The 72,089-nt window shown below is 41.8% G+C and overlaps 1 long non-coding RNA gene across 2 annotated transcripts; it reads left to right on the forward strand.

Moving 5' to 3' along the window:
* Positions 1-17,468: 17,468 nt before the first annotated feature.
* On the forward strand, positions 17,469-53,939 carry LOC128839521 (uncharacterized). Of its 2 annotated transcripts, XR_008445466.1 has the most exons (4): positions 17,469-17,616; positions 31,682-31,770; positions 46,245-46,301; positions 53,509-53,939. It is a non-coding gene; the product is annotated as an uncharacterized LOC128839521 (long non-coding RNA). The 2 variants fall into 2 exon arrangements; XR_008445465.1 differs by lacking the exon at positions 31,682-31,770.
* The last annotated feature ends 18,150 nt before the right edge of the window (positions 53,940-72,089 follow it).

Here is a 72,089-nt window from a genome sequence, read left to right on the forward strand (position 1 = left end):
CCTGACCTAACATTGATCTCTGTGTTATCTGACTAAATACCGTCTCCCAAATCAACATGTTGCAGTTTATGATTACCCTTTGTTGATGTTCCTTCAGCCAGTGTTCAGTCCACATGTCAGTGTTCCTCTCCAAGGCAATCTGAATTATTTTTGAGAGTAAGATTTCATAAAGTGCTTTGCTAAATTCCACTACCACTTGCTATTCTAATTTTGTAATCCTCTTTCAAAAAAAGCAATCAAGCTTGTCTGGCAAGATTTCTCTCTTATGTACCCACGCTGTTTTTTGCTCAGAGTTCCACTGTACTTTGGATGTTTAGTGATTGATAAGAAAAGTGCTTTGTCTAGTACATTGTATTTGTAAAAGGATGAGTCCCAGAAGTTCCTGTTTCTTTTGTATACATTTGAATAGGACTGACGTGGATCAGGGAAAAAGACAGGCTCTTGCAGTATAAAGCTATTCTACACAGGCTAACTTTCAGTGGGACATAAATTGGTTAAGTTCACTGATCTAGCGTTTTGTTTTTTATTTTGTGTACTTTTGAAGACCTTTGGCTCCAATCCTGCACCAATCCACCCACCCATGCACTATCAATGGCATGAGCAGATCCTTAAAAGAAACATGCTAGTCTCAACCTAGTTCCTGCACATGAAAAAATGACAGTCACCAAACAGTTGGACATGACTCTCAACTTCATTTTCACATAGGTACTGGACTACAATGGCATAAGTGTTACCAATCAGTGTAGAGCTACATTGTCCAAGCTGCACAAAGGATCTTGCCTGCATTTTGTTTGCCCATTGCTCAGGGTTAAATTCTGCCCTTGGAAGTCAATGGCAAATCTCCCATTGTCTTCAATAGTGCCAGGAGTTCACCCTTAATCTCATTTTATTAAAATTACACTCACTCTAAATTAAAAGAAGAAACTTCTATACAGTGGTGTCTTACTTAAAAAATTCCTGCATGGAAACAAAACCCACATTTTGTTCTCTTTGTACCTGTATCCAAATTACACTTCTTCTCAGACCCTTCTTGTATCTCTTCCTCATGGCCCTGTGGAGATAACTGAAGATGAAGCAGCCAATCATCAGTTGACTGCAAAATAAATTAATTTAAAGAACAAACCATATCCGAAGCCAATGAAGCATATTGATGCCACAGTCTTGCCTCTGCCATCCCACTGGCAATGCCTCAGTAAACACATGCACTGAAATTAAAGACTCAGCATCTTCCTACACACTGAAAAGAGACATGACACCGCTACTGCTGTTGCCATCCACAGAACATCCAGTATTATAACTATAAGCTGCCAAAATCACTGAAGGCTTTGGCAACTCAAAGCAACATTTTGCATATTTGCACTATGCACATAGCAGTGACAGCTGCTCAGACAGATTTCTGAGTCTTTTGCACCACCAGTTCCCCACGTAGCTCTATCCTTGGCATTCCTTTCAAGGATAGAAAATACCAGCTGTTACTCCTGGCCACCAAGGCAGCAAACAACATTTTTGCCCCACCCCCTCAAAATAAATAACTGAGACAATCAACAAAATCTGGGCTGAGGAATGGCTTCCATTTCCAAATCAAACCAATAAAACAATATTGGCTCATTCTTTCTCTCCAGTGAAGACTGTGAATCTTCAGTGAAAACAAAAATGAAAATAAAAAGGCTGAAAATGGTGGCATTTGGTTTTCTTGGCTTTTCAAAGTACCATTAAAAGGCAGGCTAAGAGCTTTTTTGCTGTCAGGCTATTTACTCATAAAAGTTTATGGCACAATGGTACCCAGTTCCAGTAAAATAGCTATAGAATGGGTGAGTCAGTCCAGATCAGATATGAATCATCTAAAATCTTTACCTCAAATGCCAAACCAAATAGTTTCAGAGATCTGAAAAAGATCTGTATTCTATCTTCGTCTTATTTATAGGTAGAACATAGAGGCAATAGTTTCTCAACACCTTATTTTTATTTGTCATCAATCTCCATATATTCTATCTATATCTGTGCCCATTGACATATCCTTTGTGAACATTCAGTATATTATAAAACAAACATATCAGTGAATGTATTAGACCATAATAATAGCCAGTCATTTTGTTCATCAGCGATGATATATCCAGTTCTATAACAGCATGGGTATATAAAAGCGAAAATCTTGCCAAACATGATAGCTTTTTGTGACAGGAAGCAAAAACTTAGATTCTTAATTTTTATTTAGAGACAGTATATATCTGAGAGAGAAAAGGAAAGGAGAGCAAATTAAAATCCACAAAGCCTTTACGTCTCCCATAATAACTACAGGTCATTGAATAATGGCTAGGGATGTGGTGAACTGTGATTACTTACTGAATAGTTTATTGCACCTATGAATTGTGCACACAGCTAGTCTACAGTAAGTCACCTTATTAGTCTATCCTCTCTCTCACCCCTTCTGCCTGGCTTGTTTCACACTGGTTCTGCCTTCTCTTTTGGACTGTAAGGTCTCTGGGGCGGGGCCTGTCATTTACTGCATAATTGCACAGTATCTAGCTCAATAGGGCCTGACTTGGCTGAGGCCTCTAGGTGCTACCACAATATAATAATCATTTATAATCTGAGTGTTCTTTTTCCCCAATGCAATTTAAGCTATTCTAATGCTGTCGTCTTCCATGTAAGAGTGTGTAGATCACAATAAGATCTCTAGTGAGCAGTAGAAGAACAAATGAAAGTAACACCATTGGGATTTTATAAACAGGTTCTGATGGATAATGGAAAGGATGAAATTAGAGAGAGTGGACCAGTTCCCAGCCTGTGGAGTCAGTGGGAATCAGTGAACCAGTCCCAGTATTGACAATTAGTAGTAATTTTTAAAAAAATAGTTGCTGTGGGGCATAATCACCAAGGATTAACTGGTCTCCTACATATGCAACAGCTGGCAATGAGAAGGCCCTCTCTGAAAAAGTCTAAAGGCCAGTTTCTAATTTTAGATGTGCAGACATCCTGTGTCTCCAAAAAAAAAAAAAAATCTGCTTATGCACGCAAGCGGACTAGCAGGTTCTCTAGCTTGCTGTACTTCTGGGATTAAAAACTGGCTCTTAAACAGAGCATGTCAAAAGTTTGAGTTTCACTTCAACTACTTCACACATGAATAAACAATTCTTGTCTCTTCCTTCATATTCTTTTTTCACAGTGCTTTAGAGTTCAAATGTTAAAGCTAGCTCCTCACTCTGGACGCTTTTCAGGTTTCAATTTTAAACCATTTACTGCTCAAAAAGCCAGTACTCGCTACATCTAAAACGTTATTTGAATTCCATATACTTCTCCATGAATAGTTTACTTTGCAAAATATCCACCTGCTTTTCTTATGTTATTGGTGATAAAAACGGGTGGCACCCTACAATGAAACAAACACTTTTTTATTCATCACTCAGCATTTATATTATGTTTCTATTCAATTCTGACTTTTATATAAACATAGTATTGACAAATCTTGCACAATATCTATCACATTACAAATTTTGACACTATAATTAAAAAGACTGCAAAACTAAATAGTTATGGCCCGTTGTTGAAGATTAAGAATGACTTTATATCATTTTCAAGACTGACGCTGAAGGATATCAAACCACAAACTAGCTGAGTTCAAGTTAATGCTGAGATAAGAAGAAAGAGACTCTTATGGATCACTAAACTGGTTAAAAGACAGGACACAAAGGGTAGGAATAAATGATAACTTTTCAGAATGGAGAGAGGTAAATAGCGGGTTCCCCAAATGATCTGTATTTTGACCAGTACTTTTCAATATATTCATAAATGATCTGGAAAAAGGAGTAAATGGTGAGGTGGCAAAATTTCTCAAGATAGTTAAGTCCAAAGCAGACCGTGAACAGTTACAAAGGGATCTCACAAAACTCAGTGATTTGGCAAAAAAAGGCAGATGAAATTCAATGTTGATAAATAGAAAGTAATGCATATTTGAAAACATAACCCCAATTATACATACAAAATGATGGGGGTCCAAATTAGCTGATACCACTCAAGAAAGAGATCTTGGAGTCACTGTGGACAGTCCTCTGAAACCATCTGCTCAATGTGTGGCAGCAGTAAAAAAAAACAAAAAAAAAAACGAACAATGTTAGGATCCATTAGAAAAGGGATAGATAATAAGACAGAAAATATCATAATGCCCCTATGTAAATCCATGCTATGCCCCACACCTTGAATACTGTGTGCAGTTTTAGTCACCTCATTTAAAAAAAGAAGAAGATATGTTAGAGCTGGGAAAAGTACAGAGAAGGACATAAAAAATTATTAAGGATATGGAATAGCTTCCATATGAGACTAGATTAGAAAGAATGGGACTGTTCAGCTTGGAAAAGGGATGACTAAGGGACAATATGATAGAGATCTATAAAATTATGAATACTATGGAGAAAGTGTTATCTAACCCTTCACATGACACAAGATCCAGGGGTCACCCAATGAAATTAATAGACAGCAGGTTTAAACAATTTTAAAAAAGCAAGTACTTTTCACACAACACAGTCAATCTATGGAATTCATTGTCAGGGGATGTTGTGAAGGCCAAAACTGTAACTGGGTTCAAAAAATAATTTGATAAATTCATAGAGGATAGGTCAATGGCTATTAGCCAAAATGGTCAGGGATGCAATCCCATGTACTGGGTGACTACCAGATGGGACTGGATGACAAAGGATGGATCATTCAATAATTGCCCTCTCCTGTTCATTCCATCTGAAGCCTCTGGCATTGGCCACTGTAGGAAGACAGGGTTAGATGGACCATTGGTCTGACCCAGTATGGACATTCTTATATTGACCATCAGTGGTATCAGAATTTCCAGATAAGGAAAGAGCTTTGTGGAGCTGTTCGAAGAGCTTGCACCAAACTTCCAGCAACAGAACACTTGATTCAGGGAAGCTATACTGTTTCAGAAGCTGGTTGCTATTGCCCAGTGGATGCTGGAAACACCAGACAACTATAGATCCATTGCAAACCTCTTTGGGGTTGGAAAGTCTACTGTTGGGGTCATAGTTGTGCACATTATTGAGGCTATTAACACTGTGATCTACCCACAGGAGATTACCGTAAGAAAAGTTCCAGAAGTAATAACTGGATTTCAGAGAATGTAGTTCCTGAACTGTGCAGGGGCCATCAGTACCCCCATCACAAGGGGCAAGTGAGTATGTGAACCAAAAAAGTTACTATTCAACCATTCTGAAAGGCTTAGTGGATCACAGAGGGAGATTCATGAATACAAACATGGGAAACACTGGAAATATTCAGGATGCCAGGGTGATGAGATCAGGGCCATATTTGAAGGGGAAAGAAGTATTTGCAGAACAATACTTTTTTGGGGGGGAATACAGTATCTGTGTCAACTGTTATTTTGGGAGACACCACATATCCACATCTAAATTGTCTCATGAAACTGTACCCTTACATCAATGACCCTGGAAAAAGGAAATTCAATTACAAGCTCAGTAGCTGCAGAATGGTTGCAGAGGGCACATTTGGTAGGCTGAAAGCTGATTAGGACTGTGTATTCACCCACCTAGATGCCAATGTGGCAAATGCCATTCTTATAACCTGCTGCATAGCCCATAACATTTGTGAGGATAAAGGATAAAGGGGAATGCTTTGTCCTGAGCAGGCTCAGGACAAATCTGGTTTACAAATTCTGTACATGCCGCCTGATATCATCTAAGTGCATACTGGTCCTGGTCCCCAGCAAGCAAGGTACATGCTCATGGGACTACATAGCTTTGTGAGGGTTTTCTTCCCCTCTAGTCAAAGGTCATTCGCTGGTTGCTCATGTGACATCACACACATTAAAGATAATTATAACATGGCACCTCCACTGGATAATCACCTTAGGGTTGGGTTTGTGCTGTGGAGTGTAGTGGCCAACTCATAATACACTCATTGTGCAATGTTTTTATCTTCACTATTCACACTTGCTTATGAACATCTCTAATTGGGAGTGCTCAATCTCTCAACAACTGTATGAAGACTTGCTTGAGGGAAGGGCTATTCAGTCATTTGTTTTTTTGACCGTCAGCCATGCTAACTGCACTTAGCTGCTGTTATGAAGCACTAATCCTGTTTCAGAGTAGCACCCGTGTTAGTCTGTATCCGCAAAAAGAACAGGAGTACTTGTGGCACCTTAGAGACTAACAAGTTTATTTGAGCATAAGCTTTCGTGGGCTACAGCCTACTTCTTCAGATGCATATAGAGTGGAACATATATCTCCTCAACATATGTTCCACTCTATATGGATCCGAAGAAGTGGGCTGTAACCCATGAAAGCTTATGCTCTAATAAATTTGTTAGTCTCTAAGGCTACATCTACACTACAGGGGGGAGTCGATTTAAGATACGCAAATTCAGCTACGTGAATAGCGTAGCTGAATTCGACGTATCGCAGCCGACTTACCCTGCTGTGAGGATGGCAGCAAAATCGACCTCTGCGGCTTCCTGTCGACGGCGCTTACTCCCACCTCCGCTGGTGGAGTAAGAGCGTCGATTCGGGGATCGATTGTCGCATCCCGACGGGACGCGATAAATCGATCCCCAAGAGGTCGATTTCTATCCGACGATTCAGGCGGGTAGTGTAGACCTAGCCTAAGGTGTCACAAGTACTCCTGTTCTTTTTACTAATCCTGTTGGAAGTGGTTAAGGTTTCAAGGAGGAAGGAGGGACTGTTTATATACATGGTAGTGGCAGATGCTGTCATTGCCTCTGTTGTTATTGTGTTTTGATTTTTCTGCATGTGAACTATACCATAAAGATGTTTGTGCTTTACCATAGTTACCACAGGCAAAGGGGAAGAGATGCAGATCAGGATAAGTAAAGAACACAGATCTTCTGACCAATTTGAATTACCCTATATACTCGTTCATAAGCTGAATATTTTTGGTAAAAAAGTGACGCATCAAAGAGTGGGGGTCAGCTTATAAACAGGTCTACACTGAAATTTGATGATTTTAAACTCTATGGAATCATTGCACATCTAATACATTGCCTTTTGTTTACCTGGAGCCCCTCAGCTCCCTGTGGCCGCGGTTCACTGTTTCCAGCCAATGGGAGCTGCAGGAAGCAGCGCCACTTCCTGCAGCTCCCATTGGCTGGGAACGGCAAACCACGGCCACAGGGAGCTGAGGGGCTCCATGCCTGCAGACGCTCCAGGTAAACAAAACGTCCCGACCCGCCAGCGGCTTACCATGATGGCCGGAAGACAAAGTTTGCCAACCCCTGAGATATAGGGTCGGCTTATGAAAGGGTCATACAGTTTTTGCTATTTTTACCTAACTATCTTGGGGGGTCAGCTTATGAATGAACGGACTAATAAATGAGTATATATGGTAATTCAAATTCAAATAGCCCAGATGCTATTCACCTGAGGTACCAAAGGAAGTAGCTGAAGAAATCTCAGAGCCACTGGCAATAATATTTATAAACTCCTGGATGACAGGAGAGGTCCCAGCAGACTGGCCAAGGGCTATCATAGTGCCCATCTTTAAAAAAGGAAGCGCCCGGGAACTATAGACCAGTCAGCCTGACTTCAATACCTAGGAAACTACTAGAGCAATGTATAAAATATTCAATTTGTGAATACCTGGAGGATGAAGGGGTAATCACTAGTAGCCAGCATGGATATACCAAGAACAAATCATGTCAAACTTTCAAAAATGCAGATAGATTAAACACAATAAGATAAACAAGGAGCTCTAAATGGAAAAACATTGCCTCATAAGGATGAAGAGGAAACCTAAGAGGAATAACAAAATGACTTATTCAGAGATATGGCAATGTATATGTAAACTAGCAGCTCTGTCTTACTTACCCAGCATTATACTCTATTCTGTGAAAATGTTTTCACAGTTTTTAAATTGCTTAATATTTATGTGACATTACTGGATGCTTTGGCGTTTTGTTTGAAGCAGTATGCTGTGCACTCTTGACCTATTTGTGCAGTTCAGTTTCCTTATTTCTCAAATATGAATATAAGCAAACATTGTAAGACTATAAAAGGCTCAGACTAGTTCCTGAAATCATGTATCTACAGAAATGTAAATGGAAAGATCTGATTTACAAGTATGACAATTGCAATTTAAGAGACTTCACAAGAATGCCAAATTTTATCATATCATAATCTCAAAGGATTTAAGAAAGGAAAGAATTTCAGTTAAAAAAAAAGTATTTCTAGAAGATATAAACAATTGGAATCTGCCTCTAGAATGTTAAAAAATAGAACATATATTCCACATGTGAAGGACTTTGCATCACTTCTGATTTCCCTTTGCTAAATTTATCAGTTCAATGATTTATTTGTTGCTTTCACTTTAAAGTGTACTTCTCACATTTGAAAAAAAAAAACATGGCTTTGTTTCATCTGTCATCACCACCACTTAGATCACTAAAAACCACTTCAGTTTCCACGATTAATGTCGTTCAGGATGTAGGAAGACGACAGCTTGATTTTCTAAAGCTTTAGTGTTGAGTAGCAAAAACAGGCTTTGAGTGGCAATCTGAGCAGAGTCAGTACAAATGGAAAAGTCAGACAGGAATTATTTGTACAGACCTCTCTCCACAACAGGCACCTTTGAGTACCCTTATAGTGGCAATTCTGGGATGTTCATGTCATCATGAAACCTTGAAAGGAGCAATTATACAGCCTCGTTAGTTAGACCAATACCCTTGGCTGTTGCAAAGACAATAATCACCTCAGCTTCAACAAGTTCCTGAAATGTAGACATAAAAGGTTCATGTTGAGAAAGTAGGGTGAATCTAGAAACATAGGAATATGTAACTAAAAACTGGAGTTTACCTCAGAAAAGAAAAAAAAAACAAGTAATTTTGTTACTTATAATTGTGTCAGAAATGACCACTGCTAGGTTCTTATGCTAATAGAAGACCAGCACATTGTAATAAACTGGCTTTCTGAGCTGTGATGAAGAATTTAATAATGACCATCTGGCCACTTATTCAAATTTCATAACAAAAAACATGTAGCCTTGCCTTTCAACTCACAAAGCAGGATCCAAAATCCACTCATGTTAATGGGAGTCTTTCCATTGACTCCAATGAGTTTTGGATCAGGCATCAGAGCTAGTTCAAACTCTGAATTTGTTTCATGGGTCACTGACATTTTGAAGTTTGTTTTCATTCTATTTCACAAATTTTTCAAAATTTACTGTGAAATGGAAACTCTGAAAATTTCTGAAATTAAAATGACTGACATGAACTAAAATCAAAATAAAATTATTAAAATAAAATTTCAAAATGAAATGCTGTAAAATGAAAGATTTTCCAGTTAAAATATTCTGCATGGAGTGTGAGAATTTTTGGTCAACCCCACCCCAAAAACAATAAAATGTGAGAAATTGCATTTTCATCAGAACAGTATTTTCCAACAGAAATTTTTTGATGAAAATTCTCTGATGATTCACCTGAGATTAGATACAGCAATTTAAAATGCATGCAGAAAAGCACCTAGCATTGTTTCATTTAAAAGCTCCATTGAGCATATATGAAAAACTCAAGTTTGTTTTTTAGTTTGCTTTAGAGAAACTGACTTTGCTAAGAACAGCCAAACTAGAGCTGTGAAAGTTTAAAGAAATCCCACTTCATGAGCAATCACTTTTTAGAAAGGGGAAAAACAGTTTGTCAAATGTGGCTGTCTAGGGAAAGCTTAATTAGTCATCAATGCATTCTCTATGATGCTCAAAACCAAAAGTAAAAAAGAAAAGCCAAAATGGAAGAAATGAAAGTAGTCTTTTAACACTTAATTCAGTATTTCACCTTCTTCCCTCTGGCTTTCTCCTGTTTTTTTGAGTTAAGCAAGTAGTTAGCAAAGGAATAATCTAGGAGTTACAAATTTAGATTCCTCCCTCCCACACCACCTCTGCTGCTACTTGGGGTACGTCTATACTTACCTCCGGGTCCAGCGGTAAGCAATCGATCTTGTGGGATCGATCCCGGAAGTGCTCGCCATCGACGCCGGTACTCCTGCTCCACGAGAGGAGTACGCAGAGTCGACGGGGGAGCCTGCCTGCCGCATGTGGACCCGCGGTAAGTTCGAACTAAGATACTTTGACTTCAGCTACGTTATTCACGTAGCTGAAGTTGCGTATCTTAGTTCGAAGTGGGGGGTTAGTGTGGACCAGCCCTTTGAGAAGTGTACTACCTGCCCAGCTGAGGCAGTGTCATAGTCACAAACACACACAAAGCTGTTCATCTTTCACCAAGGTGTATATTTAGCCCTCTCTTACATAGAGCACCAGGCTTACAGCAAGAGCACACTTCCCTATAGCTCTCACTCACAAGCCCAGGCTCAGCTACTGAGCTTTCTGCCAAGCATCCGAGCTTCTCCTGAACTACCCCTTACTTCCTGTTTCCTACACTTATGTTCTCCCCAATTACTTTCTTAGCCTAGTGATTGTCACAATCCCCCAGCAAAGTATATAATTACCCTCAGCTGGGCCTGCCTCAGTGATCAGTGATCAGAGTGCTGCTGATAGCATCCTGTCACACCCACTCATAGAGTGTGCATCAGCAGATTGTGAAAAAACATAATTTTTGTTTGGTAGAGCAAACCCAGCAGTAATTCCAGCCTCTGGCAGGTATTGCAGCTCCCCAGTACCACTTCCTGCTCCTCCTCTTATTAGGATTATCCAGTTAAACAGCAGGTTTTTCCCAGGTGCAGTGGGCAGAGCTAATTAGCCAGCCAGCCAGCTGCTGGCCTCTGACCTCAGTCAAATGTTATCCTTATACCTTCACAGGCCTTATTTCAGTTCCCTATATAGGTCAGAGTTCAAGCACATCTAGCAGGAATACTTGTATGTACTGATTTCAAATTTGATTTCTGCAAGAAGGAATACACAGAATTTTGAAATATGTTTTACATGGAATATTAGTGCCAGTAAAACCTGATTACTCCAGCCATGCTCACCACTACTTTTGTGCTTGCTTGCCACAAACAATTAAACAAATTAATTTAAACATTCAAATGGATAGTCCTGGAAATATTTTACATCATTCACTTATTTCTACATAATGGAACCTCCAAATCCACCCAGGGACCAGATTGTTATGAGAAGAAGAGGGAGGGTTTTTTTTTACATATTCTTATTTCTAACATAACTGCACCTAAATCACAGTCACACAATGGACTAATGAAAGATATACACACTAGATTGTAAGTGCTTTGAGACAACGATCATATCTTACTAAGTGTTTGTATAGCACCCAATCCTGGTTGGGGGCTTCAGGGTAATATAAAGTAAATACAAATGATAAATAATAATAAAAGAGTTCACTGTGATTCATGGGGTCATATTATTCATTATTTGCACATATTGGAGATCCTCTGGCTATTCAAGAAAACTTTGAAATTACTATACATTTCACAAAGTTAAGCACGATTGGTTATTCATCCTATTTACTACTCACTATTCATTATTCTTCTGTTTAAAATATTTCAGTCAGTCAATCCTGAAGCAGAAAAAAAAATACTCTGATTTAGGTGATCAGCTACATGCAACAGAAATAATGACTAGTCAGTAGTGAATAGCTGAACTGGTCACATTACCAACAAGATGTAGTCTGAGAATTATTAGTCCAAACTATTCTGTGAATGCATATCAATAACGAATACCTTTTAGAACATCAGACAGGATCTGCTCATGAACAGATTACTAATTAAAAAGGGTCTACATTCCTAACAAATATTATTTATACCAAGTAGTTCACCTGTCACCAATAAATACCAGCTTTTTCTTTTAGGAGTCAAAGAAACACTACTTTGGTCTTCTGTGTATTCTACCAGACACTTCCATTTTCTGCAACTGAGTTTGAGATTGCCAGACATATTCCTGACAAAATTTATAATTTAAAAATATCATATTGGCTGATTCAATTTTGGACAGAAAATAAACTTATTTGGAAGAAAGAAAGAAAGAAAGAAAGAAAGAAAGAAAGAAAGAAAGAAAAAGCATTTTACTCATTCAGCGCTTGCTGAGTAAACACAATGGACATGATGTACTGGTCGACAGGCACAGGCTGATGTCACAGGATGAGGGATAGCTCAATGGTTTGAGCATTAGCCTCCTAAACTGAGGGTTATGAACTCAATCCTTGAGGGGGCCATTTGGAGATCTGGGGCAAAAATCTTTCTGGGAATTGGTCCTGCTTTGAGCAGGGGGTTGGACTAGATGACCTCCTGAGGTTCCTTCCAACCCTGATATTCTATAACTCAGTTTTTACTTGGGTTTTGCCAGATTATCTACAGCCAACTAATGTTGAAAATTTTGTAGTGACATTGTGCATGAAAGGGGTATAAGAGTATCTTTGCAGCCAGTCTGGGAGTACAGGGCAGGAATCTAATGACAATTCATAAAATAATAATAATTAATTAAAATATTGTTACTGGTGAGGAGAAATATTTATATCAAGCTACTATATAAACAGAACAACAAAGAAGAATAGATGGCACTACAGATCCTATCTGCGTTGTGGACAAGCCAACATTACTGTAGGAACCTTTAGCTTTTTCATTTCCTGATTTATTTTCTTTTCAGCTGGTGACCCCGTAACATTAAATTAACACTGAGAATTTCATGTACTAGATTGCCTGGGTTTTTGAAGCACAGGACTATTTCTTTTAGCATGACACTTGCACCTGTATGGAAAGCACACTCCTTCAGCTTTATGCTCACTTCAAGGAATGCACATTCAGCTGAAGCACTGGTGTGCATTCTTTGCAAGAGCTACACCAGTGCCTCCATTATAGTCAGCAGAGTGCACTGGGCATCCCAAGACTGGGCACTTGCTTCCCAGCAGCAATCCCAGAGAAGCCAGGAAGGACACTGTTTAACATAAAGAAAAACGGTGCTGGCTTCAAGTTTTATATCCCAACTAGGGAGAAGAGCACCAAAATGTTGCCAGGCCAAAAGAAGTCCCAAGTAGTGTGGGGATCCACTTCTCAGCTGTCTATTTAAAATTTCCTAGGTTGTGGAGTATGTTTTGCATCTCAGGACAAGAGTGTTTGGGATTATAAAACATTCAAACAAACATTATTTGGGGTAGAATAAGGGAGTCAAAAGGGGCCCATGTGAAGAAGTAACAATCAAAGTCTTACAGCTTTCTCTAAATCTCTCTATAAAAAATGAACACCTCCATACCAATCCTGGCATGTGCAATGCATGTATCTTTCTGAAATCACTTGCTTCGTCGACTCAAATGTGCCTGTTTCAAATCGTCAGAAAATCAAAATCAATACTATTTTCAAATGTAGCAAATAAGTAAGTGAATAAATTTCAATAGGATTTGGGTTCTCACTTCCTTAATTGCCTTTGAAAAGCCCAACCAAAATTTTTGGAAATGGGAAAAGTATATATTTTTTTCCATTGCCATCTTATTAACCTATGCATGAAGGAATTTTGCTCAAACACAAAATAAATTCTTTTTGGACAGTGACTAAGCCTGGAAAATTTCCTCTGATAAAGAATTTGTTAAAAACTATTATAAAAACTTGTTTGCACAATATTCTCCTTTATAATCTTAGCCATAGTATGAATCCACAATCAGAAGAAATAATTCTGAGTATCTCCTGAAAAATCCACCTGTCCCTGTTTATACATTAGTGTCATCAAGGATTCATAGATTGCAAAAGTTTAGGAGGCCCTGATACAGTGGGCCTGGCAACTTATGTAGTACCTTATTCAAAGTTCATTGGAATTCAGTAGAAAGACTCAAAGGACTTCCAATCAAGTCCTTGTGCCCTTTTTACACCAGTATAACTCAATTCACTTTGGTGAGCCTGCTTCCTATTTACACTGTTTTAAGTGATCCTAGAATCAGGTCCAGTGATTTCTAAACTATTGGTTTTACATCTACTGGTTAGTTATAGATGATCATCTAGTAAGACATTGTCCCCACAAAACTCATGTATCATATTGCACATAATCAGTGGGATTTTCAAAAGCCTTTAGGAATGGCCTATCTGTGCTCTCATTTAAGTCATTTAATAAAACTCACTTTAAACTCAGTGGGAGCAGAGTTAAGCCTATGCTTTATAAAATGCTACCTAAAGTATAATATAATTGACTACTTACAAAATCCCCACTATTGTGTCCATGTCCTCTGGCTATGTGGACAGCTGATAGCAATACTCATTAATCAGGAATAAGTTACAAAAGAAACCTTCGTAACTGTCCCCCTCTATTCCAGCCAGGACTTCAACTGTTGTCCCTAAGAATTCCTGTGTCCTGCTAGCAACAGGGAGGAAGGAAGAGGAAAGGGAAATGACCCTACACCATCCACCTAGTAGATAAAAGAACTGATAGGAAAGTCCACTATGTTTGTACTTAGCATTTTCTGCAGCAGATCTGCTGACTCCCGTGCTTGGGAAATTCCCTGTTGCCTTGGTACCTGATAGGCTCATAACTTACCTCTGGTTTTTATTGTGAACTTAGATGACAAACTGCACTGTGTTTACAATCATCTGAAGCTTGTGGGCTTGGAGGTGCTAGTTTAGCAGAAATCAGAGGGCTGGTAAAAATCTTGGTGTAGCTCCAGGGAAAAGCAAATATCTGTTTGACAATACAATAATATCAACTAAACCATGAATACCCAGGATAATGAATGATGACGGTGGTGAAGCTTTAGCCGGAAGTTCAAGATTCTGTTGTGAAGTATACAATCTGTCCTCATAACTTGTTTATATCACCTGAAGTGCTGTCTGGTAAAACAGAATATAATAGTCTAGTACACTCATTGTATTGATATATAGCCCCTGACTTTAAGTTACTACAGCTCCCTCTCAGTCAACAAAGAGTTCAGTAACAATGGCTGTCTAAGTTCCTTATTGTAAAGAAATCAAACAAAGTTATTTATTTAAAACAACAACAAATTCTGGTAGGAATTGCTTGTGTTATATTATCATATTCTCTAGCACCTGGGGTGAGCATTCTTATTCTAAATATTTATTCACTGGTCTATTTAAAAAAAATGTTTTTTCTTATTTATATTGTTTTTTACCAAACATAGAAGCTCTCAGAGATTTTTTTCACTCTATTCCTCAAGGTGTCTTCTGTAAGAGAAAATATTGATTCCAACTGTTTGTAACATTTGATTAACTTAACTTTCAGAAAGAGCTTTCTAATTTCTGAAAAGAACCTATGGGGACAAATTGGAAAACCTGTGTTAGATGGGGGGGAAAAAAAAAACCTAAATTAGTAAGTAGAGAAGATTGTAATATTTCAGGCTCATGGTCACATAATTACACAGACCGCCATAATACTTTTCACCAGACAAAAATCTTTAGCAATGACCTTTATTTCTTTCTCACCTTTGTTACAAAGAGATTTTGACAGGTTGCAAGTAATAGTTTATGACTACAATTTCAAGCCCAGATTCTACAAACACCTGAATACATTTTCACATTTAAACTCATTGGGTGAAATGCTAGTCCCACAGAAGTCATTGGGAGTTTTGCCTTTGATTTCAATAGCACTACAAGTGTGAATATGTGTAAAGCTAAGCAGGTACATAAGTGTTTGCAGGGTGGAAGCTATGGTTTGGTCTGAGTTTGAACCAGGTCTTGTTATGCAGATGGGCCCTTACACCTGTACTGAGTCCAAATGAAGCTAGATGGATTCTATTCAGGCATAACAGGATCACTTTTCAGGTCTGGGGGACTATTAGTATAAGCATTGTTGACAAAGCCATACAATATTAATAGTAAATTACAAGTCAGCAAATGGTGAAAAAGAAATGGCCTATGTGGTTGAAAAATCTTGTGGTTTCCATGTCATTTCTGCCTTCAGCTCTCACCTCTGCTTTGGTGACAAATGTTTACCTTTTGCTTGCTTGGAAACCAAAAAAGAAAAAGGGACTTACTGAATAAACAAAACTGATAACGTTTAAAATAAAAAGTTTAAAACAATCTCCAGTTAGGAAGAGTGAGGGAGGGCAGCATGATGATTCATCTGATTAGAGTCAATGTTAAGCTTTTGTTTGACCTTTCTCAGCAGGTTCACTTCTCAGATTGATCATGAAGTTTGGAAGGAATAAAATGATCAGATGTGACTTTATGATGTCAGGAAGGGGAGGTGGTTTTCCTTGGTAATCAGGAACAAGGACACTAGTCAGCCCCAAGGGGATGCAAAAAACAGATCACCTGCCTGGAGTTCATACCAGGAACCTTGCAATGTCAGGCTTCTGACTCAGAGATGACAGCACTTGGTATTGCTTAGCTCTCACAGGAGATTTAATTGCATGCAAGGTTAGAGGCAAAAGAGATATTGAGAGAGACATATACCCAAATATTTGTTTAAAATATAAACAACAGTGACACTGTTCACGAGAAAATTACTTATTTTTCTAGACACAGGGTGGGTGAGATAATATCTTTTATTGGGCCAACTTCTGTTGGTGACAGAGGCAAACTTTTGAGCTCTACAAACCTGAAGGGAGGCTCTGTGTAGCTTGAAGGCTTGTCTCTTTCACCAATTAAAGTTATTTCAGTAAAAGATATCACTTCACCCACCCTGTCCCCTAATATCCGGGAACCAACATGGCTACAACAATGCTGCAAACAACTTATTTTCTGACAAATTTCTACAGTGGAATTAATCAAGATAGCTTCCTTGTATGCTAAAGTTTCAAGGCAAGTGTAGTCTGAACTAAAAAGACTCAAAATGAATCATCCACACTGACCACTTCTTTTTTTAAATATATTGTTTAATTCTGTTCCCCTCAATGTAAGGTAGAGTGAATTTTAGTGTCCATGAAAGTGAATAGCTGATAGCACTGGGTACAGCTGAATGCAGTTCAGGCAAATGAGATGCGTGATAAATGATGTGTACATTTATGCCAATGAGAGTGAAACTCAGGTGTGAAAACATGCAATGCCCCATCTGTTCCAGTCTGAATCCTTTCCTGAGAAGAAATTACCAGTCCAGCTGTATTGTGCCATATTGTGTTGCAGTTTTATGAGGAGTGTGGTAGACAGGTATTTTATTTAGAAACATTTGAAATTACATATGATAAGCCTGCACTTCAAAATTCTGATTGGGATTCAGATTCCCCCTTATCTGGGCTTGTTCAGATCTGGGGTTCTGGTTCAGTGCATTATGGGCTACATTTCCAGAATAGCTCTCACCCAGCAGCTCCCATTGTTCTCAGTGGGGAAGGCAGGGTGCTGACTGAGCACTTTGGAAAACCTGGCTATAGGGAGGTAGAGGCTGCTTTAAGTGCAGAGTGGAACAGTGATTAGTCTATATTGCACTGATCTATGCAATGCCTGCTCACTCCTTACTTTTCTGCTACTGCTAGCCAAAAAGTATGTGTGTCACTCCATTCATTCCATACCCTGAACACACAGAATGACTGTATAGCAGCTGCCCTCCCCCTCACCCCCCCAGGAACTGACATTCTCACAGCAGAAAGAACCCAGCTGCTCAGGGTGACTCTTCTCTCTCCTCTGCTATGTGCCTCCCTCCTTCCCCCAAGCAACAACCAGCCTGGAAAAGGGGAGAGGGAACCCCACTGCAGTCCCACCCCAGCCTGGGAAAGAGGGGTGAAGAACTTCAGAAGCTGATGGAGGAGCAGAGGTGAGGTTGGAGGAAAATAATAGATTTGGTGTCAGAACTAATTGGAGGGAGAAATGAGGGGACAGAATTGATTTGGGGGTTGGAGAGGAAAATTAAGCAGGGCAGGGAGACAGGCCGATGAAGGGGTGATGATAGATCCCCCACTTTTTTCAGACGACTTTAAGCACTATTGAGAGAACAGGGATTGCACTCCTGGGCCTAAGCTCTAGGCAGATTGTACTCAGCTAAGTAAAGTAGTGTTGCAGAGCTCATTTACACCTGAGCAAAAGAAAAGCACAAGCCAGGCCTAAATTACCATAAGTAATTTTCAGCTGAAACATCATCACGTTCTCAATATGAGGGTTTGCTCCTCTCAGGTCACTGAAAGATACTGAGAAGTTTTTAATAATAGCATTTGTGGGAAAGATTCATTTCTAAAGTACACTCACTGCTAATTAATGTTTTTATCCCTAAGCCAAATACCAAATTAGAATAGGAAAGAAATTCATTCTGAAAACCGTGAAGATAAGTTTAAATTTGCTCCTCTTAAGCACATCAGCACAATTTCTGCTTACATCTCCCCTCTCAGGCACTATATAGGTCTTATTGTATTCTCTGTTAAGGTTGATATAAGAATTGTATAATCAGTTTGTGATTTTCTCAGTTTTTAATATTGGGTGGATTAGCGGTGTATGTAATGGTATGTCTTGTTTTGAATTAAACTTGTTTCGGCAAAAGGTGCTAATGCCATGTGTATGTGTGAGTTATCAACATATATAAACACTCAGGAAGAAACTCTCCATAGACAGAGGGCTTACCCACTATCTATGGTGAGAACCATAGTGTAATTTAGAGGACAGCCAAGAAGCTCCTAATTAAACAAGCTGAAATTTACTAAAATTCTCAGGATTCCAGCCTGTATTGCTTATTGAAAGAACTATAACTCTGTATTGGAGCTGGGTGAAATTTTTCAGACAAATAGTTTATTCACCAGAAAATGACATTTCCATCAACCTGAAACTATTTGCAAATTTGACATGAATTCAGTGAATAGTTCCAGCCAAGAACAATACCTCCCCCTATAATCCTTGGCATTATGGGGGAGGGCAGTGTAAAGCTGGTCATGCCAGCACTGTGCACGCTGGGGACTCTGAGACATTTTCCAGCAGGTGAGATAGGGCCAGATTCTGTCCCCTTAGCACTGCTGGGTTTCTATATAAACTAGCTAAGTTTATAATCCATTGGATCCTCAATACCACTCCCAGAAAGTCATCAAAGAAGGCATATTTACATGAAGGCCTGTTATCTGGGCATTTTCAGAATTTGCTTACCATGCTACATATTCATAAATGTGTCCCACATACTCTGTATTTCCATTTAAGGTAATGATGGGTACAACTGTTCAAGGTATATTGTATTTATAGAGGTAGGGAGCAGAAGTTGCAATCAATACATGGCAGGCGCTTGATTTGTGTATTACATAGTCCTTTTATTAACAATAGGTAATTAAGTTTCTATCTTACTAATAAAGTGGTCACTTATAACATTGCCTCTTGTTATTGTGAATCCCACCCCCCAAAAAGTAAACATCTCCCAAATTACCAGTTCCTTCTGGTGTACATAAATGGAGCAACTATAATGTTATAGCGAATGGACATCCCTGTGATAGGGAACAATTACTTGGCAGCATAATTTTAATAGACACATCACTTTAATCTAAGACTTAACCATCTGTTCTGTCTTCTAATTACAAATGCAGAAATAATGCAATTCAGAATTACACCATAAAAATAAAATATAAGAGATTTAAATCCATGTGTGTTGTTTATACAGTACAAGATGCATCTGTTATATTTTTTGCTCATTTTTCAAAATCAAGGGAGAGTTGCTTTCCCTTAATATGGTACAATATTTTATGGGTACAAGAATTCATATTAAGAGGGTTTCCTTTCCTATTGGATTTGCAGACAGCTATGCTGGAAGTAGCAATCCCTATTTAAGTGTTTTTTTTTCTAATGCAAAAATCCTGTCCAGTCCCCCCAGACCTTAATCTTCATAAGAGCTAGAAGATAAATAAGAGTGTGGTGAGAAACATTTTGTTGTAATTGAACATCTTCAGGAGTGTTAGAGAAATGATTGCAGAAGCTACAGTAAATCCTGACTTTGAATGCCAGAGCTCTGAGTGGGGTGGCTGCAGAGTAATTGTAATCAGGCATTCAGCTTGCAGAAGGCAGGGTCAGTAAGAATGCCACCACAGACATGAAGTGAGTATGGTCAATTGTGATAACCACCAAGGCTTTAAATAAGGACACTATGCACTTCCCCTCAGAATCAGCCTATGTTTAATAGTGAATATCCAGGTAATAAAGAGTCCTGACCATACCCTAACCTTTACTCCACCTATTCCCAGCAGTGCAATAGTTCCTAATGGGTCATTACAAGTTGGTACAACTTAAAACGGTGCTTTAGATAAATTCTATTCCTACTGGAAGACTCAAAAATATATAACTTTGGCCACAATGATCACTTAGCAAGCCATAACTTCATCAGCTCTCCTAAGACTTACATATATATCAGTTTGTATCTGCTGCTATCCTATATCTTTCTGTTTTCTCCTCTCTATTTTTTTTCTCTCTCCTTTCTACCTACTTCTATTGTTCTTACTTAAACGTCAAAACTCTTTTTTAGTAAATCACCAAACATAAGTAATGAACATTTACTTGTTTACTATGGTAGGCATTTCAAAAGCACTACATTGACCTTCAGTGGGACTTGTGCTCCTAAGTGACATGGCTTCTTTTCGAAAATCCCACTCAGATGTAATAATATGGATACATAATCACCTTATCTTTTGTGTTAATGTCAGTTATCCTTTGCTTATGTACATGACATTCTTTATCCTGCTAATATGTTAGCTTGTTTGCAATTGACTTTTGTAAGTTCCTGGGTATTTGATTTATTAAATTTAAAACTTCTTTATTTAAAAATAAGCTTTTCACTGAATTACCAATCAGCTCACATCAATTGCAGAGCTGGCATTTGCTGTAACACGAAAATAAAAAGAGCATGGAACACAGGAAAGATTTGTTCATATATGCTCGTCACCAAAGTAGCTAGTCATAAGATATATTTATAGATATGTATTAAAATGGTTTCATAGTGCACCTTATTTCTTAGACCAGGGGTCGGCAATCTGCGGCACATGTGCCAAAGGCAGCACACGGGCTGATTTTTAATGGCATGCTGCTGCCAGCCAGGGTCCTGGCCACCGGCCCCGCTCAGCCCGCAGCCGGCCTGGATTACAGAACCCCAGACCAGCAGTTGGATGAGCCGCTCAGCACGCTGGTGGTCTGGGGTTCCGGTCACTGGCCCCTTGCCAGTGAGGGTCCCGGCCGCTGGCCCCGCTCAGCCCACTGCCGGCCTGTATGGACAGAACTCGGGCCGGCAGTGGGCTGAGTGGGGCCAGCGGCCGGGACCCCAGACCGGCAGAGGGTTGAGCTGCTCAGCCCGCTGCCAGTCTGGGGTCCCAGCCACCGGCCCCTTGCCAGCCGGGGTCCTGGCCGCCGGCCCCGCTCAGCCTGCTGTTGGCCTGTATGAACGCAGGGCTGGCTCCAGGCACCAGCCCAGCAAGAAGGTGCTTGGGGCGGCCAACGGAGAGGGGCAGCACATCCAGCTCTTCGACAGCAATTTGGCGGTGGGTTCTTCACTCTCTCTCAGACTGAAGGACCAGCCGCTGAATTGCCGCCGAAGACAAAAGCGGCGGCGGTACAGCTGCCGCCGAAGTGCCGCAGACCGCGAGTTTTTTTTTTTTTTTTCTTTTTGCTGCTTGGGGCAGCAAAAACCCTGGAGCCGGCCCTGGATGGACGGAACCCAGCCGGCAGCGGGCAGAGCAGGGCCGGTGACCGGGACCCTGGCCGGCAGGGGCCGGTGGACGGAACCCCAGACTGGCAGCAGGCTGAGCGGCTCAGCCCATTGCTGGTCTGGGGTTCCCTCTGCCACCCGTGCTGCAATGTCTGGCACGCTAAACCTTTTACTGGCACGCAAAACCTTAAATTAATGACGGCTTGGCACACCACTTCTCAAAGGTTGCCGACACCTGTTTTAGACAGTCATTAGGTCAGGTCATTAGAGGTATTGCCCTATTAAAATTATGACCAAACATTTTCATCGTTAACGAGGAGTCCAGTGGCACCTTAAATACTAACAGGTTTATTTAGGCATAAGCTTTCATGGGTAAAAAAACCTCACTTCTTCAGATGCATGGAGTGAAAGTTACAGATGCAGGCATTATATAATTGTATAATGATTATATAATACCTGCATCTGTAACTTTCACTTCATGCATCTGAAGAAGTGAGGTTTTTTACCCATGAAAGCTTATGCCCAAATAAATCTGTTAGTCTTTAAGGTGCCACCGGACTCCTTGTTGTTTTTGTGGGTACAGACTAACATGGCTACCCCCGATACTTGATTTTTCAAAGTTGGGTGTCTCCACGCTTAGTCTCTTAAATCCATATTCAGGTACCAGAATAAAAGTGGTCTGATTTTCAAAAGTGCCTAGCATCTGCATTTCCCATCAACTTCTTTAAAAGTGATGGATGCTGAGGACACTTTTATTTAGATGCCTAAATATCTTACTTTGGGTACTCAGATTTGAAATGTACAGCCTGTGTGTGGGGAGGGTGTTCTGGATTATGCTTTTCCCAAAGCACTGTGACATGACCAGAGACCATAGGCTACCAGACAGTAATCGACCATTGGTATATCTTAGTAGGGCAGTTCTTATGTTCCTGTTTTATTAACCTGTTGCACACAGCCAGGGTTTAAACTGTGTGTGTGTTTGTGTTGGGGGAGAGGATTTTCAAGAGGTCATAAATGCAGAAAAAATAAAATAAAAATCAAGCTGTGTGGCTGAGGGGCACACACTAAGCACTGTTTTAGCTCCAAGATTATGAAAGAACCCACTCACCCATACCTTTTTTCAGATCATTGTAAACAGTGTACACTTTCCTATAGATTTGAAGGCTTCCACTATCAGTAGATTTTTCTCCTAAAACAGAATTTTTGAAATTGCCATATAATAGTGGATTCATACACTGTTTTTAATGCAATATTTAAATCTATTTAGCAAGAATGAACAGTTTTTATCTATCTAATCTATCTAACCATCCTTATTTTAACACCATAGCAGTAGGAGACAATAGAGATTGTGACTGGTGATTGAGTAAGTGACTAAGATGTTGATATAACCAGAATGTCAACATTTAAAGGACAGAAATCATTTAAATCAATGTACCTTTATGAGATTCAGATCCAGATTTGGTTACAATTATTTCCTTTCCATAAAAAATCATTTTAACTTGAGAAGCAACTTCTCTTAATCTTTCTTGGTTAAACTCCAAGCACACATTGCCCCTGGAAAGAACAATGAAAATTTGTCCATGTCTGGAAAGTCTATTGATCGATGCCACAAAGTTAAAACAGCAACACTTGATAATAAATGGCAAATCATGATTAGCTCCTAGTATTTATTAGAACAACATTAATCATAATGATTGGAATATTTTGTGCATGGATTCTATTGTAATCAAGGATGTTGCTGTGGTAATGTAAGAGGCCATTGCTGATACTTCTCTATGGTAACATCCAAACAGAATATCAAAGATCCCAGTGCCTTGACGATCCCACTTCACTGTTGTCTGAAATGTGCTGTACTAGCATAAAGTAGAATCTTCAGTTCTTCATGGGGAACATGATACTACCTCTTTGCTAGCTGTCTAAGGCCCTCTTGCTATGGAACCAGTGTGTTTGTGCTGCACAAGAGATGGGCCAGGATTTCAGGAACCAGCACCAAGATTCTTGGCCAGATCCTCAGCTGGTGTAAATCAGTTTAGATCCATTGAAGTCACCAGCTGAGGATCTAACCCTTCATGGGTGAGGGAGACTAGTTATACCCCCGGCTCCCTCAACACTGCTACTCAGTGCAGTATTTGGGACTCTCATTACCAGGATGCAGGTTTTGGCTAATGGCATCAGAGACAGACATGAATGATAAATTCCACACTGATACTGAATATCCTTTGCTATAGTTGCACCAGAAAGGTCTCAGGCTGCTGGAAAGGCCATCATCATACCCAGCAGGCATTTAGTAATTCCAGAATTATAGGGGTGAGAATGATTTATCAGAGTACAGCTGGTCCCAGAGAAGCAAGAGAATATATTCATTGTGCAGACAGAGGAATGTGGCATCATTCTCACAATTGGAGCTTCATATCCCTCTAAAGCAGCACACTACCTGGACACTTAAACATGGGCTCTTCTAGTCCACAATATGATGGAAAGATGATCAAATTCTCTCCACCTTTCCCAGGAAGAGTACCACCCTATCAAAGTAGATGCAGAGGGAATGAGCTGACTGACACTTTGGCTAAGATTGCCAGTTCAGGCAATGACCCAGATCCTCAAAGGTATTTAGGTGCCTAACTCCCATTGTCGGTAGTTATTTATAGTCAACTTTTCCTGACTGGGCTTGTGGGCCAAGAAGATTTGGCTGTGTTTACTGGATTAGGCTATAAGAAAAACCACAGGGGCTGTTTGCTAAACTGTTTTGTTTCTGTTTTTCTCTTCTTTTTTCTTTGCTGGGTCAGGGGGAGGATGGTTGTTTTGTTTTATTTTCTCTTCTCCTTTATAAGAAAGTTTCAATTTTCTACCATTTAAAATGCTCAACCTATAGCATCCTTAACACCGATGTCTCATTCATTAGCAAAGAGGCTGAAAGGGGCAATCAGAAATGGGGCAAGAGAGAAAGGACATTAAAGAACATAAGGGAACACCGTGGGGTTTATGCTGAAATTCAGGAGGAGAACAGAGTGGAGAAGAATGTGAGACAGAGCAGGCCAGTGGAGTAAGAAAAAAACAGAGAGAAATGCAAAGAAACGGAAGAAAGAAAATGCAAGATACTTCCAGAGCTACAAATCATGGTAGAAGACTTGTAAGATTTTGCAGACTTCATACACTGACTGCAAATATGAAAGATGAAATAATGGGTTTCTTATATATATGATGAGATTTCATTGTATTCAAACATTGCAATAACAAAATTGTTGTAGGTAATAAAAAAAACATTTCAAAAAAGCAAAAGCAACAAGCTGGGTAGAAACTAATCCCTACAGACTTCATCCTACAACTATGTATAGTATAATATGAAAGAAGGATGCTGACATCTCTATTGAGGAGATCAAAACAGTCATTTTTTCATAAAGGGTAGAGGAAAGATGGAAAATTTACTGCAAGTTTCTCAACTGCTGTAAGCAGATTTCAGTGAAGCTATGCCAGTGTACACACCTAAGGACCTGAACGACAGTATCAATGGTAGCAGTCGACACTCACTGTCTCTTAAAATTAGATCATTTATTTATGAGCCTAAATATGGATTTAGGCACCAAATTGCAGGCTCACACTTTTGAATATCAGACCTGAGTGACTTGTCCTAAGGCTACAGAAATCCCCAGTTCTTCAATGGTCTAAGAACCTAGGTCTTTCAATACACTGACCTATACTTTAGCAACTAGATAAGCTACCTCTGACTATACAGGTTTGGGTAAATGTACAGCAGCCTGTAGAGTACAGACTCTGCATGCCCAGCTAGCACAGGTATAAATAATGCAGAGGGTGAGGCAAAACCAAGATACATGCCCTACACAGCTCTCTCTATACACTCAAGCAGTGCTATTTTTAGCTGTGTAGTGTCTCACTGCCTTCCAGCTGCCAGCAGGGAAAGAGTCTGGCAGGGGGAAATAGTGGGGAAAAGTTCTGGCAGGTGGGAAGCAGCAGGGAAAGGCTCCAGCAGCTCTCTGGTGGCAGAGTCTTTCCATGCTACTAGAGTATTTCACTGCCATGTGTACTGTAGCTACACACCACAGTGACAAGTGTGGACGTAGCCCATTTTTCACTGTGTCAGCTAGAGCAGGTAGCTACACCTGTACTCTACACACCATCAAAAGTGTAGACACAGGATGAACTACTTCATGTTTATTTGATATAAAAAGAATAAGTACTATAGAATCATAGAATATCAGGTTGGAAGGGACCTCAGGAGGTCATCTAGTCCAATGCCCTGCTCAAAACAGGACCAATCCCCAACTAAATCATCCCAGCCAGGGGTTTGTCAATTCTGACCTTAAAAACCTCTAAGGAAGGAGATTCCACCATCTCCTTAGGTAACTCATTCCAGTATTTCACCACTGTCCTAGTGAAATAGTGTTTCCTAATATCCAACCTAAACCTCCCCCACTGCAACTTGAGACCATTATTCCTTGTTCTGTCATCTGGTACCACTGAGAACAGTCTAGATCCATCCTCTTTGGAACCCCCTTTCAGGTAGTTGAAAGCAGCTAGCAAATCCCCCCTCATTCTTCCCTTCTGCAGACTAAACAAACCCAGTTCCCTCAGCCTCTCCTCATAAATCATGTGCTCCAGCACCCCTAATCATTTTTGTTGCCCTCCGCTGGACTCTTTCCAATTTTTCTACATCCTTCTTGTAGTGTGGGGCCCAAAACTGGACACAGTACTCCAGATGAGGCCTCACCGATGCCGAATAGTTCCTCAATCTGCTGGCAATGCCCCTACTTATACAGCCCAAAATGCTGTTAGCCTTCTTGGCAACTCATATCCAGCTTCTTGTCCACTGTAACCCCTAGGTCCTTTTCTGCAGAACTGCTGCCTAGCCACTCGGTCCCTAGTCTGTAGCAGTGTATGAGATTCTTCCGTCCTAAGTGCAGGACTCTGCACTTGTCCTTGTTGAATCTCATCAGATTTATTTTGGCCCAATCTTCTAATTTGTCTTGGTCCCTCTGTATCCTACCCCAAGATATTGAACAAAACCAGCCCCAGGACTAACCCTTGGGGCACTCTGCTTGATATATACATGGTTTCCTTAATATACAGGCTGGCATTAGTATAGCAAGATTGTTGTTATTATTTTGAAGAAAGCTGTTTAATTCATTAGTATCCTTTTCTGCTTTGCGCAAAAATATATTTTGCATATTTTCATACTGACAAAAGCAATTTTATGTGATCTATTCTAACCTAAGCATTTTCACTAAAAACATCCTGGATGAAAAAAAAAATGACAAGAAACATTTGGGAGTTCAGACTACTGCAGATAACCTTAAATGACACCCCCACCATTTTTGTGTATTTCTTCAGACAATTTACTTGTCAGCTCAATGACAACATTATAGTTACTATGTCATCTTAAGCAACATGATGCATATATGCTGTCTCTGAGATAAGGAGCCCATTCTAACAGAAAGACACTAATATAAAATTAAATGCATGTTCAGTTTAACTTTGTCTCAAGGAAGAAAATGTCAGGAACCCTCTCTCTGTCCTCCCCTTTCCCTCTCCCCTCCTACCCCTATTTTCCAGTATTCTATTCCATTTAAGAATTTTGTTTGATGTAATAGAAAAGGTTTATTTCCTTTCTTTTTCTTAAATAGAAAAAACATATGGTGAAACATAAAAGGCAGTTCAGAGGAGAAATTAATGGAAGTTGAAAGAGACAAATAGAGTATGCCTGTTTTTTTCATTACCATTATTTTAGACTACAGTGTTAACATAGGAAAATGTACCTGCTGTTTTTTTTTTTTTAATTGAACATCATGACACTGTTCTTTGTTCCCCAGAACTGAAAAAGAGGTCTGTGCAGCTCAAAGGCTTGTGCCTTCTACCAACAAAAGTTGGTCCAATAAAAGATATTACCACCCCTATCCTGTCTCTCTCATGTCTAGGTAGTCATACCTATGACCATGTGACCAGTCTGACTGTGAGTTTGCTTCTCCAAATCTAATTTTTATACATGAAACTCAATACATTAGTCTGAGCATCTGCCTATTCGCTGACTCTTTGGGGAGACCTGTGTGAAGGAGGTCCTCAATGCAGCGATGGAAAGAGCCATTGCTTGTACACAGGTCTGGAAAAAACATCTAGTTTGTGACAAGGACAAGGAGGAGAAGTCATCTGAGGTTTCCAACAACACAATGATAGGTGACTAAATGAACAGCAGACTCCAAGTAACACCTCAAGGCATCCATGAATATGAAGATTACAGTACAAGAAGAAGAATGGATAAACATTACGCTAGATGTATATCCTTCAGAGTGATGAAAGACCAATACCACATAGATGAGTGAGAGGGTATAAGGAACCCCATTATAATACCTATCAGGTTACCCAGACCTTGGATTCATGTGCATTTGGGGTACTTGCATACTTGCTCCCCAAAGCAGGTAGGTGGGAAGTGGACAGATGCTGGGGTAAATGGTAGAGTACTAGCTCAATTCTTGCTTACTCACTGCCTAATGTAGCACAAAGGCTGGAGATAGGAATATTCTGTTGTTCTATGAGGTTATACACAACATTTCAACTTCCATTCACTTCTGAAAACTTCATTGAACTTGATACACCTGTACCATAGGCTATCACTTATGGAAAAGATGAAAAAAGAAGGAAAATTCAGAGTTTAAGGCCTGAAGGGGTCATTAGATCATTTACTTTAACCTGTATATCACAGTCCATAACCTTTCACCCATTCACCTGTATATTAAGCTCCATAATTTGTGTTTGGCTAAAGCATACCTTCCAGGAGGCTTAATGCATACATCATAAACCTAATTATTTACCAACGACTTTCCTGTAAGCCTTTTGTGCAGGACAGAATAGATGGTCTATACATAAGTGTCTAAAAAAAAACATATTTTTATGAATGTGGATTTTCAGTTGAGTGAGGTTTATACTCAGGAAACACTGAAAAAAAGTAGAAATTCAATGGTTTGTTGATATTGAATGTCTTTTTCTTAAGGTTGGTATAGTACCGTGGGATTTCCTAGGATAAACATGCATTGCTAATAAAATAGTAAATAAGCACATAAAATCTACGTAACTCGGTCACAAAATAATAGTTGCTAATGACAAAGATACCTTACATATCCATCTTGAAATATTCCATTTCCTTCTAATTGAATAGATTAATTTTAAATGTCAAAGCTGGGAGCACGTCTCTTTCAGTTATCTCCATTTCCTACAGAACATGTGCAAATCTTATTAGCCTGAGAGAAGTTTGTTAAACAACGGAAGAGAAGGAAGGATGACCTTGTGGCTTAGGCACTAGACTGGGACTCAGGAGAATTGGGTTCAGTTTTTGACTCTGCTACAAACTTCCTCTGTGGACCTTGCGCAAATCACTTAGGGCCAGATTCACAAAGAGACTTAGGGCTTGTCTATACTTACCGCGCTGGTTCGGCGGCAGGCAATCGAACTTCTGGGTTCGATTTATCGCGTCTAGTCTGGACGCGATAAATCGAACTCAGAAGTGCTCCCCGTCGACTCCGGTAATCCTGCTCGCCGCGAGGAGTACGCGGAGTCGACGGGGGAGCCAGCCTGCCGGGTCTGGACGGGGGTAAGTTCGAACTAAGGTATGTCGACTTCAACTACGTTATTCACGTACCTGAAGTTGCGTACCTTAGTTCGATTTGGGGGTTTAGTGTAGACCAAGCCTTAGATGCCTTACTGTAATTTTAGATGCCTAAGTCCAGCAATTAGGGACAGACTCACAAAGGGAGTTGGGCATTGAAATGCTCAGCATTTTTAGTGCCTATAAAATCATGGGAATTCACAAAGCCAGGTTAGGTTCCCAGGCACCCGATACAATGAATAGAGAGAGACAGCTGCCTAAAAATAGGGTTCAGAAAAACCAGCATGCTAGGCGGGAAGCAACTTAAACTACCCAACTGAAGGTGGTGATGAGAGGGACGTGTTCTAAGCCCCACTTCTCTCATGAAGTTAGGCACCTATGTCTAGGCTTGCAATGTGGCACCTATCCTTGCATGTGATGCACAGCTATGAACCCTCTCCTGGAATCAGGCACCTGAGCTGGGGATTTTTTCTAAAGAAGCCGTGGAGGAGGAAGAGATGCTGCTGCTCCCCATCTTGTGGCCAGATAGTTAATGCACTTGCCTGGAACGTGGGAGAGGCTGGTTCAATTTCCCCATCCCACCATTCCCACTTGATAGGGAGAAGGGATTTGGACATGGGTATCCTACCTCTCAAGGCAAGTGCTCTGTGGGATATTCTGATGTGAGGCTTTCTCAATCTCTCCTGGTGAAGCTGTTCCACTTTGCATAAATGCTTAACTAGTCCTTGGGAGATGGGTAGCATAAAAATGAATCTATAGTCTGTTGGGTAACATACCTCCCCTAGAAGGTGAGAGACCCAGGATCCAGTCCCTCTGCTCCTATGACTTCAATCATTTACCCATAGTGGAACAGCTTCAATAGGAGAGATTGAGAAAAACCAACATCAGAACATCCTATAATAGAGGGGAATTGTCCCAGGGTCTCTTACAGCATTCCCCATACTTCATATAGGGAACCTAGGCTACATGAATTGCAGTAATTTTCTAAGCACCTAGGCATTTCAGTGTTGACCCTTGCAGTACCTAAGTCCTTTTATGAATTTGGCCCTTACTGCTTTGTGCCTCCGTTCCTTGTCTGTTAAATGGTAATAAAAATACTACCTTTATTCAGATTGTAAGCTGTTCAGGACTGTTATTTACTGTGTTTGTACAGTGCCTAGTATAATGGAAGCTTGATTTTGGGTGGGGGATTCTAGATAATTAGGTTGACCAGACATCCTGTTTTTAAAGGGACAGTCCCATATTTAAGCCCTCCTCCAGGTGTCCTGATTTTTTCTTAAAAATGGGAAAATGGTCCCATATTTTCTGTCCCCTCCATCTGTACTGGTGGGTCCTGCTGCTGGCCAGATCCCTGCTCGCCAGCCGCCTGCCCACCAGTGGTGAGTGCTGGGGTCCAGTGACTGACGATGGGGGTGAGGGTGCAAGGCTGGTGGCAGAGCAAAGCTACAGTGCATGGGGCCGGCCTGTTGGTCCATCAGTGCAGCCCACGCTGTGTGCCAGCTCTCAGCCAGTAGGGCTCTGCCCCCACGTCCCATTTCCAGACTGCACTGGCTGCGCGCTGCTGTGATTGGTGATTGCAGGCAGGTACCAGTCAGCGGCTGGTTATATGTCTTCTCTGCTGCCAACCCAGTGGCCCTTTATGTGCTCCTCTTTCACTGTCCTCTCGCCTGCTTTTCCCCTTCACCCCCGCACCAGCTCCGCTTCTCCTCCATATCCCCCAAGGTGGAGTGCGTCCTGCTCCCAGTGCTGTGTGAAGAACCAGCCCCTGGTGTGAATGCTGAGCTCACCAACAGCCTGCCCACGAGGCTCCTTCCTTCCCCCACTGCCTCTGGTTGGGCTGGTGCCCCAGGAAAGCTCAAGACCCTCTGGCCCAGGACGCTGGCCAGGAGGAGCGAAGCCCTGTGTGTGCCAAAGCCCCGCACAGCACTGGCATGGGAAAGCCTCTCCACCCTTCAGCTAAGCTCTGGAGTGGTGGGTGGGAACCATTTCCAGCCTGTTCGCACTCCAACCCTGCATGCTCCACAGCAGGCTCCCGGGCAGGGACTTAGCACCCTCTTCACCTTCCCCCTCCCCCACCGCCCTCTGTCCTGCCCCCAGGGAGTGCGGGGCTGTCCCCTAGGCAGCCTCCCCTGCTGAGCCACCTCTCTGGCCAGGTACGAGGAGAGGCCGGTCCATCCCAGGGCCCCAGCCAGGCATGGAGGGTGGAGAGCACCAAGCGGGGAAGGGAGGGGAGGGTCAGTCAGTCACCCCCCCCCCCATGTGAGAGAGGTGTGTGTCACCTCTCCATGTGTGTGCCACTTCTACCCATGTGAACCCTAAAGCCTTGAAAAGATAAGAAGGTAAATAAAAAGACTTCAATAATGCAGTATTTCTTTTTAACACGGCCTCATTCAACTTGATGTTCATTTGAATGTTTCTACTGCATAATTCTGACTGATTGTCACTGAACTTGCTTGAATATGAGTTATTTTATCAGCATAGGGAAATATGGTCACCATATAGATAATATTGTAATAAGAATAAAAATAATGGGAAGAAGGTGAATTTAGGAGAATTAGCAAAGAGAATGCACAAGTTTGGTTAGGTTCTTCTATCGATCCACTCTGTTAACAGGTTTTGGGACTACACTGGGAGATGCTGATTGATTTCTGCCAACTCATTGTGGCAAGCGTGGCTCGTCAACCTGTGTGGATATTAGTAAGGTGAGTGCCTGTATAGAGTAAAAAAGAAAGAGGTCAGGATATACCATACTATATGTGAATCTAGCTATATGAATGTATATAATTATGCTGGGGTGGGGGACAGATTTTTTTCACACAAGTTAAATGAAAGCAGTAGCCATCCCTAATTTATTAGGAAGCTCTTAAATTGGTCCTAAAGGATGATAATACGATATTTGCATAACGAAACATAACTAACTTTTTATTAAACTGTATTTGATAGTTAGAAATAATATATGTGCTCATATACTAAAAGGATTAGAATGATCATTATGTTTATGCTGGCCAAGAATATATATATATATACATAGTATTTGAATAAGTAGTGGGAAAACCTAAAATTTACTTAAGCACAGGAAGCTTGGTAATTTAAGAATGCAAAATATATTTTGGATCTGCTCCAAAGATTACCCAAGTTAACAGGAACATTTCCACTGACTTCACTTGTCTTTGGATCAGGCCCTTAATGAGCTACTAGGATGAAGCAGAGAAATCAGTAACATAGCCACCAAAACTTACAGAAGTTTTGAAAGGCTTTATGATAAACACCACACACATCTATAGAGCAAGTATCTATAACAGAAACACAGACCATTTAGGGTACATCTACACTGCAATAAAAGACCCATAGCTGGTGCAGGTTACCTGACTTGTGCTCACAGGTCTTGGGCTGAAGGACTAAAAATAGCAGTGTAGATGTTCAGACTCGGGCTGGAGCCTGGGATCCAAAACCCTGTAATGGGGATGTGTCTCAGAGTTCAGGCTTCAGTCTGAGCCAGAATGTCTATATTTCTATTTTTAGTCTTGTAGCCCAAGCCAATTGACCTGGACTCTGAAACTCAGTGCCAGGGTTTTTTTTATTGCAGTGCAGATGTACCCTAAGATGTTCACCCTTACAGAAAAAGAGAAACTGGAGCGAGTTTTGGGTGCCTGCTATGGATTTTCAAGTAACTTTTAAAACCTAGTACCAGTAATGTAGCTATAAACTTGGTGATCTTTAAGGCAAATAAAAAGGCTAAGTAACCTGAATCATATGACTGTAACTTTTAAAGTACCACAAAAAAATTCCTTATTACTTGAAGGGCCATACAATGCAAAGGAAACTAACACAATGACTATAAATAGAGCAAAGTGATCAGCTTTATAGTTGGCCTCAGAGTAAAGCTACAGTCTACTCTGAAAAGAGACAGACTTAAAATGTGCAGTGATAAAAAATGGGATGAGCACATAATGCTGTAGGAAGAATTGATTTGCAGCTAACCACTCAAAACATACATGTGGTGCTTCTCCATTAAACTGCTCTGGTTAAATAATGAAAACATTGCAGCTGCCAATCCTTCAAGTTTAAGGGATTTTACAATTTTTAACCCCAGCTTTCCCCCAGCCTCTCCAAAAAAAAAAAAAAAAAAAAAACAACCCTCCAAACACCAGTGGTTACCATTTAAAAGAAACTACGTTTGCGCCACAGCTCAGAGAGAGCCCACCTTTACTTATTTCCTATTCTAAATGTGAGGTGAGAAGACTTTTGCCTCTCAGTTACCATTTTATACATAATATTGACTTTGTAATGGCTACTGTTGTAGCTGTTGTTTTCAATGCTGTCTCTATCCTTTTGACAGGTTTCAGAGTAGCAGCCGTGTTAGTTTGTATCCGCAAAAAGAACAGGAGTACTTGTTGCACCTTAAAAAGAACAGCAGTACTTGTGGCACCTTAGAGACTAACAAATTTATTAGAGCATAAGCTTTCGTGGGCTACAACCCACTTAGAGACTTTGTTAGTTAAATTTGTTAGTCTCTAAGGTGCCACAAGTACTCCTGTTCTTTCTACCCTTTTGGTTTCCTATATGCCTGTGTGTCCTTGCCACCCAACTATAGCTGTCAAATACTTAAGAAATTTGTGGAGATCCCTCATCCAGTGTCACCCCTTGATATGAGCATCCATCCTCTGCTTTCCTGCAAATGAAACAAGCTTGGTAATGCAAAATGGTTCTGCCAGATGAACTGACAGCAAAACTGACCTGATTGGAGCTGTGCTAACTTTCTCTCAGCCAGAAATTGTTCTTTGTGTCTACAAAATGTGGTTTTGAACTCTATGCCATATTGCACTATAGCGACAAGGTGGGTACGGTAATATCTTTTATTGGACCAACTTCTGTTGGTGAAAGAGACAAGCTTTTGAGCTAGTCAGAGCTCTTCTTCAGATCTGGGAAAGATACTCAGGGCTTGTCTACACTTGAAAAGCAACAGCAGCACCACTGTAGTGCTTCAGTATAGATACTGCATACATCAATGGAAGAATCCCTCCCGTTGCTGTAGGTAATCCACCTCCCAGGAGGTAGTAGCTAGGTTGATGGAAGAATTCTTCCATCAGCTAGATTGGTGGAAGAATTGTTCCATTAACCAGAGCTGTCTGCACTGGGGGTTAGGTTGGCTTAACTATGTCACTCAAGGGTGTGGATATTTCACACCCCTGAGGCTAGGTCTACACTACCCGCCTGAATCGGCGGGTAGAAATCGACCTCTCGGGGATCGATTTATCATGTCCCGTCGGGACGCGACAATCGATCCCCGAATTGGCGCTCTTACTCCACCAGCGGAGGTGGGAGTAAGCGCCGCCGACAGAAAGCCGCAGAAGTCGATTTTGCCGCCGTCCTCACAGCGGGGTAAGTCGGCTGCGATACGTCGAATTCAGCTACGCTATTCACGTAGCTGAATTTGCGTATCTTAAATCGACTCCCCCCTGTAGTGTAGATGTACCCTCAGCAATATAGCTGGGTTGACCTAACTTTTGAGTGTAGACCAGGCCTTAGAATGTCACAGCTAAATACAAGATGTAACAGATTGTTCAGCATAAGTAGTTAACACACATTCTAAGACACCATTCAAGGTGAAGTGGCACATTAACACCTCTTCAGTCAGTTAATGCTATGCAACATCTCTGTTCCTCTTTCTCAACTTTCCCAATCTACAAGGGGTACCAACTCATGCACTTAGGCCTGGTTTATACTATAGAGTTAGGTTGAGTTAAAGCAGCTTATGTAAGTGTCTACACTACAATGCTGTTCCTGCTGATGTAAGTCACCCACTACATCGACCTAATAACTCCACTTCCATGAGAGGTATAGCGCGTAGGTCGATGTAGTTAGGGTGACATAGTGTCCATGTAGACACTGCATTGTTTACATCACCCATTGACTGTCAGCTGTGATCCCCACATCCAGCTGACAGCTCAGGCTGTCAGTGCCAAGACTGGGGAGACATCTGTGAGCCTCACACCTGGCTGACAGCTCGGGCTATCAGTCCCAGAGCAGGGGGGCTCCAGCTCTCAGTGCCCTACTTCAGATGATGGAAGCACTCCTGTTGAGGTCGCACGCCACCAACAGAAGGAGCATAGTGTGGATGTGAATCACCACTTTAATTACTGTGGTGCCTGTATGTCCACTTAAGTCAACATAATTATGTAGTGTAAATAAGCCCCAAGCTAAAATGGTGATCTTATATGCACTACTATCATTGCTGTTGGAATAACTTGTTTAATTTAATTTCTCTTTTCTGTTTGTGAATTGTCTGCCTGTGTATGGTTTTCCTCAAATGTATTAATTGTTACAAAATTCCTGCAGATTAATCTCTGTGAATAACTCTGTTATATAGTATATAGAGATTATTTGCAAATAAAATTTTGTTTAAAAAAATTGGAATTTGAACTGTGTTAGATAGTTCTGATTGGATTCATATATCATATGGTATGTTTCGCTGCCATGATTGGAAGACTGGAACTCATGAACAGCTTTCTGGTTCTAATACTTGAATTCACAAATTCAGAATTCCCTTTCTGTGAATTTTCTCCAATATTCATTTTAAAATGTGCTCTTTCAACTGCCATTTCTACCAGTAAACCTTTTTGCTAGAAAATTCACAGACAGCAAACACAAAAGAGCAAGGATCAAATTAGTTTAAGAATCTGAGAAAATATTCAAGGATAACTTTTTGTTCTTGTATTTGCCTAGCTGTTATCACTGATAATGGTGACACCATTATCCACCCCAATTTTATATGCAATGCTTAACAGTGAAATGAAGCTAAATGCAATCAATTTAAAGTTGTTGAATCGCATTATCACATTTATCTCCACTTCATATGTTTAACTTTCTTTAATTGCAAAAAGCAACCCATAAGCATGCTTTAGTCTTGTTATGATTAATGTCTTTATTAAATATGTAAATGAAAATAGAAGTCAGAACCACAGCATATAAATTACTATTTAAAAATCAGACTGACAGATTTCAGAAATCATGTTTTATTTCCATTACCACTGTCAGCCTAGCTGAGAGTCTGAAGAGTGGAGTATTGTGATGGTTGAGATTTGTGGTTTTCTTATTGTTAAATGGCTACAGAGGAAAGTTTTCATGTCTTCGTAAATCACTACTTGAAACAAAAAGGATGCTGATGCTTTAGAGTTTAACTGAGGGAGGAGAAAAATAATTGGGCGAACATTCCTAAAATGGGCAATGAGACAAAGAATAATAATGCATTTCATGCTAATATGTCATAGTTCATTTCTATAAGACATCAAAACATTTTGTGGTGTTGCTCGTATAAAATGTATTGTAAAATATCACTTAGAAGATGGTTTTTATTTTTAATTGACTATAGAATATATTTTCAGCATAGCCATTTTTAATTTTAAAGCAACTTGGTTTTAGATGTGGGTTTAGCATGTGGCTGAATACCAGTGGCAATTCACACACGTATCCCTTCTGCCAAGAGTTAACAGCAGTAAAAGGTCCAGGTTTAATAAAATATGATGCTTAAGTTACATCTATCTAAAGGTTCCTTTCAAAACCAATAAAAAGTTTGGCTTAACTTGCCATCGAGAACTGTATTCAAACCTTCGGGTACTAGGACCTTAAAACCAAACCCCTGGGATTCTGAATGTGTTGCTTCCCCAATGCATATGGGAGTCTTTGGGAACCTGTAACACAACTATTTCTTTTAGTAGAGAAAATTAAAAACATCCCATTAGATAAGGTGAATTAAGTTAAAAAAACACATGTATTTGAGGGATGACAAACTTCACAGTTTTCTTCTCACTGTGAGCAGGATAACATTCGGTTCTGCAGGCATAACCTTGGGCTCAGATGTCCAGTGGCAGAAAATCCACAGCGGTGTGACTGCAATAATAGAAGGCAATTTTAACCTCTCCTAAGCTAGCGCCAGCACAGGCCCATAAATGGTTATGTTGGCTGGGGAGGAGAGTGGGCAGGATAGCCAGCAGATGTGTTGATTCATGACTTCTGAGAAGATTGCCAATGTAACTTCTCCCATAAATGTGTCTATGCTTTTTCCATGCATGAAGTGCCTTTGGGGTTGCCAACTTTCTAATTGCACAAAACCAAACACCCTTGCCCCGCCCCTGTCCTGCCCCTTCTCTGAGGCTCTGCCTCCTGCTCACTCCATCCCCCTCCCTCCATCACTAGCTCTCCCCCACCCTCACTCATTTTCACCAGGCTGGGGCAGGAGGCTGGGGTGCAGGAGGGGGTGAGTGCTGTGGCGAGGGGTGCAGCTATGGTGTGGGGCTGGGCATGAGAGGTTTGGAATATAAGGGGGGCTCTGAGCTGGGGCTGAGGGGTTCAGACTGCAGGAGGGGACTCAGGGATGGGGCAGGGGGCCGGAGTGCAAGAGGGGGGTCAGGGCTCCGGCTGGGGGTGCGTGCTCTGGGATGGGGCCAGGAATGAGGGGTTTGGGATGCAGGAGAGAGCTTAGGGATGGGGCAGGGTGTTGGGGTGTAGGAAGGGATGAGAGTTGCAGGATCTGGAAGGGAGTTTTGGTGCGGGTGGGGAGACAGGGCTGGAGCAGATGGTTGGGTTCAGAAGGAGGTGTGGGGTGCGGGCTCTGGAAGTAGCTGGTATGTCTGTCTCCTAAGTGGAGGGGCCAGGGGCTCTGCGCACTGCCCATGTCTGCATGCACCACCCCTGCAGCTCCCATTGGCTGCTGTTTCCGGCCAATGGGAGCTGTGGAGCCCGAACTTGGGGCAGGGGCAGTGTGCAGAGCCCTCGTGCACACCCTGCTCCTGCACCAAGGGGCCGGACATGCCGGCCACTTCCGGGAGCCAAGGGAGCCTGCCTTAGCCCTGCTGCAGTGCCGACCAGACTTTTAGCAGCCTGTTCAGCAGTGCTGGCTGGAGCTGCCAGGGTTCCTTTTCAACCGGGCATTCCAGATGAGATATAAATATTGCTGATAGGCAGAGCAGAGCATCTACAGGAGTGGATTAAGCCTCTGAAATTTTTCAGTCAAATAGTACATTCACTGCAAAATGCAGTGTTAGAGTGTCTGAAATGTTTAGTATGATCCAAACTATTTTTGTTTTGTTTTTGTTGAGGAAAAACTGGGATAAAATCAATTTCAGTTAGAAACAAAACAATTTTTTTTTCATTCAGTTTGGTGACCGAAACAAAAAATCAAGTATTTGCTCAGCTCTACTCTGAAAGTGTCTCGTTTGAACTCTGCTAATATGCAGTGACCATATCTAGAATCACTGGTAGTCTGCTGATATCTAACAGCTGAGGATTTCTCCCATGGGTTGCAGACTTGTGTTCAGATTGGATCCCATGTTTTCCTGTTGCCAGATAGCTGTGGCATAATCTGACTTTTTTTGGAGGGGGGTCTTTTCCCCATTTGCAGCAGATCTGTCAGCTGCAACAGTTCTTCTTAGCTGTGGTCTCCACTGCAGTGTTTCATGCTTTTATCATTTCAAGGCTAGTTTACTACAAGGCACTTGGATTTGGAGTATAAAACTGCTTTAGCATATTAGGAAAAGCAGCAGAGAGTTCACATGGTCTCTTATAAAGAGTGAGCCTTTATTTAACACTTCAGTAGAATAAGGATGTCTTCTGTTTACTGATTGGTGTTTTCAAGTCAGCAGAATGACATGCCATTTGATTCTCTTCTTACAAATCAGGAGTAACTCATTGAAGTTAGTGAAATTACAGTGATGTAAAAGGGCTCTAAGAGAGCAGCCAGGCCTATAATATTAACAGTTCATTTAAGCAGACAATTGGAACACACACAATACTAATATGTTAATGTGTCTTAGAGCACTACAGATCATATCTCTTGATGGATAAAGGTCAGAACATAAGTATTCTATGCTCTTCGCTGGCTGTATGGTTCAAAGTTCTGGCTACCATCTACAAATCCCTGAGTGGTAGGATCCAGTTACCTGAGAGATTGCTTCCACTGGATCACTGTTGTTGACTCTTTTGGGGATGAAGTTCTCTGAGACTGGCACCAGATATTCCTCAGGGAGGCCTCGGGAACCTGCTTCTTTAGATGATCTGACAGAACTAGTGCTTAGCAAACTTTAAGGTGCAACGAAAGACCTATCCACATAATCTTGGGGCGATTTCTATATCATCTAAAAGCAAGGAGTGATGTTATGTTCTTGAGACTTTTTATTTAGTTAATGTTTTCTCAGTTGCTGTAGGGTGTCTAGGTATAATGTCTATAACTTATATATACACATGTATACACACACATTTTTGGGGAGTTGACTAATATATACTGGCTAGCATATAAACATATATTGTATTAATATGCATTATCCACACTATAAAATCTATGCATTAAGCACAAATATTGTAACAGTGAAACAGTATAGTCTAAACTGGCCTATATCATTATCCTGTTCACTTTATTCTAAGTATCCATAACACCTTGCATTTACTGAAGTAAGCATTTGGCACAAGCAGCTAGAATGAATGTATCTTGATTTTGACAAGTTTCCTATGTCTTAGTACAAGCTAGGGAAGTACTTTCACAGACCAATACCTGGAATGCTAGTATCCAAAACAAAGATAAGAAAGGAACAGAATAACAAGTTAGAGAACTGGAACAAACTGATGGGTTGGATTTTAGTAACATATAAAAAGAGGTTAAACTCGTAAAATCATGATAATAAATAATACCAGCTGAAATGTGTAATACCCCTTCTGCATAAAGTGAATGTAACATGACTGCTTTTCAGACTCTTGTATAGTATAGAACCTGTTTCCTATACCATATTTTAAACCAGACTGACATTGGTTATTTGGTTTCTTGAGTATATTTCAGAATGAACTAAAGGATGGTCAAGCAATTGACTATGCAAATTATCAGTGGGAGGAGAAGGAAGTTGCAGCAAAAAAAGGGTTAAACCATTTCTGAGAATAAGGAAAGGAGAAATAAGTTGTCTCACCTATGTTTAAAATAATCCTTGTAACCGTTTTATTGAGATACTCTAGTTCCTCATGTTTTGCAGCACAAACTTGAAATTTGGTAGGAAGGGTTACCTTCATGTTGGGACAGCAAAGGCACATTCTTCATGAAAATCCATCCAATAATTACAGTTTGAAAATACTCTTCACAGGCTTGTTTGGCAGGTAAATTCTCTCTCTGAACTGAGCATGCTCCAGCTCCTGGTTGAATGGGACATTTTTTCTGAAATTGCTCCTCCCACCACCAGGCACAGGAACTGAGAACAAGGAGACTATCTCTCCTGTGCTGTCAATGCTTATCGCTAGGAGCCAGAAGATGAAGGAAGCTTTTTGACTGGTATATAGAAAGGTAAGGAATAGATGGAGGTCAGAGACAAGATGGGCCAGAGAGCACAAGTGTAGCTGCAAAATGGAAAATGTGGCTGGGGTGAAACCAGCCATCTTGTGCCCTGAATGAGCCTGAGGTCCAGTAGAAAAATAATATGTTGTCATGTAATTAAAGAGGCCTAATTAAGGTTACATAGGCAATCTTAATGTTGGGATTGCCTAACTTTTGAATGATTGACTTTGAAACCATAATCATGTTCTTTTAACATATTTTTTGTATGTAATTGTTATTTGGATTGCAGAAGTACCTAGAAGCCCTAGCCAGAGATCAGGGCCTATTGTACTAGGCACTGTATACACATAATAAAGATACTCTATGCACCAAATAATTTATTCTCTAGGAATAAGACAAGAACAAGAGGTAGAAGAGCTGAGAGACGGAGTGGGGGGAAAAGACAAAATGACAGTGAAGCCTCTATGCTTAGATGACTACTATTTTCAGTTGCTGAAGGTACTGGTCTTTGCTTCATAGCAAACTTGAAGTATGTGTTTCATTGTAACCACACATGCCATTTTATGCTCACTAATATTATAGTATCTTTTAGTTGTGAACAGAGAAGACTACATAACCAAAACATTGTGCAATAATATTCCTAACAGCAGGTAGGAGCCAATTAATTTTATTATATACCGGTAATAAAATTTGACCTACTAAATAAAATGTATGGAATAATAGATGAGCTGGAGTGAAATACAAAGAAATAATTCCAGCCACACTTCTGCACTGAAGTGAAATAATTTCATTGCTTCATTATTTCTTCTTTTTATGTTCTATGGGCCAGTGACTGTTTCTTAATGTTGTAAATGGGTTGGTTGCTTCTAAATCTCTCTTCACATCCTCCAACTGTCCCCTTGACATAAATGGAGGGAAAAATAAAACCTAAACATGATGTAAAATGGGGGGGAGGGGTGGCAGTGGGGTAAATAGCATTCAGGCAGACAGACAACATGAGGTTCTATTCTGAACTCAGACATTGCATCAAAAAACTACTAGAGATAGGTGTTGAATCCAGATTGAATTCAGTTGGAGGTGGTCCTGCTTTGAGCAGGGGGTTGGACTAGATGACCTCCTGAGGTCTCTTCCAACCCTAATTTTCTATGATTTCAGGTTTGAGATTAAAAGAGGGCTGGAACTGGATTCTGACAGCAATGAGCTCTTGCAACCTCTTCATGAGATTTTATGTACCACATGAGATTGAGATAATTGGTCCCTTCTGACTTTAAATACAGATTCTAGGGAGAGAGAGGAATAGATCATATTTTAAATTACAGTTAGGAACCATTTCTTCACCAAATATCATGTGTGACTTTGGTCAGTGAGATAGGATGTACCAATCCCACAGTGAGCCTGAAGAGTTTAATGAGAACCTTTAGCAGGCCAAGGCTGATTGCACCCACACCTGCCGTGGGTATCAAGCCTGGAGGGTGGACATAAAATGGCTGAATCTGGGTCAGTTAGGGCCTGATCAGGAAGGCGAATAGATTTTGGTTCTCATGCAATGGCAGACACCTGATGGGTGTCAGGGAGCTGAGCTATGGTGCTGGCAAGCAGAACCTCCCTAAAGAAAGGTACATCTGCAACTGGGAACTGAACACAGTGTCAGGAAGTGTCTGCCGAGAACTCTTCATACGGGTGGAGGGCCTGTAGAGAGTAGAAAGATTTCTGCTAGGTTAGTGACTGTCCTGTGAGGACAATGGCAAAAACTTCCCTCCAGCAGAACCGGCTGCCTAGCAGAAACTGCAAAGAAGCTCTGCAGTGAGCCAGTGGAAGAGGCTTAGCTAGAGAACAGAACTGATTTCTAGGAGTATGGGAAGAGGCTGAGGCAAAAACCCAAGATAGGGTGAGGTAGGAAGTGGCCCAGGGAATCAGCCAGGTGATTGTGTAGTCAGCCCTTCACAGCCTAATACAAGGGTACCCGAACTGGAACCCAGTGGAGAGTGAGACCTTGAGTTTACCTACCAGCTCAGAGAGAAAGATGGAGCAGACCCCACCCCTTTCCCCCCAAAAAGAGGTAAGGACTACTGAAACTTCACCTTGATACAGGGGTAAGGACTAGTGAGTGTGGACTCAGACCAAAGGTCCAGTGTGAAGTTGACAAACTATTATTAGTTGGGCTTTTGGTATCCCAAAAGAGGTGAGACTTTGTGATCTGGTCTGAAGGCTGAGTTGCAAGAAGCAGCAGACCACAGCAGTGCTGAAATGGCTGTCAGTAGGGAGTGCTGAAGGAGGAGAACCTGTCATGTGCTGACTGGTGAGTTGCATGCTCATAGTCAGCACCCGCTATTAAAAACTATTGCTTCACTGTAGTACTCTTGTCTTTCAAAAGGTGCATGAAGTAGGGTTAGGAGACACATGATCACTACATGACACAAACATTCAATTTCATAAAGTAGTGTTTGCTTTAGCCACAAGTCACATCAGACCAGCTCACAACAGCTGGCACTCTTATTTGGAAACAAAAATGAGAAAGTTTTCACTTAAAAAAAAAAAAGTCTCTAGTGCTTATGGTTGCAAAGAGACCTTTACAATTGTTAACCAAGAGTATGCTGGTACAGTTATGTCTGCCTGAGTCAATAGATATCTCAGAACTATTGTTTCAGGCTGTGTGAACTGCCCCTGCTCTTTTCACTGTGGTGAAAGCCTCATTGTGATAATTCAAATATCATTGATAACCATTTCTCTGCAAATTAAAGCACACAGGAAGGGAGGGAGTGTAGTTAACAAGAGATCATGAGTAGTTTGATTAGTATCCTATTTTATTGTCTTGTGATATCTCAGGTGCAAAGAGATGGGTTGATAGGCAGAGCTTGGGAAAGTGACATTGCTTCTTTCCCCTATTCCCCAGGCTAGTATTCTACTATTGTAACCATCATGATCAAGTTCTGGATATATCAGATTTTACATTGTATAATATTTAAAATGTGATCATAAAGGAGTGTTGTGGTTAAATTTAAAATGAGTTTGGAATATGAAGCTAGGAGGCTAAATTATGTAGAAGAAATGTTATAAATTGCCATTTTAGGAGGACAGGATATATGGTGCACTTGGAGTCCTAGGTTCAAACCCTGATTTGGACAGATAAATCTGGTCTCATACTGTTCTCCTGCAGACATTTCTCTACATCAAAAAAACATCATACAATTTGGCACAACAGGCAGTTTCTGCTCAAGAGAAACTCAGAATTAACAGACTGTTGCAGTTCAGGATTAAAGTTCATTGGCAGAGCTGTATGGGGAAACTTTCACAGAATTTCACTACAGCAGATCTGACTCAAGGGTTTAATAGCATTGACTTGACTTTTTCAAAGAAAGAAGTCTTTTTATTTTCAAGCATTTAAGGAGGATTCCTCACAATGGAAATGTTTAAAAACAAAACCCCCAATACTATAAAAGCAATGGACAGTGTCTTGAACAACCAAATACACAGCATGAGGATTCAGTTAATGTTTGCAGACTGATGAAGTTGAATTCCAAGCATTTGTAAATAAATGCAGCCTTTTGGAAAAATCGGTGCCAAGAAAACTGGTGATTTTAGTGGTGTTACACTTCCATATGGATAAAGGCTTGTCTACACTTAAAATGCTATGTGGTACAGCTACACCATTGTAGCACTTCAGTATAGACACTACCTATGCTGCTGGGAGGCATTATCTTGTCAACATAGGTAATACACCTCCCTGAGTGAAGAATACTTCCAGTAACTTAGCTACCGCCAATCAACATAGCACTGTCTACATGAGGACTTGGGCCAACTTAACAACACTACTCTGGAGTATGGATTTTTCACATTCCCAAGCAATGTAGTTAAATCAACCTAATTTTCTAGTGTAGACCAGGCTTAAGGCTCAGATCCTCAAAGGCATTTAGGTGAGTAACTTCTATTGACTTCAATGGGAGTTAGGCCTAGATCCTCAAAACGGTATTTAGGCAACTAAGGGCTGTAATCCCACTACTTCCTCTGCAGCCATAAATTCCCAATGGCAGTAGTTTTAGAATGGGTAGTGGCACACACAGGAAGTTAATTGGGTAGATCTGGTTCTGATGAAGATGGAGGGTAGCCTCTGAGAGATTAATATTGGATATTTATGTTTGACTCTCTTGGGTGATGTCTGTATGTTAGTTTCTTCTGTATCTGATGACAAATTAGAGACATTACACTGACCCAACTGAGTCAGTGCAATTGCACTTTACTAAAGATGCAAACTCTTGGGACCCCACAGTGGAGGTCCATGGTCTCTGTATACCATAGAGTTCTCATCTGCCTGGTCTCCATGCACCCTACTCTAGATGAAATTTTGGGTGGAGGGCCCGGAGTGGGTGAGGTTATTGGATATGTAAATACATGGACCCACTGGCTAGTCTCTATTGCAGAAGGGAGCATACCACTGTGTAGGGACTGTTGAAATCCAGATTCTGTAGTAGTTGCCACAAAGTGGTTTTGCTGCTGCACCACAGTCCAAGGGGATGAGATGATTCCTGATTCCCAGAAAGATTTATAGAGAACAGTTACTCTGGCTGCATGTTGGGGTTAAGGATTTGAACTCTTTCCCTAATTTCCTACATGCCAGAATTTTCAATTTTAGGAGAGGAAGGGGCTTGAAAGCTGGTAAGGAAAATCTCCAGTTACAAGGATTCTTAAGAAGCAACAGAGGGTCCTGTGGCACCTTTAAGACTAACAGAAGTATTGGGAGCATAAGCTTTTGTGGGTAAAAACCTCACTTCTTGAGGTTTTTACCCACAAAAGCTTATGCTCAAATAAATCTGTTAATCTTTAAGATGCCACAAGGATTCTTAAATTTCTGTTGGAAGTTTGATGAAAGACATTTTGAATACTAATGTACAAATTTCAACTGGCCTATGATGTCCTCCCCCCCCCCCCCCCCAAAAAAAAATTTTATGTGTGAATGCATGCTCCAAAACCCTTCAGGTGCTCACCAGAATAGGAACTGCATACATAATTGCCAAATTGCCAGCACAAATTGCCTTTTCTATGTGTAACTATTTGAGGCCTTAAATAAGAAGCTGCCCCAGGAACAAGTCTGGAAAGGAACTACTGTATGTCTCAGTGAGACCCCATTTGAGACCTATTTCCTAGATTCCGAGGTCAGAAGGGACATCTGTGGTCATCAAGTCTGAGTTCCTGTATAAACCTAGAACTTATACAAAATAATTCCTAAAGAATATATTTTTTTAAAAAAATCTAATCTTTATTTAAAAATTGTCATTGGTGGAGAATCCACCATGGCCATTGGTAAATTGTTCCAATGGTTAATTACTCTCACCATTAAAAATGTATCCCTTATTTACAGTCTGCATTGATTTACCTTCAACTTCCAGCCATTGGCTCATGTTCACCTTTCTCTGCTGGATTGAAGTGCCCATTATTAAATATTTGTTCCCCATGTAGATAGTTATAGACTATACTCAAGTCCATTCTTTAACCTTCTCTTTGTTAGTATCAATAGACTGAGCAGTTTGAGTCCATTATTATAGAGAGGTAGGTTTTTTTGTTTTTTCTGCATGGGGCAGTAAGCTGCATCAACCCATGGCCAGATAAGTATACTCCCCTGCTCTGCTGCTGAGTCCATAGCAGGAAAGAATCATAGCTCTATTTATTCCCTGGCTTCTCTGGGTGGGAGTATTGCACATACTGCTCTTTCTGTCTCCCTCCTGATGCCCAACCCAAGATCTGGTAGATCCTCTTTCACCATGCAGGGGGATTGGGTTGGGGGCCTTACTCCCTTACATGTCCTCATGTGGGACATAATCGAGACCATTTTATGTGCAAAAAATTGGCTCTTATGCTTAAATTTTGCAGGGATCTGTATGACAGTGGCAGATGAACCTCCTGAGTTGTGTGTCCAGTTCAGTTCTGGTAAGTATACAGATCTGTGCATATTTATGCAAACCACTGCTTTAAAAAAATACTCTTGAAATGTTTTGAGAACAGACTTTCTCATGAGATTTCAAAGGCTTTCTGGTTTTTGATGAGTCAGAAATACTACACAAATAGAATAGCTTTACTCATAGAAGTTGTACTTCTGACCTCATCTAAAAGTAAACATGCTGAAGAATGAAGACTATTGCAAAAAGTTAACTGAAGTTTTTGTTTTTGTTTTTTTTAAACCTCAGACCATCAGTGGTATTTGCTTACCTCCTTTACAAAGTGCTTTGCAATCTACTGGTGAAAAGTACTATGTAAGAGCTAAGTTTCATTGTCTGTGCTTCAGGCAAAGATTTGAGGAGATTCTTATTTACTTTAATTTGTTTTTCTATCCCTCATATTAACACTTGACTGAAAAAGGGTTACATTTACAAAAAATGACCTCCTAATTTTGCACCCACATTCACCTGCACTAAAAAAACTCATAGACTTTTAGATATCTAACTGCAGACTTGCAGGTGTGGTCAGATAGCTAATAGTCTAAATAATATCCCAACAACTTCCTGTATTTACAATGGATTGTGGGGGTAAAATTAGAGGCAGGTTGTAAAATAATTGGGAGAATTTGATCTTTTAGGGTGCAGAATCCCACCATTGTTTAAGGCCCCAATCCAACAAAGCACTTCAAGCATGTGAATGGCCCTATTGAAGCAAATGGGACTACTCGTGTGCTTAAACATAAGCAAGTGCATTCGTGCTTTGATGGATTGGGGCCTAAGTGAAAATACAATGAAAAGCACCAGGGCACAGAGCCAGAAAGGGATTTAGGTGTTTAAATCTCAGATTTAGGCACCTAAATCCAAAATCTAGGTACTACTGTGATCCACACAACTCCTAAACAGCTTCTACCCAACCCTGTAGATGCCTAAACTTGCTTGGCACCTAAATTTTAATTGTAAGAGTCCCTAGGTGCCTACATTTCTGCCTATCTCCTGCCTAAGCCTTAGCATGAGCCTCAACCAGGTAGGGGAATGCCTATTTCATCTATGGGGCCTGATCTGGTAAGCATGTGTTGTACTTGTCTAAGTCCATGGGACATGGCAAGAAGGAGGACTCTCTCTTTATAAAGCAACAGAAGGTCCTGTGGCACCTTTGAGACTAACAGAAGTACTGGGAGCATAAGCTTTCGTGGGTAATAACCTCACTTCTTCAGATGCAAGAAGAAGTGCATCTGAAGAAGTGAGGTTCTTACCCACGAAAGCTTATGCTCCCAGTACTTCTGTTAGTCTCAAAGGTGCCACAGGACCCTCTGTTGCTTTTTACAGATTCAGACTAACACGGCTACCCCTCTGATACTCTCTTTTTATAATCTTTTGGTTAATAGGGCACTCACCCAGGATGGGACAGACTATACGCAAATCCCCCCTCTGCTTGATAAGGAGAAGGGATTTGAATAGGGGCCTCCTACCCCTCAGAAGAGTGCTTTTGTCGTCGAACTATGGGATATTCTGATGTAAGGAGCTGTCTCCATTTCTCTTGTGGAAGCTGTTCCACTTTGTATTAAATATTACGTGGACCAGAGAAATGACTCTCTAGTCCAATGGTGAGGGCAGTTATTCGTAGTCAAACCTCTTCTCCTTATTGGGGGAGGGAGGGAGGGTGAGTTGAACTGGTATCTCCCACATCCCTAGCCACTGAAGGACCCCAGCCAGAATCTTCTACTATGAACTGGGATCCAGCTGCTAGTCCCAGAATGGGATGGGACTTCCTCTTCCCCTGCATGGCTGCTCTCAGTGGTGGAGGGGAGAGATCAAACCCACCTCCAACTACCTCCACCAGCTGCAGGAAGTTCCGCAGCTGTGCTGCCTTCAGAGCTGGGGTCTGAAAGCAGCAGCCATGGAGCTTTCTGCAGCTTGTGGACATGAGTCTGATCTCCCCCATGCTCCTGGGAGTGCCCTGCCTGGGGGTTGCTAGCCCTGGACAGGCTGAGGCAGGACAGGACTTCCTCTTCCCCTAATAGCTGCTCTTGGAGGAGATCAGACCCACCTCCGGGTATCTCCCCATGCTTCAGGAAGCTCCCTACATCACAGCGGCCTCCTCTCTGTGTTTTGTGTGGAGTTGGCCAGAGAAAGGCATCTCATAGTAGCCCAGACTCAGGTGCCTAACTCCCGGAGAGGGTGGGGCTTAAGACACATCCTTTTTGTAAGCAACTTCCATTGACTCACTTAGGTGGCACCACACCTAGGGTGTTGGCTTTTACAGATCCATTCTTAGGTGCCTATCTCTCACCATTCATTGTTCAGGGAAACTAGGAACCTAACTCAGCCTTTTTAGAGTCCAGTGACTTTTCTAGGTGCTTAAAAGTTATGTGTTGTGATTCTGAGCCTCGCAACCCTTAAGTCCCTTTGTGGATCTGGGCCCAGTCTAAAATAATGCCATTTCATAAAACAATTACATTTTCTATATGTCTGAGATTTAATGCAGAAAGCCAAGAGATCTGTACAGAGTAGCAGGTCAAAGAAATTAATTTCCCAACAGCAAACAACCAACTTCTCCCCCAGTCCAGGCCTCTTTAGCCTCATGACATTGATTTTTGTGGATTGAAGGAGAAACAAGTTATAATACATTCATGCTGCAGGCTCAAAGCTCTGAGAGGGTGGCTGGTTGAATAAGAAGTGTGCAATTTTGTTTTTCTCAGTCTCCGTGTTAATAATAGTGAAAGAAATCAAATATCCCAGTTTATGTCTTATTTACAAAAGCCATTTCCAATCATTGTTACTAAGTCTATAACAGGAATCACACCACTGTGAGGTGCTGTCCTTCTGTTTAGTCAAGCATGGTTCAAAGAAACATCAATCCAGTATGCAATCAAGACTTCCCAGGGATGAAATCTGCCTAGCAAATTAAATGATTGATAGCTCAAAGAACTGAGCAATGTTTCCACATGTTGCCAGGCAGCTTCATCCAGTGGGAAAATAAATAAATAAACCCTCTTGCCTGGATCATTAATTATATTAAAATTCCCAATGCTCATGACTGAAAAATGAGTGTGATCTGCACAATCCGTTCAGTTTCATGTGTATTAAATAAGAGAAATGGAAAGCAATTAATATTGCTCAGTTGGAAAATACAAAATATGCCAGTCAATAATGATTGATCAGTTTGCATAGGTGCAAAATCTCCATTTACTACCTGACCTCCAGCTTGAGAACTTCTTTCTGATTTCTCTAAACTGGAAAGTTTCAGCAGTCATAATACCATAAACACAACACCTGGAATTTACTGGACAGACATTTAATCCCCACATCTCTTTATTGGTAGTATTATTGGCCAAATATACCATCTCTCTCTAGCTCTGCTTGCAAACCAAGCTCATTCTACAAACAATGTGTCACTCAACTCGAGGACAAAATGACACAGTACTAATATAATTAATTGTGCAGATCTTCATAATACGTTGTCCCTCTCTTGTGTTGTCTGCATGCCAGGATATCCGCTATAGCTGTCTATCTCTTTTGCATATTTAGTTAGAAATGAAATATTTAAAGTTAACAGCTATATTTAAATTGACCTAATTAGTATTCAGAGTTAATACTCTATTGAGATAAATGGGGCAGTTAACATCTCTGTTATTATTTCAGGCTCTCTGCATAGTCAGACAGATATAAATTAATCTGTTTCTTAATTCATAATTTGAAGGTTATCTTCACAAACATGAAGGATAGAGGTATAGGTGCAAACATTGTTCCCCTTTTTAAAGATAGGTACTAAGAAAATGCAGGGAATTACAGACCAGTCAGCCTAACATCAATATCTGGAAAGATACTGGAACAGATTATTAAACAATCAGTTTGTAATCATCTAAAGGATAATAGCGTTAAGGAATAGCCAGCATGGATTTATCAAGAACAAAACATCCCAAACCAACCTAATTAACTTCTTTGACAGGGTTTTTGGCCTAGTGAATGGGGTAAAGTAGTATACTTGATATATCTTGATTTTTAGTAAGGCTTTTGATATAGTTCCCCATTTTACTCTCATAAGCAAACTAGGGAAATGTGGTTTAGAGGAAATAACTGACAGGTGGGTGCACAACTGATTGAAAGAGTAGTTACTAATGGTTCACTGGGATGGTGTAGTTAGTGGAGTCCTGTAAGGGTCAGACCTGGGTCTGGTACTAGTCAATATTTTCATTAATAATTTTGATAATGGAGTGGAGAGTGTGCTTATAAAATTTGCAGATAAAACCAAGCTGGGACGGGTTGCAAACACTGTAGAGGGCAGGATAAAAATTCAAAATGACCATGACAAATTGGAGATTTGGTCTGAAATCAACAAAATGAAATTCAATAAAGACAAGTGCAAAGCACGACACATAGCAAGGGGAAAAAAATAAAATGTCCAACTATAAAATGGGAAATAACTGGCTAGGTTCTAGTTCTGCTGAAAAGGCTCTGAAGGTTATAGTGGATCACAAATTGAATATGGGTCAACAGTGTGATGTAGTTGCAAAAAAGGCTAGTATTCTGGGATGTATTAACAGGAATGTGTTATGTAAGACATGGGAGCTAATAGTCCTGCCCTACTTGGCACTGGTGGGCCCTCAGCTGTAGTACTGTGTCCGATTCTGGGCACCACACTTTAGGAAAGATGTGGACAAACTGGAGAAAGTCTAGAGGAGAGCAACAGAAATGATCAAAAAGGTATGATGCCCCCCCCCCCTTTAAAAAAAAAATTAAGCCTTACATGTTTAGTCTTGAGAAAAGAAGATTGAGTGGGGAACCAGATACATTTTAAGGGCTATTATAACGAGGACAGTGATCAGTTGTTCTCCATATCCAGTGAAGGTACTGCAAAAAATAATGGGCTTAATCTGCTACAAGGTTGACTAAGGTTAGATATGAGGAAAAACTATAAGGATAATTAAATTCTGGAATAGGCTTTCAAGGGAGGTTGTGAAGTCATCATTATTGCAGACTAGACAAATACCTGCCAGGGATGCTCTAGGTTCACTTTAGTTCTGCCTAAACACACTGGGCTGGACTTGATGACTTCTTACAATCTTTTCTACACCTACATTTCTATTATTCAGCTAATGTAAATTGGAATAGCTAGATTGAGGTCAATGGAGCTATGTTGATTTGCAACAGTTTAAGAGCCAGATCATCATAGTTTATATGAAAGCTTAGGTTCTGGAGCAGCCTCCAAAAAGGGTAACAAGCCATGAGATGGCCCAACGGAACCTGGATCTACTATTCCCCAAATACCCATTGATGTTATTTTGCCAATCCCTAGAATGACTGTCTTCTGGAGGTTGTAGCAGATGACTCCTACTGCATCTTTTGCTAGCACATAACTGACCCTTTACAGATTATATCACAATAGCTGGAAGGATCATGCCACGCTAGGTGGAGACTAGTAAAACTGGATAAAAGTAGAGATTAATTCCCAGCTGTCCCCAGGATGAAATGTCTTGCCCCTAATTATTAAACCAAATCTTCAGCTGGTGCAAATTGATGTCGCCTTACTGAATCCAATGAAGATCTATCCCTCTTTACTGTGATACAGCTAATTTGTCTCCTTATTGGACCAAAGTGTTCTTAAAGCCAGTGTAGTCTGCTGCTGGAGAGGGACGTTCAGTGTAGGGGGACATTTTGTCATAGAGCTGAGATAGTGGCTCATATTTCACCTCCCTCTCTGCAGTAGAGGTTAGGGCTGTGACTCAAGAAAAGGGGGATTTGCTGCTACTTCCCTACACCCTAAATCTTGTTCATGACTTGTGTTACTGCTATCTCTCCCTGAGTCAGCTTGAAATGTGTGAGCCCAAAATATGCCCGAAACACCCATGAGAATGGTGCACTATCTACTGAGTCCTTGTATTGACTAACTACCATCATATTAGTGGTGATTTTCATCTCACATTAGCAAAAATTACATTTGCTGCTATGAAAATCTTCCTCATAACTTTCAGCAAGTAGCAATTTCCTGTCATATACAATTAGCAACTTTCTATGGCATAATATTAACAACATTCTCATTATGTGAAAATTTCATGTCACCCACTAGTTTATCAGCAAATTTTGTTTCTAGGAACTCAATATTTTAGAGAGTTGCTAATAAGATGAACCTTTATGTGGTAGTGAGAATGAAATATTCTAACATTATGTACAGTCACCAATAGAAAATGAAAATCAGAGTATTAGTAACCTTCAAATCATATTAGTGTTTCCAAGCTAACAGATAGGATGATAATGAGTGTGTGTAATAGCAAAACGCTGCTAAGGAAAAATGTCATCTTTTTAGGTTATTTCTGCTTTCGATGCTGCATAAAAAGGATCCAAAATTGTATTAGTGATATATGGATTAAAGCAACATCAGCTATCAATGTGCATATGTGGATACTTCCTAATATGAGATGTATAGGCTCAGATCCTCAAAGGTATTTAGGCATCTAACTCCCTATAAAATTAATGGGATTAGGTGCCTAAATACCTTTTGGAGTTCTGGGCCATTGTCTCTTGCTTTTTTTGTGGATATATGGGAAGGACACAAATTTCTCCCCCCCCCCCCCCCCCACTTGCACACATTATGCAAAGGCCAAAGACAAAACCAAGAGCTGCTAACTCAATCCATCAAGGGATACATCACGCCCAAAAGGGTAAGGAACATGTGGGCATATAACACAACACAACCTCTGCACTAACTCACTGTGCAGGTCAGTCATATTTGGACCCCTTCACCCACACTGTGGCCCAATGAAGATAACAGGGCCCTATGCAGGTGTCATTGCAGGACAGACACCTTGAGAAGTAGGAAGCTCCACCTTAAAAGATTCCCCCACCTAGAACTGTTATGTGGAGTCTCATCATCCCAGGATCCCCCAATGCAGGTACCCCTAAATGGTACAATTTAGCGCTGAGTGTGCTTCCCAAACTGCTATGCTCCAACATCATTCACAACAATATACATATTCCACACACTGTATGGAATATGGGAGACAATTTGATATTGTTGATACCACTATTATAAAATTGCAAGGAATCCGACCATCTATGCCATGTAAGGTATCTGTGAAAATGTTATGATTTGCCAATTATGATGATCGTATTTATATGTTTGTATCACCTTTGTATTGTGAGTTATAGGTGTATATAGTATATCTCTATTTCCAAACTCGTGCTGTTTTTCTGGCTGACAGCCCCAGACAGATTGGCATCAGCGTGAGCGTGTTCAATGGCCCAGGTGGTCATCATCTTTACAATGGACCCACTGAAATGAGACCGGTGTAACACTGTATGAATCAGCAGGACTTGTAGGGACATGGTTATGGACAGAGGACTCCAAGTTTTTCCATGTCATGTGCTGTGAAGCTTGTGTTTGGGAAATAGGAAGTACAAGCCTCATGTCAAAAGGAATATAAAGGGTAGCTGCATCCTCTCCATTTGGTCTTCATTCCTGCTGCCTACCTCTGGAATAACTTCTACAAATGAAGCTCTGAACAAAGGACTGAATGACCCATCCAAGCTGTGGATGTGCTCCAGAGGGACTTTCAAGCCAGCAAACTCACCAATATTGCTAAGACCCTGCTATGTGGACTTTGAAGTCCCTGTATGTATCTATCTGATTGCTTTTACCATTTAACAACTCTTCTTGTTCTTTCCTTTTTCTTTGTAATAAACATTTAGTTTTAGACACTAAAGAATTGGCTGGCAGCATGGTATTTTGGGTAAGATCCAAACTAATGCTGGCCCTTTGGGGTCAGAAGAACATTTTGTATAGTGAGCAGAATTTTTAAATAACTTCTCACTCTACTGGACCTATGTGCTGATGGGAGCCAGAGAACTGGAATGCAATAAACGGGGTGGGGTGGGGTGATAATCAGCTTCTTGATAACCAGTGTAGGGTATCAGAAACACAGTTTGTGCCTGGTTGGTAAGTTTAACTTCAGTGTTAACCACCAGTTCTGGGAGTGTCTGCTCTCCCTTTTGCAGCCTGCCCTGACCTTGGTATTTTCAGTGAGGACTGCCCCAGGCACTCTGGGTCACACACATAGCACTAATGGACTTTACAGCAATGACAGAGCTGGATGAATAGCTTTAAAAATTCTTTCATTAGTATTTCTGTGAATAAAATGTGAAGTTTGATTCACTTTGTCATATTATTTGTTTACAAATATTCAGATTGTTCCAGGGTATTCATTAAAATGTTCACAAATCCTGCAGGCTTTATGAATTATAGCACAAACTACTCATCCAAAAATTTACACCAGAAGTGCAATATTTATTATTTACCTTTTGTTCTTCTGTTTAAAAAGTTTCAATCATCCCATCCTAGAAGAAAAACAATATGTGATTGATGCGGCTAATCACATTCTAAATGACAAACAGCAAATTGTTGAAACAATCAGTTCAAGAACCCTGCATAAGCTGAAAATGACTTGTTCAAGTTTGTGATGGGTTCCTCCTGGGGTGCCACCTGGAACTGGGGTACCACTGAGCCTCCTGACCCACCAGTTTCACACTGTACTGCTGTGACAAGCTGCAAAGCCCTCCAGCCTGCACTTTCACCAGCAATCATACAGGGTAGGGACAATCCCAGCTGCGTTACATGCAGGTTCTCTGTCCAGCCCCTGCATAGGAAGGCTACAGCTAAGGCAACTCTCAGCCCCCCTGTGGAGTATAAACCCCAAATTATACCATCTTGCACTGCACAGAGAATTGTACAGCATAAGCTCGTAAAGTTTGCCCCCTCCCTCAATGTGGAGAGGAATATGCAACAGAACAGCCTTTGCCCCTGAGCTATGTTCCCATACACTTCATTCCAACTCACTGGTTTAGATAAAGCAAAAACAAGTTTATTAACAAAGCCCTGGCTGGGATGATTTAGTTGGGAATTGGTCCTGCTTTGAGCAGGGGGTTGGACTAGATGACCTCCTGAGGTCCCTTCCAACCCTGATATTCTATGATTCTGTGAACTACAAATGATAGATTTTAAATTCATATAAATGATAACAAACAGATCAAAGCAGATCACCTAGCAAATAAAGAATGCAAATTAAGCTTAATATACTAAATAGATTGGATATGAATTAGCAGATTCTCCCTTTAAGAGATTATACAAGAAGGCTGCAGATTCTTAAGTGGCAAGCTATACTTGCTTTACAGCTTGGAATCCCCAGGTGTTTCATTCATAGGCTAGAAATCCCTTTAGCCTGGGTCCAGCACTTCCCCCCAGTTCAGTCTTTGTTCGTCGGGTATTTCTAGGAGTCTTCTTGTGTGGTGAGTGAAGAACACCAGATGATGTCACTCTCTGCCTTATATAGCTTTTACTTATGGAACACTGTTTCAAAGCTTGGGTCTCAGACCAGTCTGTGAAAAAATACTGACATCCCAAGAATGAGTCCAGCATCATGTGGTCCGATCACATGTCCTTGTAAAGTCATAGCAGCCATTACTCACAGACTGTTTGGAGTGTTTTCAGGAAGGCTCATCACCAGGTGGGAGATAAGCTTCTCCTAAGGGCTATTCTTTTTTTTCTAATGGATCATTGCCCTGAATAGGCCCTTCCCCACCCACTATCTAGACTGAAAGCTTGTCTAGTGGGCATTACCCAGGTATAACAATATTTGTAACTCCAGATACAAAAATGATGCATAGACACAAAGAGGATAATCGTATTCAGCAAATCATAACTTTTCCAATGACACCTCCCATGACTTATCTTGTACAAAATGCATCATAATTAGGCTACAATCATATCATAATAATATCACTATGAAGAATATGGGGTGCAGTGTCACAAAGTTATTTGGTGAATTCTTCAGAATAGCAAATAAAGATCCAAAGAATTTGCAAATGATTTTTAATGTATGGTAACATCAGAGAAATTACTATTGTCAGGCCACTTAATGACATAATGTACAGCTCAGATTCATTCTGCCCTCTGTATGGATGAGCTTGGGGAAAAGGGTGAAAATATACCCTACCCCTTAGGGACTAAGTAGCATCAAGCCAGAATTCACTACTGTCATAGATGACATCCTTGGTGGTGCGCCATAGTCCCAAAGGCGTATTGTCCATCAGAATGGTGGCATGAGTGGGCTCCAGGAGCCCAATGCTTATTCACGTTGTTGGCAGGAGTGTTTACTGCTCTTTTTTGAGTCAGTAGTAAGGCATCCCTCCTGATCCTCTTCCTATCGCTAATCTCAGACCTCAGTGAGATAGCATGTCCTGTGCCACCACTATAGCTCTGTAAGACTGGCACCCTATGCTCCTCTCAGTCATTTAAATAGCTTAGAAAAGTACAGTAACTCCTCACTTAAAGTCATCCCGGTTAACGTTGTTTCATTGTTACGTTGCTGATCATTTAGGGAACATGCTCATTTAAAGTTGTGTAATGCTCCCTTCTAACATCGTTTGGCAGCCGCCTGCTTTGTCTACTGCTTGCAGGAAGAGCAGCCCATTGCAGCTAGCTGGTGGGGGCTTGGAATCAGGGTGGACCAGCAGCCCCGCATCAGCTCCCCCTATCAGCTCCCCGCTCCCCTAAGTTTCCTGTGCAGCCATTCAGCTGTCCTTCCCCCCACTGCCATGTGCTGCTCCTGCCCTCTGCCTTGGAGCTGCTCCCGAGACTCCTGCTTGCTGTGCGGGGTGGGGGGGAGGGAAGGAAGAGGGGGGCTAATGTCACAGTGTGCCCCTCCCCCTTGCTCCTGCACCCCGCTTACCCCATCTTCAATAGAGCAGCGGGGACACACCAGGGCTCAGGACGGAGGGAGCTTGCAGCAGCTGCTGTCTCAGCAAGCTGATCTAATTAACAAGGTAGTGTACTTAAAGGGGAAATGCGCATCTCTCTCACACACACATACTCCCTCCATTCCTGCTGCCTTGTAGAGTGAAAGAGTTAACCCTTGAGGACTCGGCCAATTGCTAGTTCATCATTTAGCAGTAAGGGAAATATCCCACCATCTGACTCCTCCACCTCAACCAAGCTTCACAATCATCATCACTGTGTACCAGTATTAAATTGTTTGTTTAAAACTTATACTGTGTGTGTGGTGTGTGTGTATATATATATATATATATAATATAGTCTTTTGTCTGGTGAAAAAAGTTTCCCTGGAACCTAACTCCCTCATTTACATTAATTCTTATGGGGAAATTGGATTCGCTTAACATCATTTCGCTTAAAGTCACATTTTTCAGGAACGTAATTACAATGTTAAGTGAGGAGTTACTTTAAGGGCATGATTTTGCCCCTAATATTTAAAAGATGACATAATTTAGAGTAAAGTTGTATTTATAGTGCAGTCCATTATGATCCATTTTACTCTGAGCCACATACAGCAAGGAGGAATGTGATAGGACTTGCAAACTGCGCTCAGCAGCCCAGCAATTTGTAATTTAGTTTCATTGTATTGACTAGTTCCCAATAGCCCATTGTATTTTAACTAGTACAATCAGTGACTCGTTTTTAAAAGGGGCCTTGCACAGAGGGACAGTGATGGGAAAAGAGAAGATCTATAGAAAAAGTGATTTTTGTTAATTGGTTGGTAATTTTTGAGTTTCCTTTGCTGTTATACCTAATTGAAAATCTTTGTGTTTGAATAACAGCTTTCTCCATCATAAGGATTTTTGTTTTTCTACTTTATCTTGCAGTGAAGTCATAATCAGGTATTCGTGACATTGCAGTATGTTACCATGGAAATAATGTGCTACAAACACATCATTTTGGATTTCTATGGAAGCTTTAAAAAGATAGGGAACCTTATTTTTAAGCATAAGCTTATCAGGGACTGCAGCTCTTGAACCCTGGTCCACTAGGAGCTAGTAAGTTCCAACCTGTCACCCACTAACAGTTGCCAGAGTAGAAGCTGAATGCCAATAGAGGATACCACTCCTGGAATCTGATTGGCAGAATGCCGGGGGTCATGATTGGTTCATAGTGCCTATATAAAGCTAGCACAGGAACAGGAAGTTGTCCATGTAATTGGGATCTCCGTGCTTAGTACTGCTCTGGCTATTTGGTACTGATCTCCTGATAACTTGACCCTGATTCTTGGTTTGCTCTCTGGCCTGTCTTGAACTCTGATCTCCTGGTAACCTGACCCTGCCTGATAGCTGACTCCTGTTTTTTGACTCGGTCCTGTCTGGGACTGTCTCTGACTCCTGACTCTCAGTTTTGCTCTCTGGCTTGCCTTGGACTCTGACCGCCTGGTATTTCACCTGGCCTTGCACCTGCTCTGACCACTAGGTCAGACTACCCAGGCCCCTGTCATGACAAATTTCAATATGAATTAAGAGAAGTGATGGACAATAATGAAGAAAGCTTAAGAATGATACATGTTTTCAGACAACACAATATTTCATATAATAGTTTGTCAAGTGTTAAAGCACTTTGAAATCTTGCTATTCAGGAGGTTGAGCAGCTCTGTAACCATCACTCTCTTTCTGGAATAATATAGTTTTAACCATGACACGCCATATCTATCATAATGAGTTCCCATAGCAGAGAGAATATTGAATAAAACTTAGAACATGGGGGTTGGCTGTGAAGAGTTCAGAACCTCACTCTGCTGCTTACCTGCTGTGTGACTCTTAGTTAAGTCATTTAAGACCAAAAGGGGCCTCTAATTCTGAGCTCAATGGGAGTTGAATTCCTAAGTAGATTTGAGGATCTGGGCCCATGAGCCTAAAACACCCATGCATTGAACAGGATAGTGTCTGTGTAGCAGCAGATTGTGACAACAATAAGAGAAAAGTATGTGGATTAAATTGTTTTAAATTCATCATTTACCTATGTCACGTTTCTCACAATTCTCTTTCTCTTTGTTCCTTAGCTAAAGTACAGACCTGAGTATATATTTTTTGTTTTAACAACAAAAATAGAATCTACAAGCCAAGAAATTGTTTTGTTTTCTATAAAGTTGGTTATAGGACAGTATAATTTGCAAAGGTCAAAAATGAGAATTTAATCCTATCAAGGGGTGTTCTATCCAAATACATCTCGGTGCATAGTTCACAGATGCAATGAGTTTTGCTGCAGATTCACTAACAGCCCTAGCATTCATGCTAGTTTGTTCACAGGATATGTCTGATTGACCATGCACAAACAACAAAGCATCTGAATCATTTGGAACAATTGCAGAAGAGTATGGGGAAACTGCGATTTTTTTTCTTTTGTTGTTTATACCATAGGAAGTCTTGTGAATAAATCTCAGGAGTCAGCATGACTGTGAGGTTATATACTTGATCTTCAAATATACATTATTTGGCAACTATTTCTTTGATTCAGCATCTCTAACAAGCATTTAATATGGAAATAATTAAAGGTAAAGTAGATATCTGTTGATTACTGGCAACATTATTGAAGATTAACTGCTATATAAGAGAGGGATTGGGTTTAGCCTTGTAAAGTATACTTACAAAATTGTTAATCCTCAATAAAAATGTCTTCAATAAGCAATTGGTTTTTAATTAATATACAATCATTATTTTATTGAATCTACACTAATTGCATACTAGAGAGACAGCATCTTTAGTTATTACCAAAAATAATTGTGCTTTTCAGAAACCTCTAATATTCTGCATTTATAAAGACACCAGGCCACGCATACTAATGAATTATTAAAAACATATGTAAAAAGTAAACCACAAAGCAAAACCAAAAACCTTGGTACTCTTCACTGCTTCTTTGTAATATGTGAAGAATAGGTCAAAGTTGACTTTCATCCATCTACCTACACACACGCGTTCCTTTTTGTTGCTGCTTCTTTAAATTAAAATAATAGGGTTTTTTTCAGTAGGATCTTGGCATGATCTCTGTAGAACTTCAATACAGATATTGCATGAGGCTATAACCAGCTGAATGAATAGGGGATACAGAATTCTAGATTGCTTAACTCTTTAGATGGCATCCCGCCCCCTCTTTCATTTGGGGATTGGGTGAGCTCTTGTGACATCATATCTCAGGTTCTCTGTTTTTCTGTTGTAGGTATCAGAAAGCTAAGTAGAAGACTTCAGTCTTACTCTTTGCTCTGAAAGAAATGAGATCTCTGGATATTCTGCCTCTGTTGGAAGAGGAATTCCATAGTGTTGGCCTAACTGCTGACAAAGTTCTTTCTGCTTTTGCACAAGCTTCACCCTTGAGGTTGACAATTGCATAGCTCCTGAGGAATGTAGCTGTCTATGGAGATTATCTTTGTGAAGAGAGATGCTTTCTTTTTGGTACCTTGGGCCAATTTATTAGCATGCCACTTTTAATTACAGCTCAGTGCTGAGGACTATACCTAGCTTTTAACCATACTATTGCCCAGGTATAGCCTCTTCTTGCATTTTTTCTGGTGCATAGTTTAAAGAGATTTGCTGACTCAAGGCAACATCTTTTTAAAATAACCCATGAAGATTTTCTAAGCAATCCCACAGTAGTACTGTAAGGTATGACCTGGCTAATATTTATGTGCATCACAGCCCCTTTACTGGACAGAGTAAGAATCATTCAGAAGCAGGCCAGGTCCTGAACTAATGGAAATTCTCCTCTCATTCAAATGTCCAAGCAGTAGGATGTGATTTTTTGGAGCTGAAGGTCCTGAATTTTATTCCCTTGATTACAGTGAAAAATCTATGAAGCAAATCAGCAACTGTGAAGGCTTGTGTGATCACTTACTCGTTAGAATATGTAGGCAATGGAAAATATTCCCAAGACAATAATAGTGAGCAGGAATTAATTCAGAATCATTGTCCTAGCAGAGTGAGAGAGAGAGAGAGAGAGAGAGAGAGAGAGAGAGTGTGTGTGTGTGTGTGTGTGTGTGTGTGTGTGTGTGTGTGTGTGTGTGTGTGGTGGGAGGTGGGGACAGAAAAGAGTGGTATAGGTGCATTCACATGTGGTAAATGTCTGTTGGACAACTTGTAGATTTTTGCCTCAAGTCTGCAATGCTATAGGCTAGAACTGTGGAGGGGGGTGACTGGAGTCATTTGTACAGTTAAGTGTGCAGCAAAGAAGATTCTGTTATTTAAGTGCCTACTCAGCTTGACATGGACTACATCGATTTAGAAAAAAATATCAAAATGTAAAGGAAGCAATATAGTAATTAAGGGAATTTTGCAAATCCTGCTCCTGGCATACTAACATTTTTGGAAAAATTTCAAAGGCCTCTCCTGGCAGGTAGGGAAAACATGTTTTCAAAAGTCATTAATAACCTTTGATCAGCTGACAGTTTTTTCTCTTTGCTCTATACAATTATATAGGTAGTATACAAGCTCTCTGAGAATAACAGGAAAAAGGTAAAATATACTTGGCCCCTCTCTAACGTGTTAAGGTATGATATTAAGTTTACCTGGTCACTATGAAAAACAAGATATTGTGCATAAGCACAACGGTACATGTAAAGGGTTAACTATACCCAGAATATCACATGGGTATTGATTGAAAGCCTATTCAAGTCAATTGGTTACTTCCACCACTTGTTTAGTCTGCATTAGCAAATAGGACACCAGACCATCCCTTAGGAATATAAGGACAGAGAGGTTCTATGACAATGAATGCTTAAAATACAATAGGAAAATCTCAACACACATTGAATGCGAAAGTAGCTATCAGTGTATTACCCAGAACATCTATATTGTCGCCAAGAGTTCTTCAGCACTCATTCTGCCTCTCTCTTCAAAGTAAGCTACAGTAGGCATGTGGGATTTTGGCTAACTCTGTGAAATTGAATAGACATTATAGTTAGTGGTGCACATTCTCAGAACTTGCATGCATTGCATTCACCACAAGTTTCCGTTGACTGCAATTACAGTGAGCAGAAGGGTGCCAGTAGTCAACAGAATTTCTTTTCTTAAGTCTGCTAAGTATGTATAAAAACTAGAACTCTTTTGTAGCTCTGATTGAATAATTTACATGCCTTTCATTATTATTTGTGCTGTGGTCGCTCCCACTGTCAGGATCAGGGCCTCGTTGCACTAGGCAGTGTACACACATCTAACCAAAAGAGGCCCTCTGCCCAGAACAGCTTAGGTTACATGATTCGTGTCAAAAATATATGAAATTGGCTTGCTATAGCTAAAATATCTTAGAATTTAGTATTAAAATAATCCCCTTATTTAATTAACTCTATGTTCCATATTCATTCCTAGCAGAACTCCACTGACTTTGTTGCAAGGATGAAATTGGTCCATTAAAAGAGCAATGTAGAGATGCATAGCTCCCGAATCGCCAGTCCACAGGCGCGGCAAACTGCTCCCATGGCTACGAGGCAGGAGTGACCTTCAATCCAGCGTTTGTGTTTGGGAAACTTATTTGGCTGATTTGATTGTACCCTCGCAGCTGGTGTTCACGCGCTCAAGAGATGGGTTCGTTATCTTATGTGCATGTATACTGCCTGGCTCTTCTATGCGCAAGAATGTAACCACTAAGAAGAGTTGTAAACAAAGTAAGGAGAGAAATAAAAACCCCAGGAAAAGTTTTTCCTGAGAGGCTTTTTGCAAGAGGCTTGTAAAGCTCTCTAGCTACCACAGACCTGGCGTTCTGTTTCCTTTCCTGCGTCGTCACCACAGCTGGTGACCCCGACGTGATACCCCTCTACTCACCGGCTGGATACGCCGAGCGCGCCCGCGGCTGTTTGCCGCCCCTTATTCGTGAGTATGGGGGGGAAACTTTCCAGTGCCCAGAAGGAGCACGCAAGAGAGTTACAAGAGATTATACGACAGCGATCATGTGTCGCTGTCCCGGTCGCTCATATTGAGGACCTCCTAAGGGAAATAGATCGCCAGTGCCCCTGGTATCCAGACTGCGGGTCATTGCAGCTTTTTGATTGGATACAGATTGGGATCACCTTGTATAGTAAACCCCGTGCCCCAGTTCAGTGCCTGCTGCTCTGGCAGCGTTGTAAGGAGGCACTGGAGGGGATCGGCCCCAACAGCCCCAAGCCGGTCCCCCTTTTGCCCCCAGGTGATGGGCCACCCCCCTCCTGCCCACAGCTGACCCTCCCTGCGCCGCCGCCCGTGGCGGCGCCCCCCTGCCTACCGGTCGGGCAGGGGGGCGCTGTCGCCGCGGCGGTGCGGCAAGCGCGTGAGGCCGGTCTCTTGACCGATGAGGAATCCAAGTGTGGGTTCGAGGCGTTTCCCGTCTCTTGGCGGGATAATGGAAATGGGGGGCAGATAGTGGACTGGGAGGCTCTCCCCTACTCAGTTCTGCGCGAGCTCCGCAAGGCAGTTCGTGAGACCGGGGTGCGGTCCACTTTCACCCTGGGGATCTTGGAAGGTGTGTCAAACGGTTACTTCTTGCTCCCCCAAGATTGGAAAGACATGTGTCGCATGGTGCTGTCTCCCGCGCAATACGTTGTGTGGGATAGCGAGTACCAGCGAGAGGCGCTTGCAGCAGCAGCGCAAGGTGGGGGGGCTTATCTTGCTGAGCAGTTATATGGCACAGGGCAGTTTTCGAGCATCCCCGAGCAGGCGGCGGGCACGCCCCGGGTAGCTTTTCCCATCATTGGCCAGTGTGTCCGTCGCGCGTTCCGCAGGGTCCCCGCTGCAGGCGAGTCCTCTAAGTCCTTTGCGGTTACTCGGCAGGGTGCCACTGAACCATTCCACCAGTTTATTGACCGCCTCCAAGAGGCAGTCCAGAGGCAGATTGATAACCCGCAAGCCCAGACTGAACTAATGATAAAATTGGCTTACGAAAATGCCAATGCAGACTGCCGCCGTGCCATGCAGGCAGTGGTCGGGCGCCCCGGGTATACCCTGGCAGAATTGCTGCAGGCGTGTGCTGACGTAGGCACTCAGACCCATCAGATGGCCCTGCTGGCAGCTGCCCTGCACAAGGGGCAGAAGCCTCAGGGGAACTGCTTTAACTGCCAGAAGCCCGGACATTTTTGGCGGGAGTGTCGGGCCCCTGCGGGGGGCATGTGTAAAAACAAACCCAAGCCCCGGACAGACCAGAGGCCCCGCACGCAGTGTCCGAAATGCAAAAAGGGCTACCATTGGGCTGCGCAGTGTCGCTTGGCCGGGGGTGACAGCCGGGTCTTGGCTGCTAACCGAGACAACCCCCCGGGAAACTAGTAGGCGGGCCTGCGACCAGCCCGAGACCCAAGGCCGCGCCCCTCTCCGTGCACGACGCCCCCGCCGCCACAAGGGGCAGTGCGGGGATTGACCTTGTTAATCAGGAAAATATGGATATCACTCTCCCCGGGGAGGTCCTCCTCATGCCGTCCCAGATTCAGGGCCCGCTGCCGGAGGGCATGGTGGGCCTTGTCCTACCCCGCTCGTCCGCCAGCAAGCAGGGCCTGTTTGTGGTGCCTGGGGTGGTGGATTCGGACTATGGTGGAATTATCCATGTTCAACTGTGGAGTCATCTCCCGAAACGGCTGTTTCAGGGAGATGCCTGGGCGCAACTCATACTTGTGCCCTACTCCCTTCCGGCAGGGGGAAGAAACGTTCCCCGAACCGGAGGCTTCGGGTCCACCGACCAGCGCACTATTCACCCACAAGTGGCAGCAGTTGTTAAAGACATTGGAGCACCCCAACCCAAACGCATTTACTGCCTCAACGATCAGCCGTTCGAGGGTGTTATCGACTCTGGGGCAGACATTACCGTCATTGCCGCTGCGCAGTGGCCCGCCCATTGGCCCACAGAGCAGGCTCCGGCAGTTTGGGGTGTGGGCGGGGCACAGGACTCACAACGAAGTGCCCGATGGTTGGAGGTTAGGGCGCCCCAAGGCATCCGCCGCGCCCGTATCCGGCCTATCATTCTCCCCGTCCACCTCAACCTGTGGGGCCGTGATTTATTGACACAGTTCACTGCCACCATCCATATCAATGATTAGGCATACGGCCCTCCCCCTCCGTTGGCTCACTGACGAACCCGTATGGGTTGCGCAGTGGCCGCTTCCTTTAGAAAAGCTGGAGGCCCTCCAGCACTTGGTTAATGACCAGCTGAAGGCAGGACGTTTGGAGGAGTCCACTAGCCCCTTTAATACCCCCGTGTTTGTGATTAAAAAGAAATCTGGCAAGTGGCGCCTCCTGCAGGACCTTCGCGCCATTAACAAAATTATACAGCCTATGGGTCCCCTGCAGTGTGGTACCCCTAATCCCAACCTTATTCCCTGTGATTACCGGTTATTTGTAATAGATTTAAAGGATTGTTTTTTTACCATCCCCTTGCACCCTGAGGACCGGGTGCACTTTGCCTTCACTGTTCCGGTTTTGAATCACTCCCAGCCCACTCCACGCTATCAGTGGAATGTGCTCCCTCAAGGCATGTTGAATAGCCCCACCTTGTGTCAGCATTTTGTTGCGCAGGCCCTACGGCCCTTCCGCGCAGCACACCCAGATGCCTTAATTTACCACTACATGGATGACATCCTGGTGGCTCACCCCGTCCTCCCTGATGACTGGCTGGACGAACTGCGCCACCAGCTTGCGGCGTGTGGCCTGGTTGTGGCACCGGACAAGATCCAGCGTCAGCCACCCTTTTTGTATCTTGGTCACCGCATGCTCCAGTCATATGCCCGTCCAGTTTGTCCCGAGTTGGTATTGCCCAACCCTCTTACGTTTGTACAGCTTCAACAGTTATTGGGGTCCCTTAATTGGATTCGTCCTTTTTGCCCTCTGACTACCTCCATGCTGTCCCCTCTTTTTTCTGGCCTTCGGCAGGGCCGTCTCCCCGGAGATATCATTCCCGTTTCCCAGGAACAGCGCCAAGCGGTCACCCTCATTAACCAGACCCTGGCCCAGGTGTGGGTCGACCGCCGAGAAAGGGAACAGCCCCTTTTTGCCATTTTGCTTCCCACACTCTCACAACCGACAGCTGTCCTCACCCAGGAGGGGGCGGCAGCGCGTCTTCGTTTAATTGAATGGATTTATTTGACCCACTCCCCTCCGCATACTATTCAGACACTCCCTCAACAGGCCGCAGAGCTGATTTTTAAAGTGCGAGAACGGTCCCGTACCCTCTTGGGTTGGGACCCCGTTGCCATTATTGTCCCCATCCCGGCTAAAGACTGGGAACGCACTGTCTCTTGCAGTGCCACCCTCCAATTGTCTCTTGCTGACTATGTTGGGGAAGTTAAATATCACATTCCCCCTGACCCCCGTCTTTCATTCCTACAACAACGTTGCCTTCACCTCCGGCCGTCCTTGTCAACCGTCCCCATTAAGGATGCACTTACCCTTTTTACGGACGGCGGCCCAACACGAGGTGCGGTCAGCTGGCAGGTGCAAGGCACTTGGCAAGTCCGCTTTACCCTGCCTCAGCGCTCCCCACAGCGCGCAGAGTTGGCTGCTGTCATCCTGGCCTGCCGATGCTTCCAGGATGACCCTTTTAATTTGATTACTGACAGTCTTTATGTTACTAATGTTCTTAAGTCTCTTCCAGGTTCCTATGTGTCGCCCTCCTGTGATGACAATTTGTTGGCCCTTTTTCTTACCCTGCAACAGCTCCTTTCCTCCCGCTCTAGCCCACTGTTTGTGGCACACATTCGCAGTCACACCACACTACCGGGCCTATTAACAGAAGGCAACACGGTGGCCGACCAGGCGGTCAAATCGGTGGCCTCAATTTTTTCCTCCCCAATCGAAAGCCACGCCTTTTTTCATCAATCCGCCAAGGCCCTTGCCAAGCAGTTCACTCTCCCATTGTATCAGGCGCAGGCCATTGTTCGCCAGTGTGACCTTTGCGCTTCTCTCTCCAATAGCCCGGAGGTAGGGGTTAACCCTCGTGGAACCTCGGCCAACCAGCTCTGGCAAATGGATGTTACACATTTCCCTCCCTTTGCCCCCTGGCAGTATCTTCACGTGTGTGTAGATACCTTTTCCCATTATGTGTGGGTCACCCCCCAGAAGGGTGAGGCCTCTCGTCATGTTATTAATCACATGATTCGCGCTATGGCAATCATGGGTCACCCATCCCATCTTAAGACCGACAACGGCCCCGCCTACTGTAGCTCGGCCTTTGCCTCCTTCTGTACCACGTGGGACATTGTCCACACGTTTGGTATCCCGTATAACCCCACAGGCCAGGCCATTGTGGAACGAGCCAATCGTGCGCTCAAACAAGCCCTGGTCCGCCAAAAACAGAAAGGGGGGATTCCCGTAGGCCTTCCTCCCCGCCAGGAATGGCTGGCTGCAGTGCTTTTTACCCTGAATCATTTGAATTTGACTGACAACTACTCTGCAGCAGAATGTCATTTTCGCAGCTACCAGGCCTTGCCCCGCCCCTTTGTTAAATATCGCAAGGCCCCAGACCCTCAGTGGCATGGCCCAGTGCCCCTTATAACGTGGGGACGAGGGCATGCTGCCGTTTCTCTTCCTACAGGTCCGTTGTGGGTCCCGGCGCGTAACGTCCGCCCGTGGCACGGCGATGGCCTGGCACCAGGGACTATCGAACCCCATTCCACAGTTCAACCTACATCTGCAGGATCCCGAGCGTCCTCGCCAGCGCCCCCCGCGGGGGCCCCCGCAGCGCATAACCTGGGGACAGGTTAAAGCCCTTTCATTGCAGGCCGAGCAGCTGCGAGTGCAGCAGCAGCTAGAACCTACCGCAGAAAATTACCTTGTGACATTGTTAGCTTGCCTTAATGCTAATTCACTCCTTATTTTGTGTGTATTGGGGAGTTTCCTGTTGGCCCCTAGCTGCCAAGGCGAACCCCAGATGGAGCAGCGGCTGCAGTTTAACACCTGGGTCCACCTGGCAGAAGTATTAAATCAATCTGATTTCTGCCTGGCCGTTGCCCCGGAAATGCAAGGTCTGTTAAGTACCTGCCTTGTTCCTGTCTGTAAACCACCCAGCAACATCTGGGGTGTGAGACAGTGAAAGAAATGTGCTGTTTTAAGCTTGCTGATAATAGTTTTGTATGCAATAGCAAATTGATATGCTGAAATGCTATGCTTAAGTCATCCGCCAAGACGTTTTTCTTCCTTGGTAGGATTATATTTAGTTATAGCCACCCTTAGAGTGGATGAAGACCCTTTTATAGTATGGGGTCCTAGTTTTGATGTTTGACGTTTTACTTTGCTGCTTTGTTTAATGTATACCCAATCTAGTGGCATTGTGTATGCTACCCTGCGAGAGTGTTTTGTTTAAACACCGCATTTATAAAATAAAACAGGGGGAGATGTAGAGATGCATAGCTCCCGAATCGCCAGTCCACAGGCGCGGCAAACTGCTCCCATGGCTACGAGGCAGGAGTGACCTTCAATCCAGCGTTTGTGTTTGGGAAACTTATTTGGCTGATTTGATTGTACCCTCGCAGCTGGTGTTCACGCGCTCAAGAGATGGGTTCGTTATCTTATGTGCATGTATACTGCCTGGCTCTTCTATGCGCAAGAATGTAACCACTAAGAAGAGTTGTAAACAAAGTAAGGAGAGAAATAAAAACCCCAGGAAAAGTTTTTCCTGAGAGGCTTTTTGCAAGAGGCTTGTAAAGCTCTCTAGCTACCACAGACCTGGCGTTCTGTTTCCTTTCCTGCGTTGTCACCACAGCGCAAGTCTGAGGAACTCTTAGATATAGTCATGCAGCATTTTGTCTATTCAAACAATTATTCCAAAAAGAGTGTGCTTTAAAGCGAATTTAGTGATCTTTATAGTTCCTGGATTGACAGTCTTGGAGTTTGAAATCCTCTCTTTATCCCCAGACAAGGTTATAGCATGGACATCAGAACCTTACTTTCTAATTGGAGAAGCATGGTGGGATTTAGGTTTCAACAGCCATTCAGTCCTTTATCTTCCTGCTGAGATTGCCATCTGGCAGCTCCTCAGTGGCTTACATGAAATGAGTTGTTGGTCTCAGTCGAGATCCTAAGGTTAACCACCATCACAACTGACACCTTTGCTGGCAATCACTTCCTTTCTTTTCTAAACTGGGCACATTCATGTGTGTGACCTAGAAGTGAAAGATTCTGACTGTCTGTCCAGTCCTCTGAGCCAGTTCAAAAAAATCTGTCCAGCTATAAGAATCAGTGTGTGTTCCTCAAAAATGTACAGAAACTTCTCAAATGGAAGTGCTAAAGATCCATAGAGCAAGCTAAATTCTTATCAAAATGTATAAGAATTTGCTACAGTGAATGTTCCTAATGAGAGTTGTGCACATACATTTTCACACATCTAGATGAGTGTGTCCCAATATTTGCAATTTTCACATAGGCTTTTGTAGGTAAAAATAAAAGACATTACCTAGACATTTATCTATACCCTCTCACTTCACCCTATTACTTTCTTTATTGTTTAATTTAATTCCTGGAAGTACTGTATATTGGATTTCAGGAACTGACATTAAGGTGCTAATAAATTAAAATTTCTATGGAAGGAAATGCAATTGCTTGTATCCAGTGAGCATTATTCCTGGAACTGATGCTGGGTGAGGGAGGCAGAGGAGTCATCATCACTGTGGGTAAGTAGTAAGGCAGGAAAAACAATACTCACTTTATTCCTATGGATCAGCATGTACAATATCTTTTCTGTAGTATCTGCCACATCTATGTTCTCTCTATGCCTCATTTCTCAGAAAATGCACTTTTCATTCTATTCATACTAACAGCAATGCAAACAGCATTCTATCAGGAATTCAGGCCACATAGAATTAGTCTAGCATGAGAAAGTCTGTCTGATAGAGAATTTTTCATGGTCAATATAAGGTGTATTATAAATTAATTTACAGTCATGTCTGGTTACAGAGGAAAAATCAGAAAGGAATATTTCAAGCATCTTATTCTACTGGAAATCTCAGTGATTAGTAGTTGCAACAATATGTTACATTTTATACTGTTTTGGCAGTTTGAAAGAACTTCCTTACAAAATGCTTAAATGTTCTAATTACTTGCACTTATTTGGATACTCTTGTTCACACTGAAAAGTACATCCTCACTCCATTAGTCATCCCATTGATGGCAATGGCTCCACTTGTGGGGTAAGGTCCTATTCCATGTGAGGAAGGGTATCATAATCTAGCACAAAAAGTGCAAACCTCAAACATTGGACAAAGCATGCAGGAGCATACTCGGTGAAATTAAATAACACTATTGCAATGAGAAGTAAAGACTGTTTTTCTATCAGAATTAGGAGCTTACTATTTTGTTCTCTTTTAAATACTCTTGGACAGCAGCTTAAATTTATATATATATTCACCAATACTATTCCTGCATTAACACAGGTACCAGCAGGCTTTCACATGTGATCAGCAGAAGATCCTTTCAACCCCCTTATTCCGTTATCCTGATATATGAAAGTGCCTGTCTTATGAGTCACTCACTCCTTTTGCTACATTAAAAAAAATGCTAACTGCATAACTAAAATTGGAGAATGTTTATGAAAATAATACACACAATGGTATTTTTCCATGCTGCCTAGGGGGGTTGGATGCCCAGAATCCTTTAGGTAGTTGTGGAAAATCCCACCTTTGGCATTTATATAGATAGCTTTTTTAAAACCAAAATCTGAAAGTGTTACAAAAGACGGTAAATACACCCATTTTACTGGTGGGAAAACTAGAGGCACAGAGGTTAAACTGTTATCAGATGTGCCCACTACTACTAGGGTGTCCAGCTTAACCTGGGCACCTGAAAATTGAGGCACCCAAAATTAATGCTTATGAAAATATAGGCTTTAGCAAGTTCCCTGAGATCAGTGGTAGAGGCTAAAATAGAACCCAGGTCTTTTGAGTCCCAATTCTGTGCACTGACCACACTGCTCAACTTTTAAAGTGGGCTCACCATTGAAGCCTTCCAGCTGTCGATTTTACTAAATAAAGCAACATCAGCAGCAAAATAGTAATATTTTGCCTTCTCCATTTCACTAGCTCTGTATAGATGCCTGGTACTGAACAGAGAGACCTCCTTAAAGACAGGAGGCATCCCTACCAGCCTGAGAAGTCAAACCTACAGATGAAAATGAGAAAAGGAAAAATTTACTTTTCAAGAAAAAAGTAGGGGTGCTGGAGCCCTGGGTGGTTAAATAATACAAAGGTATTTGAAGGGAAGATACAGCTAGGTGGTTCCCCACAATCGCTACATGGCATTATGTAGAACATTAGATGGCAACTGGAAATGGAAGTATTCTCATAGGCTGCCAAGTAGCATTGAAAAGGAAAGAGTTCTTGCAAGTGGATCTGTGAACACAAAAATAGAAGCCCTGAATGATATGGTGAGTGTGGGGTAGCAGGTGGTAGAAGCTGCCCACTTCATATGAAACGGAGGTTGACAAACTGACAAGGATTTCATACATCCATGTGATCTATAAGAATGTCACAGTTAGAACTGGCTGAAAACTACCACTTATTTTTTCGTGGGAATTTTTGAAGATTTTATATTATTTTATCTAAATTTCTTGCAAAATATTTTTAGTTTCTAGGTTTTGATTGAAAAAATAAACAAGAGGAAAAAAAGAATAAAATGAAAATTTTCCACAATTTTTTCATTGTGCTTGAAAAGCTAGTTTTCATCAAAGGCATTGATCAATTTTGAGCAGTTCTAGTCACAATTTAGAAATAAGAAATAAAAGAACATGCTTAGAGCACAAAATAGTATGTAGCACATTTAGAGGAATCAGTGTTCTATCTGGTGACACTTTTAGTGCCATCAATAGCTGAATTATTGCTACCACCAGTCACCCATTTGTTACCCTGATGGCATCCCACCTGGACTAGTGTATCTGCTGCAAAAGAAACAATATCTTTGTGTCAATATTTAGCAGTTAAAAATAAAATCTGAAAGGTTCTTAAAAATTAGACTGTGTAAGAAAATGTAGCAAGAAAAGCTAATGGATAATTCGTAGATATAAATCACTAAGTAATTGTCT

Source organism: Malaclemys terrapin, chromosome 6 (assembly GCF_027887155.1).
Source record: "Malaclemys terrapin pileata isolate rMalTer1 chromosome 6, rMalTer1.hap1, whole genome shotgun sequence".
NCBI classification, from domain to species: Eukaryota; Metazoa; Chordata; order Testudines; family Emydidae; genus Malaclemys; species Malaclemys terrapin.